At 30.9% G+C, this 72,089-nt stretch overlaps 2 protein-coding genes and 1 pseudogene across 6 annotated transcripts; 1 reads left to right on the top strand and 2 right to left on the bottom strand.

Annotated features, from left to right (window-relative positions):
- Nucleotides 1-1,029: 1,029 nt before the first annotated feature.
- On the top strand, nt 1,030-14,151 carry LOC107422201 (DNA topoisomerase 3-beta). 4 transcript variants are annotated; one of them, XM_016031622.4, is made up of 15 exons: nt 1,030-1,245; nt 1,346-1,402; nt 1,997-2,100; nt 2,942-3,030; nt 3,801-3,900; nt 5,084-5,324; nt 6,449-6,611; nt 6,699-6,818; nt 8,856-8,935; nt 9,305-9,583; nt 11,130-11,298; nt 11,432-11,560; nt 11,687-11,899; nt 12,363-12,542; nt 13,356-14,151. In XM_016031622.4, the coding sequence occupies exons 3-15, from the start codon at nt 2,091-2,093 to the stop codon at nt 14,001-14,003; spliced, it is 2,421 nt and encodes an 806-aa protein (XP_015887108.3). In that variant the 5' UTR covers nt 1,030-1,245; nt 1,346-1,402; nt 1,997-2,090; the 3' UTR covers nt 14,004-14,151. The 4 variants fall into 4 exon arrangements, with proteins under 4 accessions (XP_015887108.3, XP_015887107.3, XP_048333259.2 ...); XM_016031621.4 differs by having other exon boundaries at nt 2,937-3,030; XM_048477302.2 differs by having other exon boundaries at nt 1,977-2,100; nt 2,937-3,030.
- Nucleotides 14,152-29,751: 15,600 nt separating this feature from the next.
- Nucleotides 29,752-37,599, bottom strand: LOC107422198 (coatomer subunit beta-1). Of its 2 annotated transcripts, none has more exons than XM_048477326.2 (5): nt 37,373-37,599; nt 34,154-36,216; nt 32,119-32,628; nt 31,066-31,151; nt 29,752-30,443 (listed from the first exon to the last, which is right to left on the bottom strand). In XM_048477326.2, the coding sequence occupies exons 2-5, from the start codon at nt 36,200-36,202 to the stop codon at nt 30,239-30,241; spliced, it is 2,850 nt and encodes a 949-aa protein (XP_048333283.2). In that variant the 5' UTR covers nt 36,203-36,216; nt 37,373-37,599; the 3' UTR covers nt 29,752-30,238. The 2 variants fall into 2 exon arrangements, with proteins under 2 accessions (XP_048333283.2, XP_048333285.2); XM_048477328.2 differs by having other exon boundaries at nt 34,154-36,209.
- A 9,907-nt stretch (nt 37,600-47,506) lies between these two features.
- Nucleotides 47,507-49,024, bottom strand: LOC107422175 (coatomer subunit beta-2-like; annotated as a pseudogene).
- Between the last annotated feature and the right edge of the window lie 23,065 nt (nt 49,025-72,089).

Below are 72,089 nucleotides of genomic sequence, written 5' to 3'. Positions count from 1 at the left end.
GGGATTTCTTTTCCTAAGATTAATTTCTTCCCAAGACCAAGAAAATATTTCCAATGCAGAGAAAAAAAAAAAGATTTATTTGTATCGGGAGAAGGATATTTACATGTTCATTTATATAATGAACCCAACTAACAAAGGAAAGCCATGCATGACAAATAGTAACTTTCATGTTTTGCTTTCTTTTCTTGGTTGGACTCGTAGGAAAACTTTCCAATCCAAATTGGATTATACTTTTCTTTCTTTTTTATTTTCTTTTAATTTATGTTTCCCCAATAATTCTTTTACACGTAACCCTCATTTTTTTTTTTAATTACAATATGGGGGAGGGGGAAACCCACATCTTCAAAATCAAGTTTATATTTTGTTTTGCATTAATTCTATTAGTATAAAGTTATAGCACAAAGCAGCTCTATCTTGAAATATTTCAACAGTTATTTTCTAAAACTTGCCTAAGTAAGATAATTAAACCGCATAATCAATCTTTTTTGTTTTGAAATAGACGACATAATCAATCTTGAATTGGGTTTTTATTTGTTATCCCTTTCAACGCCTATTAATGCCAACTATTAATAATTAGTATTTCTTCTTTTCTTCAAATCCTACATTTTTTTTTTAATTTACAGTTTTTATAAAAAACTACTTTTTTTGTATCGAATATGCAAGTTTGAATCCTCAACACAATATTAAAAAAAAAAAAAAAATTAGAAAGAAAAAGAATAGTAGTAAAGTATGAAAAAAATAGTAGTAAAAGTTTTCTACTAAAATTCAAGGTTTAAAGGGTAAAATTGAGGATACAAAAAGTTGGGCATTAGAGATCTTTCTTCTTTGACAATAAGGGATATTTTGGTCTAATCATCTTTTTTATTTTTAATGCTTTTTTTAGGTTTATAAATCACATTTCATTAAACAAAAAAAGAAGAACAAACTATAAATCTCCTATTTTATGGTAATTTGCCAAAAAATAACAGTTATTAATTTTTATTACTTTAAATATATATATATATATATATATATATATGGTTGTGGAAACGAAGTTGCAGTAATATGCATAGCTACTTGGTAGTGGAGAGGAGCGAAAAACAGTACAAGAGAAGAAAAGAGAAGTGCGACGGGAACAAAAGAAAAAGGGGGTTGTGCTAAGCAAAATTCCAAAAAGCTTGTGGTGGGAGATTTTGGAAAACTGAATTAGAATCTGGGTTTTATCAGATTATCATGGAAATGGCTTCGACAAACAAAGTTCTTATGGTGTGGAAGAAACCATTAAATCACAAGCTCAATTTAAAAAAAAAAAGAAGAAAAATTCAGATTTTGATTTCTGATTACTGTTTTCTTTCCATTTTTACAGGTTGCAGAGAAGCCCAGTATTGCTCTCTCTATAGCCTCCACACTCTCCCACGGTCGAGTAATGTCTCTGTTTCATTTATACAAAACCTCACACTTTAGCTTCCTTTATATGAGGCTGCTCCCCAATTTGATTTTTATTTTAGTAGTACTTTTGTAAATTTGTGTGTCGTGTACTTAAATTTGAATGAAAATAGCAAATGGGTTGGTGGGGGTATATTTGTTTTATTTTATGTTCCTCCTTCCCCCCCCCCCCCCCCGAAACAAAAAAAAAAAAAAATTCATACAGGGGAAGAGGATATCTGAGTATTGGCCTATTTGCCCAAGAACTTGTTGCATATTATATAATTGCATCCTTTATTTTTTGGGTTCTGCTTCTTTGTTTGTTTTATGTTTGGGATTAGGATTCTACTATGGAAAGAAATGGCAAAAGAAAATGAGAAATGTCATTATTTTTCATTTTTTCTGTCATTCTTGTGCTATATTTCTATTTAATTGAAAATTTTGTTTTATAAGCAAACGATGAAAACTAAAACCATATGTTCTTCTCATTCTTTTTTTTTTTTTGGGGCCCCCCTTGTATCCTCCTTGATTCCAGAGTGTAGAATGGTTTATAAATTTTGATGGTATCACAGGCATTCTTTGTGTTCTGCAGATGTCTACAAGAAAGGGTAGTACAGATGTCCATGAATTTGATGGGAGTTTTCTTGGGTTTCAAGCGCATTATAAAGTGACATCAGTAATTGGGCATGTTTTCAGGTCTTTCTTTTTCATCTCTTCTCCAAAGAAACTATTTCAAGTAACCTACGTCTTTAAATTATTCATTCTATTTTATTTGTCTCTATAAGCAAAAGCAAATATTGTTTATGAGGTAATTTAATTAGTAAAGGTGTGTTGCCAAAGATGTTGATTCGTTTATTTATTTATAAAACAAGTTCTGGTTTTTTTGTTTTTGTATTTTGAATGGTGGAACTCAAGCCGACGTGAGATTTGCTCAATGAAGCTCTAATGATGTTAATACTTGCAATCAGTTTATAAGTTTCTTCACATGGTTAGGGCTATGTATAGATGTAAAGCCTTTAGAGGTTTCAACTAAAGCTGGGTTACTAAACTCTTAAGACAGGTCAGTCAATATTTCAGAGAGACTTGCATTTGAACCCCTCTTTGCAACTCTTTAGCGAAAATTGGCAGAAACTTAATAGGAATGCTAATGTATAAAACATTAATTTGTTTTGTTTAATTTTGATTAAAAAGGTAATTATTATTGCCTGCAGTTTGGGTTTTCAAAGTGAAGAAGCTAGACTCTAAGTAGAGAATCCTAAATTTGAGCTAAAGAATTTGTTTTTGAGCTTTCATTGGTTAAAATACATGTAGATGTAGAGTTCTTGTAAGGGGCAGCTAGATCAGTAATGGATCCTAACTTTGAGCTATGAGATAAAGATTTTGTGGTATATTCAAATGTAGATGTAGAGTTCTGGGAAAGGTTACTATATTACCTTTAGATTTGAACTTTTACAGCTGTTATGTTTATTTGCATGCTGAGCAAATGATAAGTTCCTTATGTTTTTCAAAATTTTCTTTTTCTGTGCATCTAGTGTAGATTTTCCAGCACCATATCAAAACTGGGCAGCAACTGATCCTCTGGATCTCTTTCAAGCTCCTATTTGTAAGGCAGAAACAAACCCAAAGGTACAACATTTTTCATCACTTCTCATTTATTCTTTCCTATGCACTTATGGGATTTCTTTAAATTATTATACAATTGAAAAGGTCACAATTAGAATAGTATTCTCATTAACTTAATTATTTTTAAAATTTTTTGTCACTGTTGGCATGAAAATTTAGGGCCCATTTGGGAATGATTCGATAGGAATCCCCTAATTGGTGCCTCTCCTAGATCCACCGAGTAGGTGTTTCTTCTAGAATCATCAACTAGGTGATTTTTTCTAAAATGTAACCACCAAAATTCACTTCTATGTTTTTTTTGTCAAGCTATAGGTAGTGCTTTTAAGCTCTTGGCAGCGCTTTTAGAACTCTGATTCCCAAACACACCTTTACATGCTTAGGTTTTTTGGGATATATAATAATGCCTAGCATTGTGTTATTAAGAAACTATGTGTATGTGCATGGATTGTGATTTTAATTATCTAAGTGAAAAATATACATATATAGAGACTCTGGAATCTGCTACTGCCATATGCCCAATGATTTTGATGAGCATGAATATGTTCTTATTGATACTTAGCCAATGCTGAACATCCCAAAAATAAAACCTTTACCTTAGCATTCTCCGATCCTTGAATGCTGCATGCCAGATGAGGTTTTAAAATCTGCAGTAAGAAGATGTCTGGTACATAAACATATGCTTGTGTCTATGTGTGTGTGTGTATATATATATATATATATTTTGAATGATATTCTTAATCAATAAGGTTTTTGCTGTTTGTGTTCATATGTAGGCTCATATATGTAGACATTTAAGTCAAGAAGCTCGTGGCTGTGGGCATTTGGTGTTATGGTTGGATTGTGATCGTGAAGGAGAAAATATATGTTTCGAAGGTATCACTTCTTTAGATATGTTAAATAGTTTTGAATCTTTTAGATGTGTTATCTTCTTAGTGCAGTGTAAGTTTGTTGAATGGAATGAATCTTTGATTACAAAACAAGGGCTCTTGTGGTATTGGTGTTAGTGATGTTTAAGCACTGCCCTTTGGTTGGCACCAAAAGCCGATTATAAGATTTATATAGAATTTTCTTAGAGCAAAAAATGTAATATAATATATTAAATGTATATATATGTACACCTGAATTTTCTCTTAGTTAGGGGAACATAATAAAAACTTAAAACTAGAAGAATAGTTTCATAGGTAGTTTTTTATTTTATTTATTTATTTATTTATTTTGAAAATATCATGTCAACGTTATAGCTTTTTTTGATATTAGTAGACAAATTTATTTACGTTAGCCATATAGAAAGCAGTATTCGAAATAACTAAGTAAAACATATTGAAAACAAGAGAAGAGAAAAGAACAAAAAAAGATCAGGGCTTGTCCTTGTTTACTCAAACGGCCAGTATACAACTTGATAAAAGATTATTCTACCCATTCAATAGTTTATCCACAAATACCAAAAGATGCTCAAAGGAATTAACTGTATTTGTATTCTTTTCTTCTTTTTTCTTTTTCTTTATTTTCTAAAATGAAGAAACATAAAATTTCATTGATAAGAAATAATTACTACAACTATTTGAGACAACGAGAGATCCTCCGGAGGAAGGAAAAAAAAAAAAAAAAAAAAAAAAACACTCTTCAAGAGCTGTGCTTTATTTAAAGCTATTGATGACTATTGCCACATGTTACTTCAATCTGAAGTGCATTTCAGATGTGGTAGTTGATTGAAGCAAACTTTCACCGAGTGTTTCCTATATCATAAAAATATTTTTCTTTTTGATTAACAAGGCATTTATTGGCGGTGTATTGATTGTTGCAATGGTATTGTTGCCCATTAATCTTGTCTTAAATTAGACATCTGATTTAAATGTAGAATTTAATCTAACAACAGTAATTAAAAATTTGAGCATTCTGACATATTTAGTTATTCCTTATAGGCATAGACATCTTTTTAAGGTGGTAAAAGTATATATAAGGACATTCTTAGTTGTCTTTGTTTTCTTTCTGCTTTCTTAATTCAAGTCAATTTCCAGTAGCGTTTGAAAAGCTCCAAAATTTATTTGTTTTTCAGTTATTGAGTGCACCGGGTTTCATCTAAATAAGGGAAGAAGGATTTATCGTGCACGGTTTTCTTCTGTTACTGAGAAAGATATTTTGGGGGCGATGGCCAACCTTGTTGAACCTAATAGACATGAAGCACTGGCAGTAGATGCTCGGCAAGAGATAGATTTGAAAGTTGGTGTTGCATTCACACGATTTCAAACAAGTTATTTCCAAGGAAAATATGGGAATCTTGATTCCAGGGTTATATCGTAGGTTCTATGATATCTCTTCCCTTTCTTCAGAATATTAATATGTATTTGTTTTTATACTTCCTCTTTATTTAGGACTCTGGCATTTCCTTCCTGTGTCTCTCTTTGTATGCATGAATGACCAGTAGAATTCCTGTTGAACTTTACAGGATCAATTTTCCCAAAAGTTTAAGTCATGTCCACCCCATAACTCTTTATCTGTTGTGAGATATAATAAAATGAGTTCATGATTGACCCAAATGGATAGTGATGCAACAGTTCCTGGAAAACAGAGGCACAGAATAATTTTTCTTTGCCAGTAAATAATTACTACTAATGCATTCCCTTTTTCTTATATTTCTATAGTCTTTGTAGGAGTAACTTATAATATTCCTTGTTTGCATAGTAGTGATTAATTTTTCTTTTGTCTCTGACTAATAGTTCTTTGCTGTACAAAATGGTTTTATTATAACCCCAACTTGTCTATGAGTCCTTTAATGTGCAGTAAGAGCATTTCTGAATTGTAATGATGATTTTGGATTCTTTTATGGGTAATACATCATAGGGAGTATTTGAGGAGTATTGCTTCTTATGTGGATATGAAATGGTATGGCATTTTTTTTTTTTTTTTAAAGTAAACTGAAATGGTATGGCTTTTTGTTATTTATTAACGTAAGTTTTCTCATTTTGCTACATGGCTTTTGTTAATTTTATACAATATGCATTGGCATATCTTTCTCGGTCTTTTTAACTAGGCTTTCTTCTAGATATTTCTTTTTTGGTGGTAATTAATTTAGTTTACTGGGTTGATTTCTTTTATCCTCCTAGTTTCCTTCCTGCATATCTCTTGGCATTCTGTTCTGCAAATCATATAATTGATATGATAACAATACCATTTATCCCTTAAATTTTCTAATTGTATGTTATTTACTCTTTCACATTTGGATTTTCTTGGTTAAAGAATTCGGCACCTAGTTGCCTCGAACTTTTTCATTTATTGCCTTAACTGTTAACATGCTAGAGACTAATCCTTAAATTTGTTCTCTCTTCTGTTCATCGTTTGGTGAGGTTTTATTTGGGGTATTTGTATACTATGTTCTACTTTCATCCAAAGCATCAATTAATCCAGCTCATGCTTGTTTCAGCTATGGGCCTTGTCAAACTCCAACCCTTGGATTCTGTGTACAACGCTATTTTCAGATCAACACCTTTAAGCCAGAAAAGTTTTGGTCCTTACACCCTTATATAATTTATAATGGTTATGAACTTCAGTTAGAATGGGAACGTAAGAAGTTGTTTGACATAGATGTGAGGCCTTCTTTTCTTTTAATCTTGGTGATGTTTTACCTTTTCCCTTTGCAAAGATATGATATTTCATGTTTCTGTTGATTGTAGGTTGTGATAATGTTTCAGAAGTTAGTAATGGAAGATGGAATTACAGAAGTGACAGAAATATCAGAAAAGCAAGAAACAAAAGGACGTCCACCTGGTCTTAATACAGTGAATCTTTTGAAGGTCAGAAAAACTTAGATTGATATTAGTTTTCATGATTTGTGCTATTATTGCATGCATTGTTCATTATAGGGAAATATTTATAATTAGCTTGCTCTGGGCATAAATAATAAATCATATGGGTCTTGGGAGGAAAAAGATGAAAATTAGAGTCTATAACAGGGCCTGTAGAGGGAAAATGAGGAAGAAGGTGTAAATTGGTACTATTTTTCTGCTCCACATTTCATTTTCTTAGGAAAAACAAATTTATTTATATGCATGTATGCGATTCAATAATAACTAAGGTGAAATCTGTAAGCTTTACTCTCTTGTTGAATAAAGAGACCGAGCATACCACATATCTCAGCCTTCCACCTAACGCTAATTCCCTAGTTGCTTCTGTTAGACAAGTATCTGGTATGAAGCTAATGGTGGGAGTGTCAACTATCTAATTTTTTTTTAAATAATTGTACCCGTTTCCTAATAGCTTAAACTTTTGCAAATAGTGGCAAAGTAGTTTACTATTTGTAATGTCCTTTGACCCCTAAAAACAGTTTACATGCCAATCTTATCTTGTTTCTGGGGTTAGGTCCTAGGTTCAGTTCACCAGGACATGGGCGGGCCTTAAAAATTTCTCACCTAGCATTTGAATAAAAAAATGTGACTTTGTATTGGGTACATTCTAAGAGTGAGCATCTGTAGCCAGCTTCTTTGAAAATTTGTGGAATTGGAAGTTAATTGCTACTTAAATTAAGAATGAAACTTCTCTGCTACACCTGAGGGACAGTTTCATTGATAAGAGTAAAGAGATTTGCATAAACTAGTTATTGGCAGTAATTCCGGTCTATAAATGATGCTTAAACTAATGCTCTGACCTCAAATCGGGAAAATGAAGAGAGGGGAAAAAAAATGTTGATTCACTTGAAGGTAACATTTCAGTTCCATCTTAAACTTTTTCTTTTAGCAATCGCCCTTAAATCATTTTCTTAGTATTAAGCTCTTGTATTTCTTAAAACGATTTATTTTCCCTGAATAATCTACATTTCTTTTTTTGTATTAGTCAAGCACATGTATTTCTTAAAACCATTTAGTTGCCCTGAATGATCTACATTCATTGTTTGACCATTTTAAATTGATTATTGTAAACACCTTAAATGATTTTTTAAGAGTGGATGTATATCGTTTCATTAAAAAAGAAAAAAAAAAAAAAGGAAAAAAAAAAGGAAGGATAACCATGTTAAGGGTCAATTTGTTTATGAATTGAGTAATATAACGGAGATAAAAATAATATATATATATATATATATATATCTGTATATACAAGTAATATTCTCTTTAAGAAAATTTTAGTAGTATGAAATATCATGAGCATGTTGTGTTACTGTTAAATGTTGAATGTGTGCCTATCGTTGTGTTAAAAATTGCAACACATGAAAATAACTAATTTACAGTTTATACGACAATGAAATTGATTGTTGCAATTAGAAATTTAAGGTTATGAGATTGATACTACTAGAGCAATGCGTAATTAATCCCATGAAAACTTAATCAGTGATCTACATACTGAGGAGTATTGCTAGAATCTTACATAGCTCTCACTTCTTTGTAACTTTAGTCGATGTCTTGCTTAAAATAAGTTCATCGATTAATTCATAAAAGTGAAGGAACATTTCTTTTCACTTTATAGAAGAATGGGACCATTGCAAGAGACATTAGCTCTCAGTTGATTGTATGACGATCATGATATTGTATGATTAACTTTTGAAAACAGAGATGTTGAGGAAAGTTTAATGGGTTTGCTCTTGTCTAGATTACTAAGTTCAATTTAAATTTTGCATGAAGTAAAATCTTTAATGGATCACCTTTTCTTTAGGAATCAGTTAAATTTATTTTTTGAAACTTGTTCAGTTGGTAAGTGGAAATTATAATTTACCATAACTTTTTACCTTATTATTATTTCTAAATTCTTTATGAATAATTTTGCTGCACCGAAATAATCCAAGTTATTTTGTCTTTTTATTTATTTGTTTATTTTTTAATTTTGGTAAAACTTCAATTCAGGTTGCTTCAAGTGCATTAGGGCTTGGACCTCAAGTGGCTATGCAAGTTGCTGAACGCTTGTATACTCAAGGTTTCATAAGGTATTCTCAAATTTTTTTACTCATTTGAGTGTTTTGCATGGATATTCCATTTACTTTGTAATTATATTGTTTTTTATTATTATTTTTAAATGAATCTAGGGGTTAGACTATTTGCTGTAACTAGCTGTAGTATTTGTGTTCAATTATGTTGTTAGCACCACATGCTGTGACATGGTGGCCTACGCACTTGCCATGAGTTATCCAGAGTCTCCTGACTGGCCTTGGTAGTGGAGTTTATTACAGGAAACATTCTTTAGGCAACCTGTTCAATCATTGCGATGCATTGGATACTTTTTGCCATGTTGTTTTCCTTAATAATGTCATGTTTCCTTCATCTTTGAACAAACTAATAGTGTTTCTTTTCTCTAGCTATCCACGTACAGAGAGCACATCTTATCCTTCTTCATTTGACTTCAAAGGAACACTTGGTGTACTAGCAAAGAACCCAACATGGGGTAGTTATGTACAGAGATTGCTTGCTGATGGTTATAATAAACCACGAGTAGGAACAGATGCAGGTGACCATCCTCCTATAACGCCAATGCTTTCAGCAACTGAGAATGAGCTAGGCAAAGATGCTTGGAGACTATATGAGTATGTGTGTCAACATTTTATTGGAACCTTGTCTCCTGACTGCAAGTATTTAAGGTAAAAACTTGTTATAGGCACCTCTGATAGTCTCCATTAATTCTAATGGCACTTAACTTTAGTTAATTGAACATGTGCATTTTTGGATATTCCTGATTGGTGTGGTTCAACATTTCTTTTTCCCTTCTTCTGAATGTCCAATTGTTTATATATCAATTCAGTGCATTGATTTAGTAGTGTCTTTTTATGGCTCATAGTTATGCCTTGTGGTTACTTTGAACTTATTAAAGATTGTGGTTTCCTAATGAGTTACAATAGCATGTAAGAGTTATGGCTTGTTTAAAATTGAACAAAAGCTAAATAGTCAAATTAAACATAAGCACTCAACTTAGCAGCCATTTGAAAAATCAGGAAGGTGGTCAATCATAGTGGTCCTTTTTCCAAGCTACTTCACTGAGTACTTCTTCTTAATGATTATGTAATATTCATGCTCACTATTTCTGCCCAAAATGCTTTATATCCCCATATCCCTTTGTTCTATTCACTTGAATTAACCCATCTCTTCTTTAAAATGAATGTCCATATTTCTATTTTTTATTTATTATTTGTTACAACATTACCACTTGCCAGTCTTTTTGTGCACAACTTAATTACAGTCATTTTGTGAACAAAAAACAACCGAAGCCTTCACCAAAGAGCCATAGTTGGCTTACAGTCATATGAAAAAAAAAAAGAAAAAAAAAGAAAAAAAAATCAGTTTTCTACAGTTGCACAAAAACCTAGTTGCACTCAATTGCTTTGTTTCCTTCATCTTGTTCTACTTTGATGTGTAACATTCCCTTTATGCTCCCATCAACAAAGAATTCTAGATACCCAAGATTACCTTAACCCGTAACTCAATTCCAAATTTTATGAGTTTGCTGTCGAAATATTCGGTTAACGTTCTACTTAACCTATGTCCCTTAGTCTCAGGGTGTCCTTCATATTGTTCTGTTAAAAATTATTCCTAGTTTGGTTTGATTTCACCAACACAAATTCATTCATCTGGTGATACCGTCTGAAGTAACCATATTCGCTCATCAATAATAAATTAAAAAAAAATTAAGGACTTGATGTGTGGTAACTATATTCGCTTATCGATAATAAATTAAAAAAGGTAAGGACTTGATGTCTAGTAATATGAAATTTACTAGTAGTTCTGGTTCTGGCTCAAATTCGTACAAAATAAGATCCCTGTCTAAAAATCCTATAAACACAACCATAACTTCTCTTGAATCTGAAAAAAAATAAAAATAAAAAAATAAAAAAATTAAATTAAGTTAAATAAATCAATGTATTTCCGTTGTTCGTCCTTCATACTTGCTGGTGAAAATGTGTTGCTCTTGCAAGGTGCATTTGGCGTGAATTGTATGATATTGAAGGAATGCTGCAAATATGTGAATTATTTTATGTTTATGCAACTTGCTATGAGAGCAGCTTTAGCAAGTATTAAGAAGCACTGGTTGACATATATCATTTCGTTGAAAATGCTTGCTTACACTTGGTCATTTTTGTTTTTTTTTTTTAACCTCTTTTTATAACATAGACTAGTTTATGACCATTTCAGAACAAAGGTAGAATTTTCAATTGGTGGAGAATCCTTCCAATGTGTAGGGCAACATGTCACAGTGAAAGGATTTACAGCTATTATGCCTTGGTTGGCAATACCTGAGAAAAATCTTCCTCAGTTTACAAAAGGAGAGAAGATAGAGATTTCAAAAGTGGATCTCTTTGAGGTACCCTGTTACATCTACAAAGGTTCACTTTTTAGTCTGCATACAGCAACACACACACTCTAAAAATATTATGGTATTTAGTAAGGAGTTTTCAATATGTTACTGCTGACCTCTGCGAATCTACTATCTGCAGGGAAGTACCACACCTCCAGATTATCTAAGTGAGAGTGATCTGATTTCTCTTATGGAGAAGAATGGAATAGGCACAGATGCTTCAATTCCTGTTCATATTAACAACATTTGTGAGCGTAATTTTGTGCAGGTCACAATTTTTTCTTCGTTCTACCAAAACTTGTGTTTCCATCAGGTTAATTTGTTTTAATAGATGTACAAGGATAGACTGAATTTTCCTAGCTTTTTCAAAATTTACTTTGCGCTGAATTTGCAGGTACAAGCTGGTAGGAAGCTAGTTCCAACTCCCTTGGGTATAACCCTGATAAGAGGCTATCAATGCATTGATCCAGATCTCTGTTTGCCAGACATTCGTAGTTTCATTGAACACCAGATAACTCTTGTTGCTAAGGGTCAAGCAGATCACATACATGTCGTGCAGCATGTACTTCTACAGTTCAGACAAAAATACTGTTATTTCGTTAAACAGGTTCAAATTAATTTAAATGCATCCTTACATGTGGTACCTTGCAATTCAAGCTGAAACTTTTACTTGTCTGGAAATAAATTATGAATGGCTTGTTTGCTTTCTTGAGTCAGCTGAACAACACCTTAACAGTTCTGCATTATATTCATCTACTGCTTGTATTATAAAAGTTCGGTTTTTTCCTTCCATGGATTATTACTGTGTTAATATAGGGGCTAAAAACAATAGTTCAGATACGCATAGCATCCATCCTTTATTGATGTAGTTTTGTTTGTTTTATTCTGAATGTATGATGCATTTATGCGCTCCAAGTTTGCAGTGACAATCCTTTTTGGGTTTTAATCTTGTTTTAGCTGACTGCTATAAGACATGATTAGGATTATAAACCTTTTTCTTAGTTAATACTTCCTCAATCTCTTCACTTGATTATTTTTTAATTATTTATTTATTTATTTTATTGATGCAGATTGAGAACATGAATACTTTATTTGAAGCCCAGTTCTCTGCACTTGCCGACTCAGGACGGAATCTCAGTAAATGTGGCAAATGTCTCCGATACATGAAGTACATTTCTAGCCAACCCCCACGACTTTATTGTAATACATGTGAGGAGGAATATTATCTTCCTCAAAAGGGTTCAATCAAGGTAAAATGTCCTTCAATGAGTAAAAAAAAGAGTTTGAAATCTTATTCAACATGATTATTTATTTATTTATTTATTTATCATTGCTTATAACATATAGTATGTTTGTGTTTATTGAATAGTTTTCAGCAGTATTGATATATTTTTTCCACGTCATTTCAAATTTCATTTATTTGATGGAACAATCTTAAGAAAAAGACTGCACTAGCTCATTGGAGATCATGGTTGTTGCCTGTTTGCATGTAGAATAGGGCCAAGGGCTGTCAGTTGAAGTTCTAGATCTAATCCAAATTTGATCAGTTTAGTTACCATAAACAGTTTGAATATGAATATGAATAAGGGCTGAATGATCTATAGACTTACATCCAGTTACCATAGAACAGTTTGAATATGAACACACATAACACATCTGTATTTATCACAATTGCAGTACCGTATGAATATTTTGCAATTTCCCTGGAAAAAAATGTTAGGTGAATAGCAGTGCTGTATGTTTCTGTTTGATGGGGTTTGTATTATTGACACCAAAGCATAAGTGAATAAAAAATATAAGCCTATAATTGGATACTTTGATTTGGATCTCTGGACAGGTCTGCACAAAATCTGCCAAAATACCACAAGAGTTGTGTTGTGTTGTTGTCATGATTCATAATAATGCCAAAATAAAAATGTTTATGTCCTGATAACTCAAATGCTTAGTAAATACTTCTCTAGCTCCGAGGTTTTGTTAAATGTTCAAAGTAATTAATTCTGGTTTATGTACATTCGGAAAATGACTTATGCATAATGAATGACAAAAGCGGCTAAACTGTGCAGCTGTACAAGGAACTTACTTGTCCTTTGGATAACTTCGAGCTTTTGATCTTCTCCATGCCTGGTCCAGAAGGCAAGTCATTCCCTCTCTGCCCATACTGCTATAATAGTCCTCCATTTGAAGGAATAGACACGCTCTACAGTGCAGCAAAAACCACTGGTTCTAGCAAGTTGGGGAAGGGAGCTGGAATGCCATGCTTTCTCTGCCCGCATCCCACATGCCAACATTCAATGATAGCACAAGGAGTATGTGCTTGCCCAGAATGTAGTGGAACGCTGGTCCTAGACCCAGTGAGTGCTCCCAAATGGCGACTGTATTGCAATATTTGCAACTGCCTTGTCTTCCTTCCCCAAGGTGCTCACCGAATATCAACTACCCAAGAGAGTTGTCCTGAATGTGACTCTAAAATCATAGAGGTCGACTTCAACAAAAAGACGACGCCCTTGGAGGACGGAGCTACATTGTACAGCGGTTGCATTCTTTGCGATGAGTTGCTTCATTCACTTGTGGAGATGAAACATGGGAAGTCTTTTTTCAAACGAATGGCTTCGAGAGGAAGAGGCAGAGGAAGAGGTGGTGTATATAGGGGAAGAGGGCGGGGTAGTACTGGGAAAAAGGTTGATCCAAAAATGAGCTTTCGAGATTTCTGAGTTGTAAATTGTTCACATTCTATGGTTTTTTATTTTATTATTATTATTTTCTTTTTACTGGTAACCCTTCTGAAGTTATGAAACCTTGTAAAATTTAAATTGCATTTCTTTTCTTTGTTACCTAGAATAGAATAGTACCTCTTGTCCCTGTTTTTTTGGTTTTTTTTTCCTCAATTTAATTTTTGATTTTGGTCTTTTTGAATTGATAATTTAAAAGTCCTAACAGTGACCTTTTTACACTTTTACAAAATTTTCATACTTGAGCCTTCTCATGTCTTTTTTATTTATTTCTAAACCTCAAAATATCATCCTCGTAAGACACAATGTTAATCAATAGACATATCACAGTTCAAAATATAAAAATTTTTATTAAAATATTAAAAAGTATCGAATATCAATAAAAATTTATAAAAAATAATAAAAATTGATAGAAATTTATTTTAAAAAATAAAAATTTTTATTAAAATTTTAAAATTAATTTATTCAATCAATTATCAAATTGGTTAAAGAAATTATTGTAAAAATATTATGTTTATCTATCAATTTAATTATAATAAATAGAAATAATCATAAATAAATTATTATTAATAAAAATAAAAAAATATATATATATTTGATAAATTTGTTTATTATCTTAATACTTATAGAATTTTTAGATTGTTAAAAATTGATCTCTTTCTCGTTTTCATTTTGACACATGAAATATGAAAAGTAATTATTAAAATATATATTTTCTTGATAATTTTTTATGTAATTATTAATATATCAACCATAAAAACCTTGTGCTAAAAATAGTTGTCCTTTATGTTTAATATAATATATTCTATTGTACTAAAAATAGTTGTCATTTATGTTTAATATAATATATTTTATCATTTTTTATTTTTATTTACTTAATATTATTAATTTAAATACTATCTATACCAATTCTATATGATATTGTGTTTGCATGTAATTTTTTTATGTTATTATTTTACAATTCTTATATAATCAACAATTAACTTATAATTATGGAATTCTAATAAATTCATCTTATATAAAATGTATAGCAAGTATTTATATACTTTATCAATAAACAGAACCTATCAAAGTTATTCAATTTAATTCACTCCGTTTTATTTATATTATTAAGTATTTGAAAGACAATTAAAGATTAAAAAAAATTATATATATATATATATATATTACTAAAGTTCATTTGGTAAAATAATTTATTGAACATCAATAATATTTGTGAATTTTTTTATAAAAAAATTTTAAAAAATTTCATAGATATTTCCAAAATTTTTATAAAATTTTTTGAAATTTATGTGGAAATTTCTGAAATTTCAATGGATATTATAATTTTTTTAACTAAATTGTGAATAATTTGATATGGATATTTTAATGAAATTTTCCTGAAAATTTTATCCGTTTCCATTTTGGACCTATATTTCCTTTTAACCCCTTAAAAAAAGCAAAAATTTGGACGAAAATTTCAGATATTTAAAAACTTGGTTGAAACGGCACTGCACATTGTGCTTTTTTAACAAACAAATTGTAAGATCAGGCTGCAAATAGTATGTAACATAAAGGAAAAAAAGAAATAAATTACGTAATAGATTGTCAAACATCAAACCTTTGTTTTACAATGTTTTTGCCCAAAAGTATTGTTAATAAATCAACTGACTAACAAATTATATGAGTCGGACATGATTACAGTCAAATTTTGACCTAAAAAACGAAAATTTGATTGAGAAAAGCTGAAGGGGTTGCATCTTCACAGCTCATTATTTGCAAGAGAACCATTTTTCTACTACCACTAATGAGCACTTTAGTCCTTAAAACATTTTTAAAATAAAAGTACAGTTAAATTGCTTTTCTGAAAAATGTACACCTGAATAATGATATATATATATATATATATATCTCATCCAGCTGAAACACTCAACTGAAGTTGCACAACAATCCAAATTGTCTTCCCAAAATGGGAGGCCTTTATATATGCTTAAATTCAACAAGAAACTATTACTGTTTTCAAACACTTTTCAGAGTACTCTTTCAAAAAGCACAAGTCAAATTGGAATGCTCGATTCACACATTACCTAATATTTTGTTAATAAATGACTAGAAAAAAGATCTTTATGCTGAGATTGAAATAAAGAAGAGTTCCAAAATAGATAAACGATATTGTAGAATAACTTTTCTACTCTTCTCCTCTGTTTTCTTACTTTGCTGAAACTGAAAGTGTAGCTATATATATATATATATATATATGTCGGTATGTGTGTGGGGTTGAATCATTTTGTGAGATGTTTATTTCACTGAAACTACAGTTGGCCAATAATTAATGGTTCTCAGTATTCACTAGTGAAAAAACCAGAAAAAGCTATACATGGCAAACATTCTACATATAGAAACTGAAAAACCTACAAAATGATTCATGACAAAAGTTAAAAACATATTACAATTCTTATCTTCCTCAAAACCTTTAAATTTAATTTTGCTACATCATTAAGGATCAACCACTCATTACAAGAAGAGAAGGTCATGGAGATCAACAACTCAAAACCTCACTCTTTTTGTTCTTATTGAGTACAACCCCTCTTTGAGTCTTTTCTTTCAGGTTCAGGCAAATTAACACAACAGATGTTTGCAGAAAGAAAAGCAAAAATACGTTTGCAAAAGAGCTCATTAGAAAGCAATTGATAGATGTTTGCAGAGAGATCCTATGAAAAGCAAATATATAACTATTAAGGCAACAATTCTGTCATCTATAGTATGTCAACTACAAAGACCAAGAGCATTGTTTTTGACTTTAAGTACTACATGCATTTGAGAATTAGTTTTACTAAGACTTCAAACCAGTTCAGTTACTAACTTAAGTATGTAAACAATCTCAAACAAATAAAACTGAGAGGTTTTCAAGAGACTCTTTCTTAAGCGACAAAAAAATGAATCCTAATACAAAACCTGAAGTTCCTAATTTCTAGAAAATTTGTGCATATTCAGAAATGGATTTTCTCCTGATTTATATAACATTACTAGTCTTTTTGCACAATCTGAAGTGGGCTTTCACTTATTATCAATTTATAGAAAGTTTTTCATTTACATTATGTTTTTGCAGGTTATTAGGACAGATAATCAAGCAACAAGTTCAAATTGCAGAAACCACGTCTGAAATTAACATGAGTTATATAACAATCAATGGTTCGCTGTCTGTCATAAGCCAAAAACCAGAAAAGCAATACCAGAAAATTTTTTTTTTAATATAAATCTATAGAAACTTGAAATTACAAAATGGTTTACACTAGCAAATAAAAAAACTGTAATTTCTATCTCTATACAAATCCATAGTTCCTCATAACCTTCTGTTTTAGTTTTCCTACAATAACAAATATCAATCACAGTGAATCCCAGAAGCGAATATCAGGGCAAAAGCTGGATTTTCCTTGCAAAGTTGGAGACAAGATTTCAATTTCTCACTTAATCTTTCTATTTCATGCGTCATCTCTTCTCTTTTCCACTTCATGCGAGTTAGTGCAACGGATAAGCCAACGGTTATCTCTCTACTCAGAATATCTGTCACATCCTCGTGTTGATCGCCATAAATGGATTGAATACACTTAAGATCTAAAGTGGTAAAGTACTTTTCAAGATCAATAGGAGTTTCCAGAGCAAGTGCAGTATTTTAACCTTTTATCTTCGTATATGTTTAGAGCTTTTTCTTTACTGTCAGTAGAATTCTCAGAAACCAAACAATCACTCACCGCAGATTTTTCCTCAGGTTTTTCGCTTGCAGCATTAACTAATGGACACCATTAGAGATCTTTTCGGGTTCTCCAATGGGTGATTTTCCTCCTTTTTCTCCTTCCCTCTGCTTCTGCTTCTCCTCCGACTTTCTTCTCTTCCTCTCTTCTTTTCTTTGTTTATCAGCATTCAAATCACGATCATGAGCTTCATCATACTTACAGAATCCAACAAAGTCATGTACAAATTTCTTTATTAGTTCAGGATCCTTTTGAGGCAATCCATCAACCATATTGGCCACAATAGGTGCAACCATAGTTTCTAGCCCATTCCTGCTGCTAATTCTGAAACTGAAACGCATCAGAAATTGAAAATATTCAACAGCGATGAAAAGCTGCTTGCTCACCTCCTCAAAGTGCTTACCTCCGACCACATCATAATCATCACATTGGAAAAAATTATTTTTAGTCTCATCTAATTCAACCTGCCCATCTCGTTTTCTCTTATCCCCGTCCCTTTCCTTCAATCCTCCATCAAAAATCAAGAATTTGGAAGAAGCCCTTTGTACCCTTTTTTTTTTTGGGGCACGAAATTGGGTATTTCCGAAGTCAAGGAATACGATAACTCCTGTAGAATATCAGAATGACCATCAAAAAAGCTGAGCACACTTTTAACTGATTTCTTTCGTATTCTTCAACTCCCCCTTCTTCTGGTACCTGTTCATCAGCTTAAGAAAATCTTCGAATACATTATCATGGTGATGATGATCACCACATGACCATCATCAGATAAAAACCTAGATATGATCTTGTTCACCAAAGACACCGCAACCCTAAGTCTGTCTTCCATTGTAATGTATTTTACCATAAAAAAACAGCCTTGAAAAACTCAGAGAAGTTATTTCACTTTCTTTTTTCTCCCACACGCTATTAGCTGAGTATAGGGCTTTTTACCTTCTTCTTCTTCTTCTTCTTGTTTCAGCAAAAGGTATGGAGAAGTGAAGCTTAAAGACTTTAAGTTGAGCTGGGGGAGTATGTTGTTTATGAGATTTCTTGACGGCCAAGTAACTGCTTGAACCAAATATAATTAATTAGTTTTTGTTTTTGGTAACTTCTTGACCGCCGAGTAATTGCGTTGTTACCACATAAAGACCAAATATAATTCGGTTACAAATAGACAGTGACACCGCACTGTTTTTCTTTTTATTTTTTATTTATATTTTATTTTATTTTTTTTATTTTAGGCTTTTACATTATTATTTATTTGAAACAATATTGAAAATTATTTTTATGTCTTTTTCTTTTTTATAAAGGATATTAATAATTATTTTTATATTAAAATTGTATGGATCAGCTCATTGATAAGAGGTACTGCCTCCTATAATGATTTTAGTTCAGTCCTCTCCTCCAATATCGAAAACAAAAAATAAATAAATAAATAAAAACTACATTTTAATTGGTTTTGTAAACAAGTTGTCTTTTACTTCTTTTTTTTTTTTCTCGTTTATTAAGGCAATTTTAAATCCTCCCCGTACTTTTTGGTTTTTGTTTCTTTGTTTTTTTCTTTTTTTCTTTTTTTCTTTTCTAAATTTCATAACTAATTTTTATAAAAATTTTTAAAAAAAAATCAATATGTTCTATCACCAAATAAGTTTTGTCAAAAAAATTTGTGCTGTTGAATAAAATATTATTACAAGCTTAGAAGCAAAAACATAATCCATACTGAAAATTATTTAAATAATACGCTCAAATTTTGTAAAAAGTTAAAATATACTAAAATCATTATCAACTAAGACTAAATCTAGATATTAAAATCTACATACTAAAAATAAGAATGTAATATAATAAAACGGTTTTAAGAGTTAAACCTTCAATAATTATAAAATCACAATTAAATACTTTTTTATCGGAGAGCAGAGGGAATAGATTGTTGAAGTTAGGATCATTATTCGAGGACATACATACGTAATGGTTTTTGTGCAAAACTGTTCTCAAAGGAACCACGATTAGAATGCTTTGATTTATAATTTTATTAACTCGGTTTTAATTAGTGCAAGGTATTTGTTTTAATTAGTGGTTTTTCCCCTTTTATCATTAATCAAACATGTAATTTTTTTTTTTGCAATTGAATACTTAACTTTTTGACTATTTGGATTTAATCCAACGGCAAAATCTACTATTTTTTTTTAGATAAAATAATTAGTTTTAATAAAAGCAAATTAATTGCATTTTGATGCCCTATAGACATTGAAAGTTTTATTATATAGGCCTTCAATTTTCAAAAATAAAGATTTAAATTCTAAATTTTTCAATTTCTTGTCAGTTAGTTAAATTTCCAATTTGGTTAAACAAATTAATTACAATTTCATCACGTTGATGCATTCTTCATTTTCCTCGTAAACTGTACTGCTTTCAATTCCATTATTAAAAATCTTGGGGTAAGCATTTTTGTTTAAAAAAAATTCTGCACACGGGCATAGTAGTTAGAACTGATTTTTACCTCTTCAAGATGGTTTCTGATAGACACAACAATATTAGTACATGAAACGATTATAATGTTGATGTTAAATGGGTTAATTAATTTGGAAACACATTTCCTAATATTTTGTTAATATATGGCTGTAACAAAGAGCTTTATGGCTGAGACTGAAGTAAAGAAGAGTTTAAAAATAGGTAAACCATATTGTAGAATAACTTCTCTACTTTTATCCTCTGTTTGCTTACTTTGCTGAAACTTTAGTGTAGCTATACATATGTATATAACTTCTCTACTTTTCTCCTCCGTTTGCTTGCTTTGCTGAAACTTAAAGTGTAGCTATACATATTTATATATGTATGTGTGTGTGTGTTTGGGGAATCAATGCAATACAGGTCAAGTGGGCCTTACGGTTGTGTGTATGGCTGGTTGAATCATTTTGTGAGATGTTTAATTCACTGAGACTACGGTTGGCCAATACTTAATGGTTCCCAGTCTTTACTATCCAAAAACAAGAAAAAGCTATACCATGACTGAAATTATATATATAGAAACTAAGAAAATTACAAAATGATTCATGGCAGAAATAATAACATATTACAATTCTTATCTTCCTCATAACCTTTTAATTCCTATCTTTCTCACAACCTTCGAGTTTGATTACCTTACAGTATTAATGATCAACCACTCATTACAAGAAGAGAAGGTCATTGAGAGCAACAACTCAAAACCTCACTCTTCTTTGTTCTTATTGAATATAACCCCCTCTTTGAGTCACACCTTTCTGGTTCAGGCAAATTAATACAACAGATGTTTGCAGAAAGAAAAGAAAAAATAGGTTTGCAAAAGAGCTCATTTGAATGCAATTGATAGATGTTTTGCGGAAAGAGCCTATGAAAAGCAAACTTATAACTAATAAGACAAAAATCTTGTCATCGATAGTATGTCAACTACAAAGACCGAGAGCATGGTTTCTCCTCAATTTCACGAAAGTACTACATGCATTTATGTATAAGTTTACCATGAATTAAAACCAACTCAGTTACTAAAGTATGTAAACAATCTCAAACATAACAAAACTGAGAGGTTTCTAGAGACTTGTTCTTAAGCCACCAAAAAATGCTTCCTAATATAAAACCTGAAGTTCCTAAATTCTAGAAATTGCATGCACATTCAGAAAAGGTTTTTCTCCTGATTTATGTAACACTGCTAGTAAGAGGGCTTTCACTTATTTCCAATTTATAGAAAGTCTTTCATTTACATTATGGTTTTGCAGGTTATTAGGACAGATAATCAAGCGACAAGTTCAAATTGTTGAAACCACATCTGAAATTGACATGAGCTATATAATAATCAATGGTTCTCTGTCTGTCATAAGCCAAAAACCAGAAAAGCAATACCAGAACAAAAATTTTATAATATATATATATATATATATATATATATATATATAGAAACTTGAAATTACAAAATGGTTTACACTAGCAAATAAAAAAACTGTAATTTCTAGCTCTATACAATATCCATAACTCCTCATAACCTTCTGGTTTAGTTTTCCTACAATAACAATTACCAATCACAGTGAATCCCAGAAGCGAATATCAGGGTCAAAGGATGGATTTTCCCCGCAAAATTGGAGACAAGATTTCAATTTCTCCCTTAATCTTACTATTTCGTGCTCCATCTCTTCTCTTTTACACTTCATGCGAGTTAGTGCAACAGATAAGCCGACTGTTATATCTCTACTCAGAATATCTCTCACATCCTCGTGTTGATCGCCATAAACGGATTGAATACACTTAAGATCTAAAGTGGTAAAGTACTTTTCAAGATCAATAGGAGTTTCCAGAGCAAGTGCAGTATTTTCAGGGATGAGGTTTTGTAGTTTCTCTGTATTCTCAATGGCAGATCTGAGAGGATTCAAAACTCTATCCAACTCAAACCTTTTTTCTTCATATATGTTCAGAGCTTTTTCTTTGCTGTCAGCAAAATTCTCAGAAACCAAACAATCACTCATCGCAGATTTTTCCTCAGGTTTTTCTCTTGCTGCAGTAACTAATGGACACCCATTAGAGATCTTTTCGAGTTCTCCAATGAGTAATTTTCCTCCTTTTTCTTGTTCCTTCTGCTTCTTCTTCTTGTCCAACTTTCTTCTCTTCCTCTCTTCCTTTTTTTGCTTATCAGCAGTCAAATCACGATCATGAGCTTCGACATACTTACAGAATCCGACAAAGTCATGGACAAATTCTTTTATTAGTTCAGGATCCTTTTGAGGCAATTTATCAACCATATTGGCCACAATAGGTGCAACCATAGTTTCTAGCTTATCCCTGCTGCTAATTCTGAAACTGAAACACATTAGAAATTGAAAATATTTGACAGAGATGCAAAGCTGCTTCCTCACTTCCTCAAAGTGCTTAAATCCGACCACATCATAATCATCACATTGGAAGAAATTATTATTAGTCTCATCAAATTCCACATTCCCATCTCGTTTTCTCTTATCCCTGTCCCTTTTCTCCAATCCTCCATCATCAACCAAGAATTTGGAAGAAACCCTTTGCACCCTTTCCTTTTTGGGCACCAAATTGGGTATTTCCGAAGTCAAGAAATACGATAACTCCTGTAGAATATCAGAATGACCATCAAAAAGCTGAGCACACTTTTCACTTATTTCTTTCCTATTCTTCAACCCTCCTTTTTGGTACCTATTCATCAGCTTAAGAAAAGCTTCGAATGCATTATCATGGTGATGATGATCAACATCATGATCATCATAAGACACAAACCTAGATATGATCTTGTTTACCAAAGAGACCGCAACCCAAACTCTGTCCTCCATTGTTATCGGTAACCCAGATAAAGATTTTTTTTCCCCCCTTTTCTTTCTGTCAAACGCTATCACAGTGATACGTATCTATAACTATATATATATATAAAAGCCGTGATATCCAACATTATTCCAATTTTTGGGCCTCTTGTAGATTATTAAAAAATCCCTTTTTTTCATAAGCGTATCCCAAATGGAAAGAGAAGGTTGTAATAGGCATCTAATTGTTTTAGGAGATGGATTTGATGAAACTGTATATTATCCAAATTAATTAAAAAAATTTATTTTATTTATTTAATTATTATTTGCTTGATAACACTTAATAATTTATTTATTTTTGTTTTTGTTCTTTGATTGATTTGTGAAATCAAAGATGATCAATGATTATAAGGTGGATATGATCAATGATGGCATGTAGTGTTTTATGTGAATTTTCATGGACCTATATACAGTAAATCATCTATACCCATACCGACGTTTGCCATTTTTCTTACTATATCAGCGTGTATCTTTGTTCGAATTGAAGCTAATTTAAATTTTTTTACTTTATTGGCTTTCTTCTTCTTCTTCATTTTTTTTTTCTTTTTTTTCTTTTTTTCTTTTTTTTGTGAATCTATTTTATTAATATATGTGAATTGGATTTTAGATTTACCACTGCATTTGTTAAGCTTGTATGGTTAATAGTTGGGGGGTCTATAAAGTACGTCGCTTTTTGTGGTTTTAAGTTTTTGAAAGATACAAACTAAGTGCTGATGGGTCTGAATTTGAACATTAATTTATATCCAACCATTTTAACTGGTGAAATATGTTAATGTATCTATGCTAATTGTTCAATTTAGTTTGGGATTTTGACTTGTTAGAAAATTTACATATGTTCTTCTTTTGATTCTTCTTCATAAGGGGATTGTAGATTTGTTAGTCTAAACTTTTCTCGATGTAGGTGCATGGAGGATAAAGGTGGAGCTGGCAGATGGCTATCCTTAAAACTCACCTTCTATTGAATTTATCAACAAAATCTACCCACCCAACTGTTGATGAAATGTGAGTTTGCAGACATTAAAGATGAACATATTTAGTTATGTGGGTTTTATTTTCCTTTTGCAAACAATTTGTGGCAACTAACCATTTATGTCTTTATTTTGTTCTTTTTCACTTAAAATTTTTGAAAATTCGATGGTAAATATTATCTTCTAGATGTGTGGGAATGGTTTAGGATGCTTCGTTAGATTCATTGTTAAGTTCAAGAATTTGCAGGGAAGGCAAAGGTCGAATAAGCTTACTCCATATCCTGATAATTTTCTTCATTAACAATTATTGTTAAGTTACTGTTTTTTACAAATGATTTGACATGTAATCAACTTCTAGGTTGATGATTTTTTTCATTAACAATTATTTGCTTTAGGTTGATAATAGAGATTCTTCTAAGCCTAGGATTATAAGTAGAGCAAGCGATGAAGATGTTAGATACTCTCTTTTCTTTTCTTCTTTTTTTCTTTTTTTTTAGAGATTATTTACCTGGAACCATGTAAATTGGCATTCCCAAAGATTCCTTAATGAAGGTTTGGCATGGCATTTTATAGATATTATTGCACATTTCCACACAATTTGTTTGTTATATAAACCTGGAAAATATTGTTTTGAAAAAAGAGGACAAAAAAAGAAGAATACGATTTAGTGCGCTAGCTTTAAGATTATTAAAAATTCAAATTTTTATACGGGACGATATATAATTATTACAACAATTAGATGGCAATGATGGAAATGATTAAAATGTAGAAGAACAAGTCTGGAACACCACAATCATTGGAGCACAAGATATTTGAGCTCGATTTATTGTTAAGCTCAAGAATTTGCAAGGGAGGCCGAGGTAAAATAAACAGACTTTATATCCTAATAATTTTATTCATTAACAATTATTTTTAATTAAGTCACTGGTTTGTGCAGGTGATTTGACATATTTATCAACTTTTATTACTTACCACTTATGTGAAGTTAATAGCCAAAGTGAATGGTGGATATTGATATTTGATAGAAGCAAAAAAAAAAATATATATATATATATGTTATCATGCCAAATATTTTCTAATTGATTTTATAATTTGCATCCATTATCTCATTGTTTTCTTATGATTTGATTAATTATTTTCCAGCTCTGCAACAAGGAAACCATGACCTTTTTTTTTTTTTTATGTTGTAGAAATTTCTGAGAGTTTGATTTGTTGTGATTGGTACAGGATGCGCGAGTGATTAAGAAGCAAAGCATGTTAGACGTCTATATTATGGTAGAGGGTAATCTCTTTGTTTGAAAGGGTTAACCTTGTTGGGATACTATAAGGATCATATCATGGAAAGTGGACATACTAATTTTTGGCAATGGATGGACGTCCGTTGTCCAATTTCTGTTGTTTTCTTTCTATTTATGTTCAATTGGAATATGGAAAAGATTTTTTTTTTCCCCTTAAAGTATGGCAGAACAAACATTTGTTTAAAAATATTTATAATGGTGAAAAAGACAAGAAGGGGAAGGAAGCATAGAACGAAGATATCGAAGTTTATGCTTTTTTTGTGCCTTTATTTTGTCATATTTGTCTAATTTTAAAGTGGATCAAATTCTCCTATTATTGATAATGTTCAGATCATTCAAAAGAACATATGAACAATAACATCATATTATCGTTATGTATTTAATGATATACAATATATTACCCAAAAAAAATTGCTATACAGTAGTTGTTTTTATTATTTTATTTCATTATTGTTGCATGCATTTGTTTAGTAGAAAGAAATAATGAAAAGAAATATATATAAAGATATTCAAAGACACTTTGTTCTACTTTAAAGATCTCATATTGTTCTAAAGTATTGAAATATTATCTTTGTTATTTTTGTAGCTAGAGGATAATTGTTTTGCAAATGGCTATGTATTCTTTCACTACATTTGGTATTTGTCTATACTTTGTAAGCATATTTAATTGAACAATATGAATAGAAATTGTTGTGATTCATGTGTTCATTTTAAAACTTAGTTTTCTTTTCTAAGTCAAAGATTATTCTCTCTTCTAAGTCAAAGATTACTTTTTAACCACCACAACACAAATATAAAACATGATGAATTCGCTTTTAGGAATCATTAAATTCTAGAAATGATTATTTTGATATATCATGTAAATTCTTTGAAATGCAAATATCAAATAATTCTCTATGGTCCAACAAAATGTCTTTCATTTCCCACTCGAATAAATTCTTCTTTTTCATTTACAAAGGAATGTTGTGACATTGCCTTGAACGGTGCACTAATCTTTTGAATTCGGTCCAATGGGTATCATCCTCCTAGAACATTGTTCTCTTTCAGACCTTTCAACCAATCGATACGACCACGTAGGATAGCTTTTGCTAAAATGCAAGCGGCAAGCCTTTTTCCAAAAAAAAAAAAAAAAAAAAAAAAAAAAAAAAAAACAAACTCTGCCTAAAACTCTAATATTTATCAAAAGATCTATCCGCTTGCTTTTGTCAAAATCTTAGACAATTTTATCATATTTATCCTTTCATATTTAACTAATTTACGCATGTAGGCCAAACCTACTATATATATATATATATATATATATACATATAGTATAGCAAAATAAACCTAGGCGTATACTAGGGCTTGGCTTTTTTTTTTTTTTTTTTTTTTTTTTGGTTGATTCTTGTTTTTGGGTGCGGTAGTTTTTCAGTAAATGATAAGTTTTATCTTTTTCTTGTTATTGGGTGCACCAGATTTTCAGTAAATGATAAGGAGATGAGAAGCTGGAACTACCAGTTGAACTAGCATAATTGTTTCTTCACCAACAAGTAATTGCATTGTTACCTCTTGAATCAAATACAATTAGATCGAAAATAGATATTTGTTACCACTTGAACCAAATATAATTAGGTTGAAAATAGATAATGACGATCTTTTATTCTTTGAAACACATTTTAATTTGACTTTTATATTTAAATTGGATAGAAGGATGCGTATCTAATGTGGTAAACGGCAATTTAATTGATTTTGCTTAAAATGTTACTTCCTCGTATTAGGTTTTAAATATATATATATATATATATATATATATATTTATATATAAATAAATTCAATATATTTGAATGTATGTGATTAGATGAAATGGATAGTTCTAGTAGTTGATAAAAAATATATACATATCTAATTAATATTTTGTATATTTAAAAAAAATTATAATATTGACAAATAATAAAACTCTTAACTTTTGAAACGTATTTTAAATATATGAAAATGTTTGGTTATAGTTGTTTATTATTATTATTTAACTCTTTGTAGCTTTTATATATATTCGAAACAATATTGGAAATTATTTTTTCTGTATTTTTATTAAAGAATATTAATAACTATTTCTTTAAAAAAAATTATATTTTTATTTGTTTTGTCGCTTTTCACCAGGCTATATTTTATTAAAAAAAAATCCTTTTATATTCCAATATTATTTTTTTAAAGACAATTGTAAACTCTCGCCATATTTTTTTATCTTGTTAAAAAAAAAAATCTAATATGTTCAGTTTCGATTGTATTTTCTTATTTAGAAAAATACGAGTGGTGATGTTCTATTAACATCGTTGAAAGCTTATTAGCAAAAAAGAGCATAGACCTACTAGACATTATTTAAATAATATGCTAATCAATATTTACGGAAAAAAAAAGAAATTAAATATAAGAAAATTGTTACCAAATAAAGATTAATTTTGGATATTAAATCACTATATTAAAAATAATAATATATAAAATAAAGTAAATTTAAAGTTATTACCCTCTAGATATCATCAAAATAGAAGCAAAATGGGGCATGAACAAGAAAGGGAGCAAAGTTTTTAGCGTAGTTAGGGTGTTACTTAATAAGAGTGCCATCTATGAGTCATTCACAGATGAACATGTTATTTAAGAGCTGCAAAAGCTTAGGGAATTTCAAACTAAAGTATTCAATTCATTGTGCAAATGTCACAAATTCTTGAGTCCAAATTTCCACATATATCAGTATGTAAATGGTTTAATAGTAAAATTATTAAAAATACATTTTCAAATTTAAAGTTTAAATGAGTTTAAATAGTAAATTAAAAAAGAAAGGCTAAATTTCCATTTTGATTTGCAAACAATAAACTCAAAGTAGGTTTGAAAGTGAATAAAAGGAAAAAACAAAAAACAAAAGATAATATGACTTAACAATTATTCAATTATAATAAAACAATAGAGAAATTTTAGCATTTTAAGATTAAATTTTATAGTGCTAAATGTCCTTGAAAAGACAATCCAATCATTAAAGTCATTTGTTATCGGGACAATAACCTGGCTCGAGCCGCCCAACCCTAATATATATATATATATATATATATTTATGATTAGATAAAATTTTAATAAAAGCTAAAAATAAACTAATTTAAATGTTGATTAAGATGTTGAAGAAATTTAATAAAATCAAAGGATAAGGATAAAAAGAGCAAAGTTAAAGGTGCAATAAAATGAAATCAGGAACAATCTAAGGGCAAGTAGAAAGGAAAAAAATAAATTTAGGCACAAAATATAAATTAGAAAATATCAAATCATCAAAATGTCAAAAAAAAAAAAAAATAATAATAATATATATATATATATATATATTTTTTTTTTAAATTGAGGTGGTTCCCAACTCCCAAGTAAAGTTGAGCAAAGACAAAACCAAGCCGCCCAAACTATCTAAATTGAATTAACTGGTTCAGTTTGAGATTTTATTTATTTTTTTTTCCAGAAAAAAAAAAAAAAAAAAAAAGGAACAATGTGGTTATGTTTACAGGTTGAATGGTTTTTCAACCCAATCCGATCCAAATCAATCTAAATTACTAATTAATATTTTTTGTTTGTATTTATCCATTTCATTTAATGATATTTATATTTTATTTATAATAATAGAGCATTTATCAATAGTGTTTATGTATTATATCTTATTACTCTATATATTTATAATATTTTAAATATTAATATATAAAGTTTAATTTATGAAACACGTTTAAATATTCAATTTTAAGACGTAGTATAAAAGTGTAAAGGTCATTAAAGGGCTTAAATATGAAAATGTTTTAAATATTTACGCCTAAACTAATTTTAAAAGCCTATGCTAATAAAATTGTATAGTTTAAACAGAATTTTGTTATACAAACAAGCCATGAAAACTAAATCTTTTATTATTGTTTTTTTTTTTAGCTCATTGATTCCAGATTCAGATTCTAAATGAATGGTTACTGAATTTTTTATCTGTTGTGAGATTCAATACAGAGTCACATACAAATCCTAACACTGTATGCACCAGGTGGAAAAACAACTCTTAGACCATTTATATGATCCAATATACAACAAACCGTAAATTGTGAACCTCCATTGTAAACATTTTAAAAATAAAGACATAAAAGCGATTCTTCTAAAAATTAAAAATAGAAAATAAAAATAAATAAAAAAAAGGGTTGCAACTGCTCGCCAAACTATAGGATATTCTAGTATAAGCATACCTCAGTGGAAGACTCCATCCTGAAGGAGAATTTTTTATTTTATTTTATTTATTTATTTTGGTACAAAAGACCATTTTCTATAATGTGGTCTTTGGATTAATAAAGAAAATAATACCAAATAAAAGTACCAAACAAAAACGTGGGTAGGCAACAAATTGAACTGAGGCAATCTGAGAACAGATAGGTTGAAAACTAGTTTCATTTATGAGATAGTGTAATGGCCCTTTACAACTAAGAAGCCAATATAAATGCTAAAATTTTACATACAATTAAATTTAATGGAATTTTCCAATTTCAGTTCTATAAAAGAATTGTCTGACCCCCAAAAATAAAAAATTCTCAATCTAAGGAAGTCTAAAATCAATTCCAGGGTGGTTGCAGCAATTTCTTTTAACAAATCTAAATGAAACCCTAGTTGCCAACAAATAGACAATTAAAAAAACAAAAACAAAAAATCCTTCAAGTTGAAGATTTGCACCTGCACGAATGGTAGTCCCAAACGTACCACCAGAGATAAAGGAAAAAAGTCTGTACTCTTGAACAGAGAGATCAACATAGAGGCGCACCGTTAAAGGTGAAAAGATGGCGCTGCAATTAACAGAAAAATGATTCTTCTTCCTTCCTATCATTTTTTAGGAAAAGGGTACCAAAAGACACAAGCCATTATAAGTTAACTGCCTCCCTTCTGCTTGAGAGTAATCTTATCCCCCAAACTGAGGGCTATACCCTGGGTCTTGCTCCGTATCCGGATGTACCCAGTCAGCTTTCCATCTGCTTGTTTCTCAATGCTTACATTCACCAAGGCATCCTCCCCAAACACACTTTTTGCATACAAGTTAGCTGCCAAGAACCCACAATCACCGTCCAGTGCTGACCTGAAAACCAACCATCCGATAAAGCATAAAAACACAAATCAGTAAAGCAGGAAAACACAAATCAAGGATTGAAACTAATTACAGAATAGGCTGACTGAAACATATCAAAGACAAAAACACTGGATATCTGCGATAAAACTACGCATTTATGAAATAGAAAATCCCCAATAGGAAAAATACTGTGGAAGTGTTGTTTTTTCAACTTGTCCTATACTAATAAGGAAAAACATGTTGCTATATCACAGGCTGCAAGTAGAAGAAAACGTCTCTTAAGTAAGCAAATTATCTTAATCTACAAAAATTGGTAATTCCAACTAAAATAATTAATTAACTGAATCTGTTTCCTTGTTTATCTATGCCTACTAAACATATAAAACTAGTCAAATTAGCACAACTTGGGCTCCTTCTGACCCTAATATTTAACTCAAGCTTTGGTCATGCAAAGCATTTAAAGAGCTGGTTACTGGCTCAAGAGTCAGAAGCGAGGGTTTTGGAAATAGAAAATGTCTACAGAACAACATAATTGGGTTTTTTGAAACTAGTGCTTAGCACATTAACATTTCTCCCTTATCATATGAAAGTAGTTAACAAAAAGGAAAACCATCAACTATAGTTAACTCACGGTGCAGTGAGGCACTTCATATTGGTCGATTTGATAATATGGTCAAGAAATTCCTTCTCGTTTTGAATTATAGTATTGACAGCAACCTGCAACGCAGCGACAACCAATCTTAAATTAAAGTCATGAACAAGGTAGAACATGGGCCAACTAAGAAAAGGAATAAAAATTCAAAAATGGGACTTTAAAAAACCAAAAGCAAGCAGAGAGCAAAAAATTCAATGAAATGCAGCACTAGTCATATGAAAGTGGTATGTATAACAAATTACTTCATATTGGACCTTAAATTACATAACTTATCAGGACGTAATTCTAGAAGAGCATTTAGCTATTGTTAAATTTCTGCCATATCAAAAAGCAAGAATGAATTCCCACTTTCCATATAGCTATCCATTTTATGGAATATCCTGAAGAGTGTAACTGGAACCAAAATAACATTATTCACTATTTCCATGCATATTCATATTACTTAAGAAAGGTTAACTGCACTCTAGTTCTTCAAACTAGAGATTATTTTAAACATTTAATTTCAAACTCGTCTCAACAACAAACTTCAAGTTATTAAGAGAGTATTGGATTTCCATCAGTCATGATTGCAGGAAGGTTTAACAACATCAATAGGTCATTAATCAAGTTACGGCTCTTTGGCATGTGCTTTTATAGGAATCTCTTCCCCTATGAAAGCACTTCCATAAAAAGGGACTATTACGTGCTTCTCCAAAGCACTTTAATATCTCTACCAAACATGGTAAATGCTACAAGCAGTTTTAGACAAGCTCTTAAAAACTTGTAGGAGAAGGATGGTTTTAACTTTAATTTATTGAGGATATAAATTTCAAAGGCATATCAAATAGTGCAATCCCAAAATTCCTTTAATATGCTCACCATAACTCATTCAAAGGAAAATATGAATCTAATTTAAAATTTCATTAATGATACGGAATCTGGATGAGATCCATCTACTTTTAACTGGTAAACTGCAGCCTATTGTTAAGCAAACTTTTAATAAATCGGTTAAGGAAATAGGTGAGAAAAATAAAAGAATATTAGAAATACCTTGTTTTCCCACTCAAATTCTGCCCACATAGTTCTAAAAGCTGTATCACTACAGACCGCCGGAGAGATGTAATCCATGATATCAATATGAATATCATTGAGAACAACAACTGTTCGCTCATGCACATTTGAAGTTTCATAAACAATGTTTCCAAATATCACTCCAGTCTCAGTTGAGGACACTTTGATATTGGCTTTTATTTGCTTACTAGATTCTGGAGAAAGTGTGTAATTCTGTGGACGCTCAACAAGTTTAAGATCACCCATGGTTGCCAACTCCAAGCACAAATTCTGGAGTGTCTCCTTTGTGCGATTGATGACAGTGACATCAAGAACAATATCATAGTGATGTACTGTCACATACGCTTCAGCATACACTGGGTCACTAAGACCTGTAAGTTGGAGAATGCGGTTAAGCTTGTTTGCATCATCTGCATCTTTGGTGAACTCTCCAGTTGCACGTTTCAAATCATCTTGGACCTCATCTTCCAGTTCCAGTTGGCTCATACCCTTGAAGCCAGATGTAGTTAGGAAATGTGATATGAAAATCATTTAAACACAAAACCACAGATATGTTCAAAGGAAAATCAACAGTATCAACCATAAAGCAATAAGTAGCAAAAGAAATGGAAGGAAGAAACAAAAAGACACAAGTGATAGCAGAGGATATCAGGGGAAAAAGAAAATCATCAGGAAAATATTTTATTACATACAGAGGTTGTTAGTTCTTACCCCAAAAAAGGAAAAAAAAAATGAAAAATAGCTTGTTAGCATATTTTGAGCAAACAAATGTACTAAGATACAACTGGAATAAACCCCTAAAGAGGATTACCAAATTCTCAACATATAAATTTAATCCGGAAGTTAAAAGGCACCGCATTGAGCAAAAATTTTGAACTCTGAAATTATAAAGAATAAACCATCAAGCAATTGAACAACCACTAAACTTTAAAACCTTTCCCTATAAGTCACACATTAGCTGATATCTAAATCAGAAACTGCACCTTTTCAACTCTACCAGTTTATCTACACTATTATTAAGTGAATGTGAATCCATATGTTTTGGTGCTCTGTATATCTTTTCTTATGATACGAAAACCCAAAAATAAGGCTTGTGTACAGGATAAACTACTAAAATATGAGTACCAACGTTTAAGAAGAAGAGGGTAAAAGAAAAATGTGAACAATCGGACACCCTATACAGAGCAAGAACGAGAGGTCTAGAAATCAAATTGTCTCTAGGACAGCATGTACAGGTTAGAACAGTATATTTTATTATACAATGATTACTTATATAATATACCATATGTAGCCACAATCTTTACCAATTTCAATGAATAGTTTTTTAAAACAATGTCCAAACACTGTAAATTTTTTTTTCATCTCCCTCATATTCTCCATCTCTTCTCCTTCTATTTAAATAGTAATAAATTCTAAAATAATTTTAAAAGAAATTCCACTTGGTAACCTACATGCAGAATTATCCACGTACAAGATGACAATAGATTAGTATACAAAAGGCATTAATACAGCGGGAGAATCTGCAAATCACAGATAGTTTCTTGAACGTCTATTGCATAAACCTATCACGAACATTGAAACTTCAACACATCTTCTACACAAACACGTGTGCCACACACACTAGACTTCAAACGCTACATTGAAGCAGAACAAGGAAACTTTACCATCATACAATAAATTAGGGAAAAAAAATATATATATATATATATATATCATGATATGAGAACAAACAATCAATTGACCATCAATCACAAAATGACTAAATTATGTTAAGCAATCAGATATTAAAATAAATTAAGTCCATAAGGGGACAGCCCAGTGGCTCTGTCACCGTTTCTCAGAAATGGACCAAACTTCAATACCTTATAGCCCCGAGACAAAAGATTAACAGCGATTCAGATTTCAGATATTAAATTAAGCTAAGATAATCATGCAGACAGATGATTGGAGTTCCAGTAAAACCAACAAATAAAGCTAGAAACAATGAAATCATGAGCCAGTGAAGAAGTTTTACCTTCCTGCTTTTTAAATGGTAAAAGTCAATGAGATCATCTGGTTGTGCATGGGAAATCTGAGCCTTTGCTTTTATTTCCTCTGTTTCCCTCAACTGTTTTTCTGAAAGCATTTTAACAAAACTTTGACGACAAGACTCCAGCCATATTTTCCTGATTTCATCCCCGGTATTGCACAGCAACCTTATACAAAGAATTATCCTATCATAAGAATCACTGTCTATTGGGTGCGGAAGAACTGGAGATTGTCCTAATTGCAGCATAGAAACCATGATCAACAATGCTTGAGTAGACGCTTTATTCACTTCAACTTTAGATGGCTGGACCTCTTCCAGTCTCAGAACAAGCTTGGTCAGAGTGCAGACCACAACTGCTCCAAGGAAGAAGTCACCGGTTAGAAGCAGGGATCTCAAGTTCCCTGATGCTAAGGATCCTTGAACAATGGTAGGAGGCGAAAAAGCAGTCTCAGAGGCAGCACTTTGTGTGGCATAAGTTCCATCAGAAAGAATAGCTGGTCTTCTAGAAGAAGCAGCAGCTACGGAGTTCACTTGCTGAACTTTCTTCGAAGAGTCATTGGCTTCCCCTTCTTCTGAAACCGTGTAAAATGGCAATTCTCCAAGACACTGTTTAATAGTTGCAATCCCACTCTCAACTTCAGAAAGTGAAAGGCAATATTCTCCAATTATCCAAAGAGCACAACAACACACCCGTGATGCTCGAATTTGGTAGAAAGTGTCCAATAGCCTTGTAATTATAGAAACCCTTAGTTTAGGATTTGTTTCGATTATCTCTCGAACAAAAACAACAACATCTATAGCCGAAGCCACATTGCTGTCTCCCAAGAAGTCCATCAGCATATGAACAACCGTGCTTGCAACTTCAGGGAACTTTACAGCACAAGAATGAATTGCTTGAATAAGCATCTGCCTGTATTCACCATTCTTCTCAAGTTCTCCACTCTGAGTCTTAACAACTTCCTTTTTCAAAGTAAGAACAACCTCATTAATGTTCCTGTGAGTAATCAAATCAAGAACAATGTCAAGTGTCTTCCTTCGAATATCAAGATTTGGACTAGAAAGCGCCCTAAGCACATCCATTATCATATCAACCATAATATCTCTATGAGATGATTTTAGCTCATTGAGCTGATCAAGCACAATAAGTTTTATATTGTTATCACTTTGTGAAAGAAGAAGCAGGCAATATTTGTTAGCGGCAGCTCTAATAGCAGTAGGAGCAGATGACAAAGAAACAAGTGTTCCAGCACATTCATAAACTACAGCAGTTGAAGGTGCATTCAACAATGATATAATGATCTTAATGTACTTCCCCTTCTCTCCTCTATTTGTTCTGCACACTTTTCGGATCAAATCCAATACAACCATCTGAAACAATTCACCCCATTCTGAAACTTTGTCAACGTGGGTCAAAAGGTAATTAACTGCACGATCCTGGGCACAAGTAAAAAGCATGAGGAATGCATTACGCTTTGCAGATTGATCCTGCTCTGTTGAAAGAACCTTCTCAATCATCTCAGGTGCATCAACCAAAAGCTGATCACCCTGTGGAAGCTTGTAAATCGACATCACAGCTAATATAGCATTTCTCCTAATAAATGGGTGGCGATGCTCCAAATTTTGCAAAACAGAAGGGATCAATGGCTCAATTATCTCTGTCTCATTCAAGCGGCAAAGAAACCTCAAAGTTACACCACGAATATATTCATTAGGATGCTGAAGATTGTTCCTCAAGTTTTGGCATATCAATATCATTTCAGGTAAGACCCTACCCTTGGAGTCAGTTTTTTCAATGATCTCTAAATAGAGAAGCAATAGTTTTTGGACGATGTGGTCCTCAGATGGCAATACATATCTGACAATGGTGATGAAAAGTTGAGGTAGGGTTTCACCATTCAACAAAAGCATTATTGCTTTCTTCATTGCTTCAACTTTCGCTTCATCATCATTGCCTTCAAGAGCTTCCTTAATCTCGTTTGCAATTGCTGGTGTTCCTTTGTCAAAGTGAATGAGTAGAGTACAAGATTTCTCCATTTCTTAACTGCTTTCTGGAAAACAATAGATCCATATTGATAAGTGTCATTAAAATGCAAGCAAATTTGAGCACATGATACTTAACAAAGATCATGCTTTATTTGATTGTTGAGAACAGTTCGGAAATATAAAGAAAATTACATGTCATGTTGTATAAGCATAAGCAAGGTTGATTTTAATCTTTACTTTCTTGCATGATAAGATGACATATCATTCATTCAGTAATTTCAGCTCCAAACCTATATGAAAATGTGAAAATGCTCTCTCTGCATTAAATATATAAATGTGTGTGTGTGTGTGTGTGTGTATTACCTGGCCCTTACTGCTAAGTGCTAATTATGTGCCAAGAGCATTCATGAGCTCAAGATCACCGATATTTGATACACAGTGTGTATAAATAACCAGCAGATTAAAATGAACCAACAACCGCCACCTAACCAAAAAAAAAAAAAAAAAAAAAAATCCGAAAAGTTTTGTCCAATCCCTTGTATTGAAAATTTTTTTGACAACACCTCACAGACACGAAATGAATCATAAGTAGCCAAATAGTCATTATGAGAAGTCGATTATAATAGCTCATCGGTTCAGAGAAGTACAAATATAAAATCAGAGCAATATATATAGATATAAAAAAAAAAAATATTCCTTCCCAAACCAAATCAGATCCAAAATTGAAATTCCGAACTCGACGTTGACTGTATATCTAACACAAAACTTAATGATTTGATCTACTACGTCCAAGACTCAAATCGTATAGCATTACCATACTCTCCTTTCGAATGCATTGATTATTTCAAAACACATTCTCAGTTCAAATCAAACTCAAAAAAAGAAAAAAAGAAAAAGAAATGGATTTGTATCTCAAAACGACTTAAAAAACCGAAGATTATAAATCTCTAACTGGCTTATACTAAACAAGCCAATGAACTAAACGCAAAATCAATGTCAAATCCCATACACAACAAATTCAACCATGCAACAATCATCGAAAACGCACTTTACACGTCCGTTTAACAGGAAACTGTGAGAATCTCAAAAAGAATTCATAATTTTTTTTTTTTGCAATTTTTTCTTCTTTTATTTTCTTGAAATTCAAACGACAAGGTGATATTTGATCCATTAAAGATCTGAAAATTCTGAATAATAGGCAAGAAAGAGAAAGTGACGTACCTAATTGGATCCGGGATCAGATCCTCGGTTGAGGAATGTTCAGAGAGAGTGAGAGCGCACCAGGAAATTAGATCCAAAAATTGGGTATTTATAGAATAGTAATGGTTTTAGATGCGAGCGAGCGAGCGAAAGAGAAAATTGCTTTCAGGTCAATTTCTTTTTCTTTCTTTCTTTTTTTAAATACTCGCACACTCTACATGACCCCTTTAATCCTTACTGCTTCCTTCTACTCTGTTATATCGGTTTTTCACGATACTAATACCTTTAATTTTTTTATTTATTTATTTTTTTTTATGGAGAAATTTTGTTTGATCTAACGGTGAAAATTTATTGTCTTTAAAACCCTTTAAATTTGTAAACTAGTATTCGTGTTCAAGCATAAGTGGAAAAAAAAAAACAATTGTTGTTGGTTTCTTGGGCTTTATAGATAATAAAGTTTCTTTCCATTTCTTTTGGATTAACAAAATTGGGCGGCATTATTTTTTTTCAGATCCAATAAATATAGTATTTTCTTGTCATTGCTCCTAATTAGGAAACGATCTCCTTAATCATTGATTGATACTAATTTTATATGTATATTTTAAAATTACAAATAAATTAATAAAATAAGTCTACCTAAAATTAAATTACTAATTGTAAATGATTATTTTTAGATCTTATTTTAAAAGTGTTAAAATTTTGAAGAAAATTAGTTCATCATAATTATAATTAAAATTAAATTAATAATTGCAAATGATTATTTTTAGATCCTATTTTAAAAGTGTTAAAATTTTGAAAAAAATTAGGTCATCATAATTAGTTTATTAGGAATTAATTTTTTAGATTCAATTTTTTATACATTATTTTTCAAGAGTGTTTGGTTTGTATAAAAATATTTATGATTTACAAATAATTAATTAATTTATATTTTTAAAATTGAAATTAAAATTATCTTTTAATAAAATACATAAAACTAATTTTTAAAAAAAAATTTAAAATTGACAACTTTTTTAAAGGATTTATTTTTCACCTTTTTTTTCCATATTATTAGATTTAGTCTTCTTTAGGATCCACAATTTCCTTTTTTAAAAGTCATTCAAAAAAAATTCATTTTTTCAAAAAAATTCAAATCTCCACTAATTTTGACATTTCACAAGCAGAGTTTTAAGCTATAAAATATTTCTACAAGATTTAAAGGTACGTTTAGTAACCAAAATTATATAAGCCTGCATTATTTTGGCATGTATTGCATTAGTTTATATTGTATTAGTCTGTATTAAATTAATATTGTACGGTATTTGATGTAGGTTTGTATAATTTTTTAAGAAATATATACTTATTAAAATAAAATTAAATATCATAATTAATAATATTGAATTCTCTATTATAATTAATTAAAATTAAATTTATTATTTTTAAATATTATAATAATTTTAAAGTAATTATATTATTTTTAATATATTAAATTGAGTTTTATATAATTATTACATCACATAAAATTATAAAATATTAAAATAATTATTAAAAAAAAACTTAACAGTGTTACAAAAGTTAAAAAGAAAAAATTCAAGCAAAAAAAAAAAACAAAAAGTAAAAAGGAACAAAGAAAATATTAATGTGCAATGGCAATAAAAGTGTTTATGAAATGGAAGGGGAAAAAATTGCTTGTGAAAAAAAAAACAAAAAAAAAAGTTTCTTTTTATTATTATTATTATTATTTTTTGTTTTAGCAAAGTTATAAAAAATAAAAAATAAAAAACTGCAATGGGCTAATACGATATAAACCCAACCCTTCCATGGGCTTATATGTTAACATAGTAGATTGGATAGGGTGGCAACCTCATGTTATACACTTCAATAATAAACGTGATAAAATTGTCAAACAACGTTTTGATTTTTTTTTTTTTTTTAATTCAATCCTCTCTCTTTTATACAGGTACCAAATATATCTTAAATGCATACAAGATTGTAAAGTATGCATGAATTTTCAAAATTTTAAGGCGAACAATATTTTTGGATTGATGGAATATGAGGCAAAAGAAAGGAAAAAAATTAATTTTTTTGTTTGGCTTGTTGAAATTAGTAGAAAGGAAAGGATAGAGGAGGAAATAAAATGATTAAAATATATCTATTTTAATGAATCTATTTTTCTAGTCAAATTTGACAGGAAATAAAAGGAAATGAAATGAATTTAATAAATTTGTGAATATTTCAAAATTTAATAAATTTGTGAATATTTTAAAATTATTATTATTAATTAAAATTAATAGATTGAGATATTTTATATGTAGGGTATTTTTGTAAAGGAAAAAAATTAACTGCATTAATTATTTCTTCCTTTTTCTTTTATTTTCCTTAAACAACAATTATTATAATTTTTTTTATGGTTTTCTCTCCATTTACTAATCATTTAAACAATAATTATTAATGAATACTTACTTATCATCCAAACAACAATTATTAATAAATACTTTTTTACCATTTCCTTTTCTTTATTTTCTTCATTAAACTTATCCTTCATTTTTCTTTCTTCCCTCCAATCCAAACACAGTGTAAAAATTTCTCTACCTTCACCCAAATGTTGCACAATGAATATGAACATTGGACATATTTGGGAAGTGATTGATTTTGGTGTGATAAAGATGTGATATAGTTTTTTTTTTTTTATGTTTTTAAATTGTTTGTATATGTTTGTTATCCAAGAACTTAACTGAGAGTTTTGAGTAAAATGTTTTGTTTTTACAACTTCAATTTGGAAGCATGTATATGTTTTTATTTTATTTTTAATTATAAACACTATTAAAAGATGATTGGAAATATATTATAGGTTATTTTGTTTATATTCTTTTATTTTTTCCCTTAAAAGTAATCAATTAATTATCAATTTATTCTTATAATTGATAGGCATATTTTATTAATTAACACTTATCAATAACTAATGAGATTATTTCCAAATTAACGGTGATGATATTGAATAAATATAGCCATTAAATGAAAAAAAAAAAAAAAAAAGAGCGGTACAATTTGGTTAATCTAAGTTGAGAGAATATTTGTCTTGGTTTTATGGAATTTTTGGAATATGATGAACTAATCTTCCATACTTATTCTTCGTTTTCCCTCTTTTTTTTTTATTGGGTAAATAATCAATTAAATTTAAAATAGTCAATTATCAAATTTTAATTTTGGATAGACATATTTTATTAAATTATTTTTAATTTTAAATTATATAAGGAAATTAGCACCAACTAATGACTAATGAGATTATTTCCAAATTAATAGATATGACATGGAATAACTATAGCCCTCAAATCTAACAAAATGATGTGGCACAATTTAGTTAATATAAGGAGAATGTATTTAAATTAAAACCTAAAGGATTTTAAAAGAGTTTAAAAGAGGTATATTCAATTTAGAATTTGAAAAATTTTAAAAGTATTTAAAAGTTTAGAGGTATTCGATTTACATTTTAAATGAGTTTATACAACTCCAATGATATTCAATTTAAAATTTAATGGATTTTTCATTAAAATCCAGATATATTCAGTTGGAATTTTATAAAATTATTTTAAAATCATCAGGTATTCAAAAAATCATTGATTTTTTAAAAAAAATTAAAAAATGATAGATTTTAATAGATTTGGAAGGATTTTAAAGTAAAATTGTGAAGAAAATTATCAATATGAAATCCAACTTTAACATCAAAGATTTCGTTGAATTCTTATAAATTCTTTATAAGGTCTATGGAATTTTATAACAATTCATCAAATCTTTCAAAATCTATATCTCATTTTAAATCCATTCTAAATTGAATATGCCCCCTCCCCCAAAAAAAAAAAAAAAATCTAGAACTATTAGAGGGGTGCATTCAATTTACAATTTGAAAATTTTTTAAAGTATTTAAAAGTTTAGAAATATACGATACAAATTTTAAAGGAGTTCATACAAGTCCAATGATATTCAATTTATATTCTAATAAAAAATTCAGCTGTATTCAATTAAAATTTAATAGAATTCTTTTAAAATCTACAGGTATTTAAAAAGTCATTAATTTTAAAAGTAAAATTATGAATAAAATTATTAATATGAAATCCAACCTTGACATCAAAGATTTTGTTGGATTTTTATGAATTCTGTATGGAGTCTATGGAATTCTATAAAAATCCATCAAATTCTTCAAAGTTTAGTACTCATTTTAAATTCATTAAACTCTAAATTGAATAAACCCGCTTAAATTCAGATTTTAAAGGAGTTTATACAAGTTAAGAGTATTCAATTTAGATTTTAATTGATTTTATAAAAATCCATTAAAATCCAAATATATTCAATTAAGACTTTTGAGAAGGTTTTTTTTTTTAAAATAAAAAATAAAAACAAGTATATTAAAAAAAACTTATTAATTTGAGGAGGGTGTATTCGACTTAAAAGTTTGAGGATTTTAAAAGAGTTTAAAATTTTAAAAGTATTCGATTTAGAAAAGAATATATGCAAGTCCAATAATATTCAATTCAAATTTTAATTGATTGATTTTATAAAAGTCAATTAAAATCTAGATGTATTTAATTAGAACTTTGTAGAATTCTTTTAAAATCTAGAAGTATTCAAAAAGTCATTAATTTTAAAAACTTTTAAAAATGAAAGATTTTAATGGATTTGAAGGATTTTAAAAGTGAAATTGTCAAAAAAGTTGTCAATATAAAATTTAACCTTAATTCTAAATATTTCGTTGGATTCTTATAAATTTTTTATTAAATATATGAAATTCTTTAATAATCCATTAAAATTTTTAAAATCCATAACTCATTTTAAATCTATTAAACTCTAAATTGAATACATCCTTTTTAAAATTGTTGCATTTGAAATGAGTAGTACATTTTAAAACACTTTATTGATTATCATAGAACTCTATAGACTTGATACAAACTTTGTAGGAATAGTGGATAAATCCAATACAATCTTTAATATGGAGGATGGACTTGAGAAACATTATTTTACTTATATTTTTCCTTTTAAAATCTCACTAAATCCATGGAAATCCATAAGGTTTTAAAATCCTTTTGAATCATGACTTTCGAATACCCTTAAGTTTTTATATAAAATCCCAATCGAACACCCTTTAATTTTAATAGACTTTTAAATAATATATTGACATCTGAATTCAATACTCTTGGGTTTATATGGATCCATTTAAATCTTAGTTGAATATTTTAAAATTTTTAAAGTATTTTAATTAGATTCTAAATTAAATATATCCCTAAAGGATTTTGAAAAAAATGAAGGATTTGAAAGTATTTTAGAAATGAAACTGTGAAGAAATATATCAACATAAAATATATCCTTCCTTTCAAAGATTTCATTAAATTCTTATGAATTTTATATGAAATCTATGGAATTCTATAATAATCCATCAAATATGTTGATGCAAAAAATTCAGTCTCCCCTATCTCCTTCAATTTGACTGCTCATCAACCACCAATTAATCGACCACCAGTTCATCTAGTTGGCTACTCGTCCATGTGATTGATCGTCTCTCTATCTAGTCGACCACCATTCAATCGCTTCTCGTCACTATCGGACTACTAACATGCAACCAAAGACAAGCTAAACCACTGTGATATTAGCCAAAGGCACTTCAATGCTCAAGTCAAAAATCAGTTATGGTATTTAGAAGCAGAGATAGTTGAAGAAATTTTAAGATTGTACCATTTTTGGAGAAGTGAGAAATATTTATTAGAGCATTTAGGCTTTTGAGATAGGAGTGCCATTTGAATTTGGCTTTATCAAATCTCAGTTTAAACTATGACAAAACCATTGGACATTATTTGTTATCCTTAGATATAGTGTTATTCAAATGAATGATAGTTAATTTAAATATGGATCATATTTGTTATCATTTAAATTTCAAGCATACGAGAACTTCACTCTATGGCAGAAATTAAATTCATTTGTGATAAGACCAGTTCTTGTTCGAATATACGAGACCAATGCTTGATCAAGTAGACGAAACTACCTATTAGTTATGTAGACGAGATCAATCCCTAGTCTAGTACATGAGATCAATTCTTGGTGTTGTAAACGTGACTAATTCTTGATATTTTGACTAGTAGTCTGAACTAGTTTTTGGTTAATTCTAGTTGCTATGATCATCTTCTAGTCTATTTAACCATCATCACCACTAAATTTAATAGTTTTAAAAATAAACGATTAGGATCACATCACATGTCTTCGAGCTAATTTTACCCATAACATCAACCTCCTAGCTAATGTGTATCATTAAATCATTTATACTTAAATGTGCACAAGTAGCTTCTGGTTGAATATGACATATATTGTAGTTGAGGACCAACTAGTCATAGTTGATGTCTAGGTCAATACTTAGAAAGACCATAGCTGAATCGACCAAATAATAGTTCACTTTGATAAGATACAAAGCAATTGGTCATTTTGTTGACCACTAGTTGAATGATTGTAATAGGAATCAAGCCATTATAGTGTATAACACCATGAATTTTAGCAACATTGGTAAATATTGCCTTATTATTTTGGTTTTCACATTATGTGTTCATAATAGCATACCACCATGATTCTTTTTCCTTTTTTAGTCCAAGGGGAGACCATAAATTAATTTTATTTGAAAAATCCTGCAAAATGAATGCTAGGACTTACAAATTCAATTAAATATTTATAAACGCTTGAATGTGCCTGCAAAATAAATGCTAGGACTCATCGTTTCAAGGATAAATTTGAAATAGTTAATTACCAATTAGCAATAGATCATCTAATCATGATCATTGACCACCAAATCATCATTCACTATCGAGTATTAAAATCAGTTTAACTAAAATCAAGCAATAGAAACCTTTTCCCTTTTTTCAAAGATAGTTAAAACTCAAGTTATAGACTAAATCTCAAAATATTTTCAAAGAAATTTGAACTTTATTTAATAACTAAAGTTCTTACAACAATAAGGAGATGAAGAATTTATTAACTATTTCTAAATCATACCAGACCAGAATTCCATTAATGGAGATGAAGAATTTATTAACTAAATCTAAATCATACCAGATTGGAATTCAATCAATCATAAACTCTTTAACTGAGACTTTAATTCATGTTGATTACCACACATGATTACGATACCATTCTTGATGCCGAACTTCATTTTGTGGTGGTATGTGGAAGTGACAAATCTCATTGATTTTATGCAGGTCAACCAATAACATTATCGCATACTAAAAGGCAATCAACAACAAAAATGCTTCTCCATAATGTTACCTAATTTGATAACTCACCTGTAGAAAACTAACTAATGGTGTACTAGATGCTTCAATCGGTCTCCATTGATCCCAATCTTCTTGAATGCAGAAGAATTCATTATATTTGCTGAAGTATCACTATACACTAAGATATGGTAGACCTTATAGATAATGAATACCCTTACTGTCTTCCTCAGTAAAAGTGATGGTGTATGGTGTCTCCATCTCTTTAACCAGACTCTAGGTCGAGTAGACATATCAATCTTCCAGATGCATAGCACAACGGGCATAATTGCATTGTATTCTATTTGAATCACTACAATTGGAACCTCTAAAGAAGGTATGAGTCTCTCTACTAGGTGGTCTATGTTGTTTCTCACCATTGGTCACTTGTTTATCACCACCAGGATTGTCATTCTATTATCAATCATTTTTATCATCAACCACATATAATTATAGGTATCCTTTACATATTAGATCCTCGATTTCATCCCTCAAATCAAAGCATTTGACAATAGTTTGACCATTGTCATTGTGGAAATGGCAATACTTTCCTCAATCTCTGGTTTATTGATTTGATTCAATCTTGTTTAGCCATTTCAACAAATTTTGGTTCTTGATATGAATTAGTATTTGATTATGTGACTTATGTACTAGTGTGTACCTTTGAAAATGACTGGAATCCGTGGTGGTCTTTGACTAGACTATAGTTATTAGTCCTCTCCTTATTTTCATTGTGGTTCTACTTTCCATTCTTTTGGTTATGGAATATGCTTGACTTCTCTTTTTAAACCTTTTTTTCTTTGATAAGCCCATCCACATTGATGAATCTTTGTGCTTTATTTAATAAATCAAGAAAGTTCTTTGGTGGTACATAGCTAGTGACCAAAGGAACTTTTCATCGTTGCCAATGCTATCTCATCACTATACTCCTCCACTTGTACGATTTTTGAATTGAGATGTGAAACATATTATTTCAATGACTCTCCTTCTTTCTACTTGACCAATCGAAGATGTGTAGCAAATTTCATCAGCACATTTCTCCAACAAATAGAGAAGTACATAGTTGACTTAATTGAGAAGATGCACTGATAGATCTAGGTTTCAACTTCCTAAACCATTTAATTGTTGCTTCTGATAATGTGAAGAAAACACTCAATACATATCCAAGTGGGAATTATACATATTGGAGGGGATTCTTCATGACAAATAACGAGTTTAATATGAGTTTTTTCTTTTTTTCCTTTTTTTTTTTTTATCATTATAACAATTTTATAATTTAAAAAGGAAAGGAGTGTATCTTGAATTTGTAAGTTCATAGGCCTGAGTGTGAGCATTAGACATGTTTTTTTAAAAATAGAGATATTTAAAATAAAGAAGATAAAATTAAAATTTTTTTTAATAAAAAATTTAAAAGATTTAAAGAGAACAAATTTATATGTTTGATTAAATAAATCTATAGGAGAGAATCAAATGTTAAAAGTATTTGTCAAAGACTTTTATATAGGAGCCTATCACGTTAGGTTGTGGGTTCAAAACATGCCATCTTTTCCTCATTAGATTAGGAATTGTTGTAACTATTAAAAAACAATAATAATAATAATTTTATATGGGGTTTTATTGTTTTCCCCTTATTGTTTTGGATTTTTTATTTTTAACCTTTCTTGTTATTTTATATAGACCTAGGTAATTGGTGAAAATTTAGGCCTTTCAATTTGTCTAATTTAATTATTCATATTTATCATTTTGAAAACTCTTAAAAACCTCTCATATTCATAACTAAAAATCATTTATGTTTTACCTAATCGTTAATTGCTTCCAAAGTGAGTCACCAAAGTCACAACAACAGCCTCATTAATGGTCCTACAAGTAGTCATTCTATACACTAAATGTTCTATATACCAAATGTGCCCCTAAAAAAATTTCAAAATCCCATTAATTTTGGTACTTCCTAAATAGGTCTAAAAGAAAATTGAAATTATTAGAAGAGAGATATTTGATTGGAAATTTATTTTATGTATAGAAAAACAAATGTCATTGATTTATGCTTTATTTAAAATAGAGGGATTTGAAATAATTGATATTATTAAAGGAGCATATAGAAATTTGATTGAAGATATGCTTTCTATATAGAATAATAAATGTCATTTATTTATGTTTTACTTGAAGTAAACAGATTGGAAAGACAGAGTGTAATAAGGTAGATTTCACTTTGGTCCTGTTCATTTGATAGGTTCAAAAAGATGATAATTTTTTGAAAAAATTATTGTCTTTTTAAATGTCCGTACAATAAAAAAATACGGATATCTATATTATAGAAAAATCTTATATATATATATATATATATCTTTATATTTATATACTGTTTTGATATTGCACTGTGGTCCCCGCATTTGCCTAATTTGCATGATACAAGGCAAAGAAAAACTTAATTTTTGATGGAAAATGAGTCAGAAACTAATGGTGTAGCAAGTGTTTCAAGTTTAGCGAATGCAAAATACATTATAACTTGGAACTTAAGAGTCATACGTACCAATAACTTGAAATGCACCCTTGACTTATATAATAATTATCAATTAATTTATTTAAATCTCTCTTCTTCTTTTTTTTACGTTTAAAAATCCAACAATACTATAGTAAAATAAATTATCATGTCAAATCGATTTCACTATTAAAATGATTAATTGGCAAAATATCATATTTATTATTATTATTATTATCTTATGTCAATGTGTATGGCACATCTTAAGCAAAAAGTTTAGTTTAGCTAGCTATCCCAAAGGGACCCGACGTCAAGATTTATCTTCAAACCTTTAGGTGGGATTCTCATGTCAGATTCTGATAGACAAGAAAATAATCAAAGAAAAATTCATAGTTATTGATGGGCCAGAAGCCTATCCATGCATGTCAAGAAACAATCCAAAAAGACCGAAAATATCTAGGAGAAACCAGTCACTAGACACACTGCGCTTGATAAAGAAAATAAATAAATAAATAAATTCGATGCTATATATTGAATTAATTAACCTTTTTTTATTATATTAAATGGTTGCAATCCCACTCTCAACTTCAGAAAGTGAAAGGCAATATTCTCCAATTATCCAAAGAGCACAACACACCCGTGATGCTCGAATTTGGTAGAAAGTGTTCAATAGCCTTGTAATTATAGAAACCCTTAGTTTAGGATTTGTTTTAATTATCTCTCGAACAAAAGCAACAACATCTATAGCTGAAGTCACATTGCCGTCTCCCAAGAAGTCCATCAGCATATGAACAACCGTGCTTGCGACTTCAGGGAACTTTACAGCACAAGAATGAATTGCTTGAATAAGCATCTGCCTGTATTCACCATTCTTCTCAAGCTCTCCACTCTGAGTCTTAACAACTTCCTTTTTCAAAGTAAGAACAACCTCATTAATGTTCCTGTGAGTAATCAATTCAAAAACAATGCAAGTGTCTTCCTTCGAATATCAAGATTTGGACTAGAAAGCGCCCTAAGCACATCCATTATCATATCAACCATAATATCTCTATGAGATGATTTTAGCTCATTGAGCTGATCAAGCACAATAAGTTTTATATTGTTATCACTTTGTGAAAGAAGAAGCAGGCAATATTTGTTAGCGGCAGCTCTAATAGCCGTAGGAGCAGATGACAAAGAAACAAGTGTTCCAGCACATTCATAAACTACAGCAGTTGAAGGCGCATTCAACAATGATATAATGATCTTAATGTACTTCCCCTTCTCTCCTCTATTTGTTCTGCACACTTTTCGGATCAAATCCAATACAACCATCTGAAACAATTCACCCCATTCTGAAACTTTGTCAACATGGGTCAAAAGGTTATTAACTGCACGATCCTGGGCACAAGTAAAAAGCATGAGGAATGCATTAGCTTTGCAGATTGATCCTGCTCTGTTGAAAGAACCTTCTCAATCATCTCAGGTACATCACAGCTAATATAGCATTTCTCCTAATAAAAAGGGCGGCGATGCTCCAAATTTTGCAAAACAGAAGGGATCAATGGCTCAATTAACTCTGTCTCATTCAAGCGGCAAAGAAACCTCAAAGTTACACCACGAATATATTCATTAGGATGCTGAAGCTTGTTCCTCAAGTTTTGGCATATCAATATTATTTCAGGTAAGACCCTACCCTTGGAGTCAGTTTTTTCAATGATCTCTAAATAGAGAAGCAATAGCTTTTGGACGATGTGGTCCTCAGATGGCAATACACATATCTGACAACGGTGATGAAAAGTTGAGGTAGGGTTTCACCATTCAACAAAAGCATTATTGATTTCTTCATTGCGTCAACTTTCGCTTCATCATCATTGCCTTCAAGAGCTTCCTTAATCTCGTTGCAATTGCTGGTGTTCCTTTGTCAAAGTGAATGAGTAGAGTACAAGATTTCTCCATTTCTTAACTGCTTTCTGGAAAACAATAGATCCATATTGATAAGTGTCATTAAAATGCAAGCAAATTTGAGCACATGATACTTAACAAAGATCACGCTTTATTTGATTGTTGAGAACAGTTCGGAAATATAAAGAAAATTACATGTCATGTTGCATAAGGATAAGCAAGTTTGATTTTAATCTTTACTTTCTTGCATGATAAGACAACATGTCGTTCATTCAGTAATTTCAGCTCCAAACCTATATGAAAATGTGAAAATGCTCTCTCTGCATAAAGTATATAAATGTGTGTGTGTGTGTATTACCTGGCCCTTACTGCTAAGTGCTAATTATGTGCCAAGAGCATTCATGAGCTCAAGATTACTGATATTTGATACACAGTGTGTATAAATAACCAGCAGATTAAAATAAATCAACAACTGTCACCCAACCAAAAAAAAAAAAAAAAAAAAACATCCGAAAAGTTTTGTCCAATCCCTTGTAATGAAAATTTTTTTGACAACACCTCACAGACACAAAATGAATTCCCAAAAAAAATCAGATCCAAAATTGAAATTCCGAACTCGACGTTGACTGTATATCTAACACAAAACTTAATGATTTGATCTACTACGTCCAAGACTCAAATCGCATAGCATTACCATACTCTCCTTTCGAATGCATTGATTATTTCAAAACAAATTCTCAGTTCAAATCAAACTCAAAAAAAGAAAAAAAGAAAAAGAAACGGATTTGTATCTCAAAACGACTTAAAAAACCGAAGATTATAAATCTCTAACTGGCTTATACTAAACAAGCCAATGAACTAAACGCAAAATCAATGTCAAATTCCATACACAACAAATTCAACCATACAACAATCATCGAAAACGCACTTTACACTTTCGTTTAACAGGAAACTATGAGAATCTCAAAAATTTTGCAATTTTTTTCTTCTTTTATTTTCTCGGAATTCAATCCATTAAAGATCTGAAAATTCTGAATAACAGGCAAAAAAGAGAAAGTGACGTACATAATTGGATCCGGGATCAGATCCTCGGTTGAGGAATGTTCACACAGAGAAAGAGAGAGAGAGAGAGAAATAGCACACCAGGAAACTAGATCCAAAAATTGGGTATTATATAATAGTAATGGTTTTACATGCGAGCGAGCGAGCGAAAGAGAAAATTGCTTTCAGATCAATTTTTTTTTTTTTTTTTTTTTAAAATACTCGCACACTCTACACGACCCCTTTGATGCTCACTGCTTCCTTCTACTTTCTTATATAGGTTTTTCACAATACTAATACTTTTAAATTCGTTTCATTTTTTATTTTTTATTTTTTATGGAGAAATTTGTTTGATCTAACGGCGAAAATTTATTGTCTTTAAAACCCTTTAAATTTGTATACTAGTATTCATGTTCACGCATAAGTAAAAAGATAAATAAATATTAATTTTCCTAATCAATTTTCATAAATGTACTTTTTCTCTCTCTCCTCCTTCCTCAAACAATAAGAAATTGTTGTTGGTTTCTTGGCTTTTATAGATAAAGTTTCTTTACATTTCTTTTGAAATGTAGGATCTCTGTTTGTTTTTGAAAAGGTAATATCTCATTTGGATTAACCAAATTGTGTAGCATTTATTTTTTTTAGATCCAATAAATACATTACTCTCTTGTCATCGCTACTAATTAGGAAACGATCTCCTTAATCATTGATTTCCTTAATCATTGATTGATACTAATTTTATATGTATATTTTAAAATTAAAAATAAATTAATGAAATAAGTCCACCTAAAATTAAATTACTAACTGTAAATGATTATTTTTAGACCCTATTTAAAAAGGGTTAAAATTATAAAGAAAATTAGTTCATCATAATTAGTTTACTAGGAATTAATTTTTTAGATTCAATTTTTTATAAATTATTTTTCATAATGTTTGGTTTGCACAAAAATATTTATGATTTACAAATAATTAATTAATTAATTAATATTTTTAAAATTGAAAATAAAATTATTTTTTAATAAAATACATAAAACTAATTTTTTATAAAATTTAAAAATTGACAACTTTTTTAAAGGATTTATTTTTCCATATTATTAGATTTAGCCTTTTTTTAAGGTCCACAATTTCCTCTTTTTAAAAGTTATTCAAACAAAAAAAAAAAATCATTTTTCCCAAAGAATTTCACATCTTCACTAATTTAGACATTTCACAAACAGAGTTTTAAGCGATAAAATATTTCTGCAAGATCTAAGGGTACATTTAGTACGCACAAGTGTATAAGCCGGCATTATATTAGTTTGTATTGCATTAGTCTACGTTATATTATTTTGTGATAAATTAATATTGTATAGTATTTGGTGTAGATTCGTATTATAATTTTTTTGAAAAAATATTTATATTTACTAAAATAAAATTACGTATCATTATTAATAATATTGAATTCTCTATTATAATTAATAAAAATAAATTTTTTATTATATTTAAATATTATAATTTTTTTTAAAAGAATTATATTATTTTTAATATATTAAATTGAATTTTATATAACTATTACATCACATAAAATTATATAATATTAAAATAATTAAAAAAAAGAAAAAACTAACAGTGTTACAAAAGTAAAAAAGAAAAAATACAAGCCAAAAAAAAAAAAAGTGTAAAAGAACAAAGAAAATATTAACGTGCGATGGCAATACCAGTGTTTATGCAATGGAAGGGGAAAAAAGTGCTAGTGATAAAAAAAAAAAAAAAGATTTTTTTTTTCTTTTAGGAAAATAAAATAAAAAAAAGAGGGCTGAAATGGCTTTTACGGTATAAACCCATCCCCTTCATGGGTTTTATGTAATACACTGTAGATTCGATAGAGTTTTATGCACTTCAATAAACATGATAAAATTGTCAAACAACGTTTTAATTTTTATTTTTTTTATTCAATCCTCTCTCTTTTATACAGGTACCAAGTATATCTTGAATGCACACAAGATTGTAAACTATGGATGAATTTTCAAAATTCTAAGACAGAACAATATTTTTGGATTGATGGAATATGAGACAAAAGAAAGTAAAAAAATCAAATTTCTTTATTTGGATTGTTAAAATTAATGGAAAGGAAAGGATAAAGAAGGAAATAAAATGATTAAATTATGTCTATTTTAATGAATCTATTTTTCTAGTCAAATTTGACAGGAAATAAGAAATGAGTTTAATAAATTTTTGAATATTTTAAAATTATTCTGATTAATTAAAATTAATAGATTGAGATATTTTATATGTAGTGTATTTTTGTAAAAGAAAAAAATTAAATTGCATTAATTATTTCTTCCCTCTCTTTTTTTTTTTTTTTTCCCTCTAAACAACAGTTGTTATCATTTTTCTTTTTTTCCCTTTTCCTTTCTACTTACTTAATCATCCGAACAACAATTATTAATAAATATTTTTTTCCTTTTCCTTTTCTTTATTTTCTTCATTAAACTTATCCTTTAGTTTTCTTTCTTCACTTCAATCCAAACATAGTGTAAAATTTCCCTACCTTCACCAATTGTTGCACAATGAATATGAACATTGGACATGGTTGGGATTGATTGATTTTGGTGTGATAAAGATGTGATATAGTTATTTTTTATGTTTTTAAATTGTTTGTATATATTTGTTATCCAAGAACTTAACGAAGAGTTTTGAGTAATATGTTTTGTTTTTAAAACTTAAATTTGGAAGCATATCTATATATATATATATATATATATATGTTTTTATTTTATTTTTAATTATAAACACTCTTAAAAGATAATTGGAAATATATTATATGTTATTTTGTTTATATTTTTTATTTTTTCCTTAAAAGTAATCAATTAATTATCAATTTAATTTTGATAATTGGTTGGCATATTTTATTAATTAACACTTATCAATAACTAATGAGATTATTTCCAAATTAACGGTGATGATATTGAATAAATATAGTCATAAATAAAAATAAAAAATATGATTGGTACAATTTGGTTAATCTAAATTGAGGGAATCCTTGTCTTGGTTTTTATGGGACCTTTGGAATATGATGAACTAATCTTCCATATTTGTTCTTCATTTTCCCCTTTTTTTTTTTTTTTTTTGGCATCAGGTAAATAATCAATTAAATTTAAAATAATCAATTATCAAATTCAATTTTGGATAGCATATTTTATTAAATTATTTTTAATTCTAAATTATATAAGGAAATTAGCACCAGCTAATGACTATTGAGATTATTTCCAAATTAATAATGATGACATGGAATAACTATAGCCCTTGAATCTAAAAAAAGTGATGTGGCACAATTTGGTTAATCTAAAGAGAGCATATTCAATTTAAAATCTAAAGGATTTTAAATCTATAAGTATTAGATTTAAATTTTTAAAGGAATTCATACAAGTTAATTATTTAATTTAGATTTTAATGGATTCTAAAAAAGTCCATTAACATTCAAGTGTAATCAATTAGAACTTTACAGAAGTTTTTTTTTTTTTTTAAATACAAGTATATTCAAAAAGTTATTAACTTCAGATAGTATATTTAATTTAGAGTTTGGAGGGTTTTAAAAGAATTTAAAATTTTAAATGTATTCGGATTAGAAATGAGTCTATACAAGTCCAATGATATTTAATTCAGATTTATAAAAATCAATTAAAATCCAAATGTATTTAATTAAAACTTTATAAAATTCTTTTAAAATTTAGAGCTATTTAAAAATTTATTAATTTTTAAGGATTTTAAAAAATAATAGATTTTAATAAATATGAAAGAATTTTAAAAGTGATATTATACAGAAAGTTGCCAATATGAAAAACTTTAATTTTAAAGATTACGTTGGATTTTTATAAATTTTTTATGAATCTATGGAATTTCTTAATAATCTATCAAATTTTTAAAAATCTATAATTTATTTTAAATTTATTAAACTCTAAATTGAATATATCTCTTTTAGAATTTCATGCATTTAAAATGAGCAGCAGAGTTTAAAAAACTTTACTAATTATCATAGAATTCCATAAACTTGATACAAACTTCGTAGGAATATTGGATAAATCCATTGCAATCTTTGATATGGAGGATGGACTTGAGAAATATTATTTTACTTATATTTTTTCTTTTAGAATCTCACTAAATCCATTAGAATCCATAAGATTTTAAAATCCTTTAGAATTATGACTTTTTGGATACCCTAAATTTTTATGAAATTCTATAAAATCCTAATCGAATACTCCTTTATTTTAATAAACTTTTAAATAATATATTGAAGTTTGAATTAAATACTCTTAGACTTGTATAGATCTAATTAAATCTTAATTGAATACTTTTAAATTTTTAAAGTCTTTTAAAATCTATTAGATTTTAAATTGAATAGATCCCTAAAGGATTTTGAAAAAATGATGGATTTGAAAGAATTTTAGAAGTGAAATTGTGAAGAAATATATCAATATAAAACCTATCCTTCATTTCAAAGATTTCATTGAATTATTGCGAATTCTATATGAAGTCTATAGAATTCCATACTAATCAATCAACTATGTTGATGCGAAAAATTCGACCTCCTCTATCTCCTTCAATTTGACTACTCGTCAACAACCAATTTATCAACCACCAGTTCATCTAGTCAACTACTCATTCATCTGATTGATCGTCTCTCTATCTAGTTGACCACTATTCAATTGCTTCTCGTCACTATCGGACTACTAATATATTGTAGAAAGGATCCGATCTTTTTTCTTGTAATTTAGTATATCGTTATTTCACTTTCCTTATTTAGCTAGATCAGTTTTTTGTTTTTGTTTTTAGTGCTGTCAGTTATTGTATTTTATTTACTTTCCTAATTTGTTAAGATTCCTAATTTATAGGAATTCTGTTTCCTTTTCTGGTAGTCTAAAATGCCAGCCATGATTTCTATATAGTATGCTGTAAATAATTTATCCAATAAGAAAGGAAGAATATTCAATCTTTCTTCATGGTATCAGAGCCAACCTCTATACCCTAATTGTAACACCCCGTTCCAAACCACATCGAAATTCTTGCACGTTAACCGAGGTTGACCGTTGACCCAAGGGGTCAAAAGTTGACTTTTTGACTCGGATGAAATTCTAGGTTGACTGAGGTACTGTTACGAAGTACACGTTGGAACGAGTTCGTAGACTAGTAGCACGTTGAAAACGGAGCTACGGTTTGAAAGTTTTGAGCAAAACAAGTTGAGGTTCAAACTGTCAAAGGGATGCCGGAGTTGACTTTTTATTCATGCAAAGTTGAGTTTTGACTCATGCATGGTTGTGAAGTGCTCGTCGATATGAGTCCATAGACTAGCGGCACGCCCAATTTGGACATGTGGGTTGAAAGTTATGGATTTGTAGAGTTTTTCAAATACTGTATTATTTTAATATTATTTTTTAAACGTGTAATGATGTGCCACATGTGACTTAATAAATGTGACCATGTGTCACCATGTTGAGATGCCACATGTCGACCATGCTTAATACCCTATTATTTTATTATTGTTATTTTATATAATAATATTATTTTTTAATATTATTTAATTATTTTATTTTAGTTTCCTTTTTCTTTTTCTTTTTCTTTTTCTTTTCTTCTCCCCACGTGGGGAAAAAAAGGGGGGGGGGGGTGACACGGGGTGAATTTCTTTCTTTCTTCTTCTTCTTCCCCCTTCTTCTTCCTTTCCTTTCCTTCTTCCTCTCGGGCTGTCGACGTTTCTTCGTTTCCGGCCACCACCTTGCTACACGTGCCGGCCAGTGATGAGCGGGGGATGAAGGTGAGCTCAGCGACAAAATTTCACAGTCACCGACCGCCGGACGCGCCCAAATCGGGCCGGAGAAGCCGCCAGTCTGAAATTTTCTCTCTCCTCTTTTCTTGTGTTTTCCGGCCAACTCAGCTCACCCCATACCTCTATCCCACCATTTTCGACCCCTCTGAGTCCATTTCCGGGGTTAGATTGCCCAAAATCCCCACCGTTTGAGAGATCCCTCAAGTTTAAATTAAGCCGAATCTTTCCGGCCAAATTCCAGCCACCGCCGGTTAAATTGAACTCAATGGATGTTGGTAATGTGATCCTCATCTCACAAGCTTTCCATAGACATATAATTTGTCAATTTTGGATAACGTTTGTATTTGACCCCCCGGGTACGGGGTATTATTTATCTGAATAAAATATTAATTTATTTGACTGTGTGTGAATTGTGTTCTAGGAGCACGGGTGGGTCGTGGAATTGATCCCATGGAGGATCTTAGGTTAATTGCGTGCTCCAGGTGAGTGACCCACCTTTAAAAAATATTTTGGGGTAATTAATTATATTTATGTGGTGTTAAATTGATATCTGGAATTTGTGCTCATGTGGTGGAATTTAAATATAATCGGGAACAAAATATTATTTTATATATATATATATTTTTCCATTGATGCTAAACGGAATTTTGGGTTACTAAAAATTTCCCGATTATTATTTTATTGTGATTTAATTGTATTTATTATACATGAGCAAGTATTTTCATAAATTAATTGTGTTTGGATTTTTATATTGCTTTTGGGCATAATTGGTTTAAATATTTTAAGAAAAATATTTGTTTAAATTGGTGGTTTCAAATTTGATAATTATGCCCATAGAATATTATTTGTTGAATCTCGTGTTACGAGAAAAATTATTTTTATTTGTTATCGATGGTTTCGTACCGGGTATGTTAAAAGAAAATATGTGGGATGGTAAATGTGAAAATTGGTATATTTTCCACGGTAATTTTTGAAAAATCGGTACGGTTATAATTAATTTAATAATTATTTTAGACGCACTCATACAGTATTGGTGTTCTGGTGTATATGTGGTTAGCGCGCAAGTATTGTATCTCCCGTGAGTTGCCATTGGACCGTGGGCAGGCAAGTTTGATATTGGTCACAGCCGCCCCCCTCCTTGGCCGGGATGACGGTTTCAGCAGCAGTACTGTCGGGACGCTGAAATGCCGTTTGCAAGTTTCTCTCTTTAATCTCCCCGCCAGTCAGTGCTCGGGACGCTGGGTATCGGAAGGCATCACTGGTATATGGTGTGGTGCGTCAAGTACAAATTTTTTGGATAGAAATTTCAAACCCCAAAGTGTTCAAAAATTACTTATTATAATTTATTACATTTTATTTATATTTGGGGTATTTATCTATTGTTTAATAAATTAATTGATTCCTTGGTTTTTGGGAAATACGAATATCGGGTTTTGTGAAAATGTTTTAAAAGGAGAACATTTCCAACGGAGTGAATAGTGAGGGTTTTGAGAGAAATTATTACTTCAATTGTTATTATTATTTATTTATTTAATTATTGATATAAATTAAATTCCTTTATTTGTTATATTATTAATATTAAAAGTGTTCAGTAGATACGGTCACTCACTGAGATGGTTAGCATCTCATATTTTTAAATTCCGTTCCCCTAGGTCCAGGTTGGGAGACGTTGATCGTCCTGGGCGAGCCCGACGTCTCAGTTCATTGCCGAAAGTCTAAGAAGTATTTATTCCCTTTTTCCTTTCCATCTTGTATTACTTCTTTTTCTGTCATTGTATTAATTCCACATTTATTTGTATAATGCTCTGTATACTGTATTGGACGTGTAGTTGTTATTTATGCACTGAGTTGTTATTCTTTGAAGTGCTGTAAATTTGTGGAAACAAATTGTAGTAATGCGGGAGGAATAAGGGGATGAATATAGAAGTGTGTTTTAAGTGCAGGAAATTTGTGGTAAGTCCTACCCTTAGGGGAGGTGCTGCCGGATTTTCCGTTGGAAAGTTCGGTGGTATTTCCCTGGGATCAAGGCTTGTCTAGGGTTCCGGGGAGGAATCTTGGACGGATACTGACACTAATCATTCTTCATTCTTCTTCCTCATCTGATCACTCCTTCATTTTGCAGTTTCTTTCCCATGACCAAATACAGCATGGCTTCACAAACATCTATCTCTGAAGTCACTTCCAGATCTGAGCTCATTTCTCTAGTCCCTTCAATCCCTGATTCCTCTTCTCATCTTGTCACAAATCACAAACTCCATGGCCAGAATTTCCTTCAATAGTTTCAGTCTGTGTTCATGTATATCTGTGGCAGAGAGAAGTATGGACATCTCACTAGTGAGACGGCTGCTCTAGAGGCAACAGACCCCAAATATTAGTCCTGAAAAACTGATGATCACCTAGTCATGTCTTGGTTAATAAATTCCACGACTACTAACATTCAAGACAACTTTCTGCTTCATAGGACAGCCAAGGAAATATGGGAGGCTGCACGTGAAATGTACTCAAGCACAAAAAACACCTCTAAATTATTTGAGGTTGAAACGAGGTTATATGACCTAAAACAAGGAGACATGAGTGTTACTCAATACTTTAACACTCTCACACACCGCTGGCTGCAATTGGACTTGTACAAGGACCACTCTTGGAAATGTGCCGATGATTCTGCATTATATAAGAAGATTGTCGAGCAAAAACAGAAAATTAAATTCCTTCTAGGCCTTAAAAAAGACCTAGATGAGGTCAAGGGGAGAGTCATGGGAATCAAGCCCTTTCCTACCATTAAAGAGGTTTTTGCAGAAGTTAAGAGAGAGGAAAGTAGAAAGAAGCTGAGGATGATGAACAACACATCTACAGTGGAGGGTTTGGCTTTATATACACAAAATTCCTCTCAATCCAATAGGTTTGGCAAAGGGCGACCGTGGTGTGACTATTGCAAGAAACTTGGCCACGAAAAAGCAACGTGTTGGAAATTACACGGAAAACCTACATATTGGAAGCCATTTAATGCTTGATATGATAGGGAAAACTGTGCAAATGCTGCTGTTACAATAGAAAGCAGTCCAGAAGGAAATCCTTTCACTAGAGAGTAGATTGAAGCTCTTCAGAAAATGTTGAGTCAAGTTTCCACCTCTGGACAAGCAACTCAATCATCTGCCGAGCAACACACCAAGGTATCCTATCCTATGCCCACATTGTCCAAAATTAATCTTCAAAATAGCGGATAGTTGATTCAATAGCTTCAGATCGCATGACTGGAGACATCAGCATACTCAGACACTACCGGACATGCACTAATAGTTTTGGAGTCAAGATAGCTTATGGTTCTTTTTCACCAGTGGTAGGAACCAGATCAGTTCAATTGAAAAAGGACCTTCTCCTTTCCTCTGTCCTTAATGTTCCTAAATTGAACTATAATTTAATCTCCATAAGCTAACTCACTTGTGATCTAAATTGTGTGACTAAGTTTTATTCCAATCGTTGTGATTTTCAGGCAGTGGATTTGGGGAAGATGATTGGTAGTACTGAGATGCATGGTGGTCTCTATTTACTCAAAGAAAATAATATTCTCAATAGACAAGTTCAACAGTCAAGTTTTGTTTCTAAGTCCTAGTCACATTCTATGTCTGTTTCCAATTCTGTTTCAATTGAAAACCAAATCATGTTATGGCACTTTCGTCTTGGTCATCCTAATTTTGCTTATGTTGAGAAATTGTTTCCCCATTTATTCATCAATAAAAAATCCAATGTGTATCAGTGTGAAATTTGTCAACTTGCAAAACATACCAAAAAAGTATATCCTAGTTTGCAATACAAACCTTCACACCCTTTCTCTGTGATTCATAGTGATATTTGGGGACCCTCTCATATAAAAAATATTAATGGGGCTCGGTGGCTTGTTACATTCATTAATGATCATACAAGAACTACTTGGACCTTCCTTATGAAAGAAAAATCAGAAACATCCATAATATTTCAATCCTTTCACTCCATGATCTCTACCCAATTTCAAAGCAAGATCCAAGATCTTAAGACCTATAATGCCAGGGATTATTTTAATTCTATCCTTGGTTCTTATCTCTCCAAACATGGGATTATTCATATTAGTTCTTCTGTCGATACACTACAACAAAATGAGGTGGCGGAAAGGAAAAATAGGCATTTACTAGAGGTTTCCCGTGCCACTATGTTCACCAATAATGTACGTAAATACTTTTCGGGGGAAGCCATTCTTACTGCCACTATCTCATCAATAGGATGTCTAGCCATGTCCCAAAGTTCCAAACCCCTTGTCTTGTCTTTCTTAGTGCCTATCCCCATATCCATTCCTTCTCCTCTCACCTACCTCTCAAAGTCTTTGGTTGCTCCTCCTTTATCCATATTCACCAAAATCATCGCACCAAATTCGATCCAAGATCCCTTACGTGTATCTTCATTGGTTACTCCTCTAACTAAAAAGGATACAAGTGTTACTTTCCAATCACTCGACAAGTTTATAACACTACGAATGTGACATTCAGGGGGAGAATTTAAGGGAATATCATATTTGGAACCTTCTTCAAGTCACCAATGATGTTGCTCCTCATCCAAACTCTATCCCTGTCATTGAAACAATCCCAAAAACAATAGCCTTTGAATTTTCCATTCATCCTGTGCTTGAAACTGACCCTAAAATAGTCCCACCTGCTTCAAATTAGCCATAACTTGACAGTCAGAATCTTGAACTTCGTGTCTAGAGAAGGAGAAGACCCATTGAGCATATGCAGGACATCATTCAAACTTAGGACTCTCATTCATTGGAACCAAGTCTTCTTGTAACTGATGATCATAATGGTATGGAATCCTCATCCTATGACACTTTTGTTCCTATGATTTAAATCAGCCAATTACTCATAGAAAAGATGTTTGGGCATGCACTGGTCATCTAATTGAGAAGTATATAGCTTATGAAAAGTTGCTTCCCTCGTATAGGCATTTGTGTCAAACCTTGATAGTGTACAGGTGCCTAATTCAATTCAAGAGGCTCTAAAGATTCAAGCATGGAAGAAGGCAGTTGAGGAGGAGATTCAGGCTCTAAAGAGCAATAATACATGGAATCTTGTTGAACTACCTCATGGCAAGAATCTAATTGGCGGTAAGTATATTCACTGTAAAATACAAGGCAGATGGCAGTGTTGAGAGATTCAAGGCTAGACTTGTAGCCAAGGGTTTCACACAATCATATGGGATTGAAGCAGTCTCCGCAAGCATGGTTTAACAGGTTTGCTAAGATAGTAAGTGCTAATGGTTATCATCAATGTCAGGCTAATCATGCACTGTTTGTTACAAGCAAACCAGGAGGGAAGATTGTTATACTTATAGTGTATGTAGATGATATTATTTTGACAAGAGATGACTTAAAGGAAATTATTAATCTTAAAAGGATGCTAGTTACAGAATTTGAGATCAGAAACTTAGGCAATCTCAGATATTTCTAGGAATGGAGGTAGCTAGGTCTAAGGAGGATTGTGTTATCTTAAAGGAAGTACATCTTAGAGTTGCTGAATGAAACTAGTTCGCTTGGGTGTAAACCTGCAGACACACCCATGGATCCCAATAAAAGGCCTAGCAAAACAGAAGAAAGAAGTCCAGTTGACAAGGATACCAAAGGCTAGTTGGTAAACTCATACACTTATCTCACACTAGACCTGATATTGCATGTTCAGTAAGTGTAGTAAGTCAACATATGAATAATCCAAATGAGGATCATTTGGAAGCAGTAAACAGGATTTTGAGGTTTCTGAAGATGACTCCAGGATAGGGTTTACTATTTAAAAAATCTGGAAGCCGAGAGGCTGAGATCAACAATGATGCTAGTTGGGCAGGAGAGTTAACAGATAGAAGGTCTACTACTAGTTATTGTTCATATGTTTGGGGGAATCTAGTCATGTGGAATTAGAATATCAAGCTTTGGCACTAGGAATATGTGAAGGGATGTGGCTTTGAAGATTGCTAAAGGAGCTCAAAGTGAGACACAAGACCTGATCAAGATATTTAGTGATAGTCAAGTTACGATTAGTATAACTAAAAATCCTATTCACCATGATAGGACAAAGCATATTGAGATTGATTGACACTTCATTTCAAAGAAGATCAACAATGGGATTGTTCAATTGAGTTATGTTCCAGCAAACCTGCAGATTGCCAATGTCCTCACCAAAGCACTACCTAAGACTAGTTTTGATGAACTATGCTCCAAGTTTGGCTTGTATAACATATACAACCCAGCTTGAGGGGGAGTGTAGAAAGGATCCTATCTTTTTTCTTATAATTTAGTAGATAGTTATTTCACTTTCCTTATTTTGCTAGATCATTTTTTGTTGCTGTTTTTACTTTCCTAGTTTGTTAGGATTCTTAATTTATAGGAATTCTGTTTCCTTTTCTGGTGTTCTAAAATGCCAGCCACAATTTCTATATAATAGGTTGTAAATAATTTATCCAATAAGAGAGGAAGAGTATTCAGTCTTTCTTCACATACAACTAAAGGCTGTCAAACCACTGAGATATCAGCCAAAGGCACTTCAATGCCCAGGGAAAAAATCGATTATGGTATTTAATAGCAGAGATAGTTGAAGAAATTTTAAGATTGTACCATTCTTGAAGGAGTGAGAACTATTTATAAGAGCATTTAAGCCTTTGAGATAGGAGTGCCATTTGAATTTGACTTTATCAAATCCCAGTTTAAACTATGACAAAACCATTGGATATTATTTGTTGTCCTTAGATATAATGTTATTCAAATAAATGATAGTTAATTCAAATATAGATTATATTTGCTATCATTTAAATTTCAAGCATACGAATACTTCCCTCCATGGTAGAAATTATATTCAGTTGTGATAAGACCAATTCCTATTTGAATAGATGAGACCAATTCTTGATCAAGTAGACAAGACTACCCATTATTTATGTAGATGAGATCAACCCCTAGTATGCTACATGAGACATATTTTTCGTGTTGTAAACATGACCAATTCCTGGTCTATTTGACTAGTAGTCTAAACTAGTTTTTGGTTGATTCTATTTACTAAGACCAGCTTCTGGTCTATCTGACCATCATCACCAATATATTTAATAGTCTTGAAAATAGACGATTATGATCATGTCACATGTCCTTGAGCTAATTTTACCCACAACATCAACCCCCTAGTTAATGTGTATCATTAAATCATTTATATTAAATGTGCACAAGTAGCTTCTGGTTGAATATGACATATATTGTAGTTAAGGGTGTGCATTGGTCAGTTTCGATAAATTTTGGTCGATGTTTTACATCGGACAAAAATTGATCGGTCAGTTGGTTGTTGAACCAAAATTTATTTTTCACCTTCTAAAATAGATCGATCTGTTAGATTCGGTCATCTCTCGGTTAACAATCGGTTTTCGGTTTTGGCCTATAGATGATTACGAATTTATATTTCTCTTTTCCTCTTGCAATGTTACATACACTTTCAGTGATTTATCCAATAAAAAACCTAAGACTTTTGAGTCTATGTAAGGAAGAAGAGGAGAAAGTGAATAAAGGAAGAGTAATTATTATATGCGATTGATTAACTTTTTATATATATATATATATATATATATTTTTTAGAATATCTATATAACAACATATGGTTGTGTGTTTTCCACGTTATATTTTGCATGCTTTACTTTTTCCAAAGTTATCATTATGCATTGGAGTTGGAGAGACAATAGTATCCTCATCAATTTTTCTTTTTATAATTGATTCTTTACATATTTTTACTTTTGGTTTTGTTTTTCTTCTCCTTCTCTTTACATTGTTGAAGGAAACAGAAACTAATAATTTCAGAAGTTTTTGTTTCTCAGTTTTTGTGAAGTACTAAGAACGCTTAGGGTCAAAGATGTATTTCATTTTGTGACAGAGATTTTAAAGTCTTATTAAGAGGCACAAGCTTTCAAACGATGGATTAGCAAGCTGTGAGAGCCAAAACACTTTCTCCTTTAAAAGGATTTATGACTAGAAAAGTGGAATGGTAAAATGGCAATATGAAATGGTGAAAAAACATCTAAAAATAGCCATTGAGAAGAGTAAAAGTTGGAGAAAGACCAATAATTTCTAAAATACTCAGTCGATTTCAATCACCATCGATTTTCTAGCAACTGTAACTGTTACCTACCGAAGATCCTTGATCGATGTTGGTTAAGCGACTGATCAGATAATGGTCACCACCAATTGCCGTCGATGTAGTTCGGTTGGTTGGTGACCGCATTTCATGATTATACTGCACACCCCTAATTGTAGCTGTGGACCACCTAGTCATAGTTGATATCCAGGTCAATACTTAGAAAGACCATAGCTTAATCAACCAAATAATAGTTCATTTTGCTAAGATACAAAACAATTAGTCATTTTGTTGACTACTGGTTGAATGATTGTAATAGGAATCAAGCAATTATAGTGTACTACACCATGTTTTTTTAGAAAATTCGTAAATATTGCCTTATTATTTTTTTTTCACATTCAAGAAAACCATAAGTTTATCATTGTTTGTTGAGCCAGTTGTATGGGTGCAAGGAAATTAGTTTAAACAAGAAATTATTTGAGTGAGCCTGCAAAAATTAACTAGGACTTACCATCTAATTCATTAGGTTTTTAGTCCTGGAGAAGGCCAAAATTTATTTTAATCAAGGAGATATTGAAATGTATTCATTCAAAGTAATGTGCCACCATGTTTTATTTTTTTACAACATTTGTAAACATTGTTTTATATATGTATACTTATTTATTGATCTTGGAGGAGACCACAATTATTTGTCTTGGGGGAGACTAGAACGTATTCATAATAGCATATTACCATGATTCTTTTTTTTTTTTTTTAAGTCCCAATGGAGACCATAAATTAATTTCATTTAAAAAATCCTGCATAATAAATGCTAGGACTTAGAAATTCAAATAAATATTCATAAAGCTTGAAAGTGCCCGCAAAATAAATGCTAAGACTCTTAATTTCTAGGATAAATTTGAAATAGTTACTTACAAAGTAGTACTAGATCATCTAATCATGATCATTGACCACCAAATCATAGTTCATTGTCGAGTATTAAAATCAATTTAACTATAATCAAGTACAGAAACCCTTTTCCCCTTTTTCAAAGATAGTTAAAACTCAAGTTATAGAATAAATCTCAAAATATGGTTAAGGAAATTTCAACTTATTTAATAACTAAAGTTCTTACATCGATAAGGAGATGAATAATTTATTACTATATCTAAATCATACCAAACCAAAATACCATCAATGTAGATGAATAATTTATTAACTGAATTTGAACCATACTATATTGGAATTCCATCAATCATAAATTCTTTAACTAAGGCCTAAGTCATGTTGATCACCACACATGACTACGACACCATTTTTGGTGCGGAATTTCATTTTGATGTGGTATGTGGAAGTGACAACTCTCATTGATTTTATGCAGGTCAACCAATAACATTATTGTATACTAAAGGGCAATCGACAATAAGAAAGTTTCTCATTAATGTTACCTCATTTGGTAACTCACCTGCAGTTGTTGGTAGATGTATGGTTCCTTCTAGTACAATAGTTTTCCCTGCAAAACTAATTAATGGTGCAGTAGATGCTTCAAATGGTCTTTATTGATCCCAATCTTGTTGAATGCAAAAGAATACATTATATTTGTTGGACTATCACTATCAACTAAGATACGTTAGTGTATACTGTCTCCATATGGGACCTCCAAAGAAGTGATCTATGTTGCTTCCCACCATTTGTCAGTCGTTTATCACCACCATGATTGTCATTCTATTATCTGTCATTTCCATCATTAACCACATACTATTATAGATATCCTCTATGTATTAGATCCTAAATTCCAACTCTCAAGTTAAAGCATTGGACAGTAGTTTGACCATTGTCATTTTGGAAATGGCAATACTTTCCTCAATCTCTGGTTTATGTATCTAATATGATACAAGGTTGTTTAGCCATTTCAACAAACTTTTTTTCTTGATCTGAATTAGCATTTGATCATGTAGGTATTTAGTGATGTTTTGAAAATGATGGGTATCCATGATGCTCTTTGACTAGACTGTAATTATTAGTCTTCTTCTTATTTTCACTCTAGTCCTACTTTCCATTCTTTTGATTATGGAATATGCTTGACTTCTCTTTTTAAGCCTTTTCTGCATTGATAAGCTCATTTGCATTGATGAATCTTTATGCTCTATTTAATAGATCAAGAAAGTTCCTTGGTGGTATGCAGCTGGTGACCAAAGGAATTTTTCATTGTTAACATCATTGTTGCCAGTGCTATCTCATCACTATAGTCTTCCACCTGTACTATTTCTGAATTGAAATGTGAAACATATTATTTCAATGACTCTCGATCATTTTGCTTGACCAATAGAAGATGGGTAGCAAATTTCATCAACACCTTTTCTCCAACAAATAGAGAAGTAAATAATTAACTTAATTGAGAAGATTCATTGCTAGATCTAGGTCTCAACTTCCTAAACTATTTAATTGTTGCTCCTGATAATGTGAAAGAAAATACTCAACACATATCCAAGTGAGAATTGTACATTTTGGAGGGGATTCTTCATGATAAATAATGAGTTTAATATGAGTTTTTTGTTGTTTTTCTTTTTCTTTTTTTTTCATCATTTAAGAGTTTTATAATTTAAAGGGAAGGAGTGTATCCTAAATTTGTAAGTTCATAGACGTGAGTGTGAGCATTAGAAATGTAACATCCTGTCCCAAAGTACATCGAAAATTTCTCAAATTTTTCTCAAATTTGACCAAGGTTGACCGGGTTTGACCGTCGCTGACTAAGAAGGGGTCAAATATTGACTTTTTGCTCCTAATGGAATTTCACATTGACCAAGGTACCATTAAAAAGTACTTTTTGTCACGAGTTCATAGACTAGTAGCACGTCGAAAACGGAGCTACGGTTTGAAAGTTATGAGCAAAACAAATTGAGGTCCAAACTGTCCAAGAGGTGCCGGAGTTGACTTTTCATTCATGCAAAGTTGAGTTTTGACTCATGCATGATTGTGAAGTACTCATCGATACAAGTTCATAGACTAGCGGTACATCCGATTTGGACATGTGGTTTGAAAGTTATGGACCTGTAAAATTTTTCAAATACAGTATTATTTTAATATTATTTTTAAATATATGAACAGTGTGCCACGCGTGACTTAATAAAAGGTGCCATGTGTCACAATGGTGAGATGCCACTTGTCAACTATGATTAAATACCATATTATTTTATTATTACTTTATACAATAATATTATTTTATTATTATTTGATTATTTTATTTTATTTTATTTTTATTTCTTTTTCTTTTTTCTTTTTTTTCTTTTTTTTTTCCTTCCCCCACATGGGAAAAACACCCTGCGCCCCCCCCCCCCCCCCCCCCGCGCGAATTCTTTCTTCTTCTTCCTCCTCCTTCTTCCTTTCCTTTCCTTTTCTTCCTCTTGGGTCCTTGCCGTTTCTTAAATTCCAGCCACCGAACGGCCACACGCGCCGGTCAAGGAGGGAGCCTAGTCCCCAGCGATACCACCCCTCCAAATTTCCCGGCCAAACACAGCCGGACGCGCCCAGATCGAGCCGGTGAAGTCGGCGGCAGTGGGTTAAGTTTTCCGGCGATTCTCGTCGTTTCCGGCCAACCCATTTCGGTCTTCCACCTCTTTCCCCCTATTTTGGGTCCTTTGAATTCAAATATGGTCTCCAATTATTTAAATTCGAAGTGGTTCGAGAGTTATGAGGAGGTGAAGTTCAACCGGTACTTCCCGAGCAAATTCTGACCACCACCGGCGGAATTGGAGTCAATGGAGGCCGGTAATGCGATCCTCGTTCCACAAGCTTCAATTCGGTATATTACTCATCAATTTTGGTTAACATTTGTGTTAGTCCCCCCGGGTACCGGGTATTATTTACCCAAATAAAATATTAATTTATTTGAGTTGTGTAATATTGTTGTTCTAGGAGCACGTATGCATCGTGGAATTGATCCCATGGAGGATCTTAGGATAATTGCATGCTCGAGGTGAGAGACCCACCTTCAAAATTATTTTGGGTGATTAATTATATATTTTGTGTTAATTGATTATTTGAAAAATATGTTTTATGTGTTGGTGATTTAATAAAATTACTCCTTAAGTTTATATTGTTAATTTATGATAATTTTAATGTGTGTTTTGGTGCCAAAAATTCCTTTAATTTATGGTTATGTTTATTATTAGATTTATTGTGCATAATTATATGATTTTAATACCTTATGAATTTATGTGATTTAATATTTACTTTGGTATGGATTGATTGTATGGATTTGAAGGAAATTATTTATTTTAAATTTATTATATATTGAGGAATTGTGGAATCTAATTATTTATGAAGTTTGTGTGGGTTTAAAGGATATGTTGATTTAAATTAATTTTTGAGAATTTGAGAAAAATATGGATTTAAATTATTATGTTTCAAAAATATTTATGCATTCAAATACTAATGACTTGACCTTATGCCAATGAAAAATTTGTATATTCAAATTGATAAATTTGAACTTAATGGATTTTAAAGTGGTGGATTTATGATGAGGATTAAAGAGAAAGGTGGGAATGTGAGTTTGAAAAATGGTATAATTCCCACGGTGAATTTTGGAAAAACTGGGTATTTTAATAATAATATGGTTATTTGTTTTAGATGCACCATACACGTACTGGTGTTCTGTGTATATAGATGTGATTAGTGCGCACATGGATATGATTAGCGTGCAGGTGGGTGTGAGTAGCGCGCATGTGATTTATAGGGTTGTCCTATGGTTGCCATCGGACGAGAGTAGGCCGCCCCTCCATGGCCGGGACGCCTGTTAGCAGCGGCGTGGTGGGATGCCACGCGACCGTATGCCAGTTTTTTTCTTTAACCTCCTGTCTGACGATATCTCGAGACGCTGGGTACTGTTGGCGCTACTGGTATATAGTGGGCGCATCAAGTGATTTTTAGAACATGGATTTCAAAATAAATATTTGAAATTGTATTTAAATTAAGAATATATTTAATGTTGGTTTTATTATTTATTTAAATTTAAAGCTTTACATAAATTTTATGAAATTGTTATCGTGATTTTATTACCTATTCTCATTAATGTTTAAAATTTATTTACCTTGATTTTATCATTTAAATCGATTGGTATTTTAAAATAAATTCTATTATATTTTTATCATTTGTTTTATATAGATGTTTAAATTGATTTAAAATGTTTCTTTGATTATTTCCTTGATTTAAACAATAAATTGTATAATTTATATATTGGATTTATTTTTGTTCTTATGCCAAATTTCTTTAATATAAGTTTATTTATGATTTTATTTATTGTATCCAATGATGTTTTATTCTATATTTCCATTATAAATTTGGATCCTTAAATTGTTGTATTTTATTCGAAATTTATTGACTAATTGTTTTCCTTGATTTTTGGGGCATAAAAGATTGGGTTTTGCGAAAATGTTTTAAAAGGGGAACCTTTCCAACGGAGTGAATGGTGAGAGTTTTGAGAGAAATATTATTTTCAATTAATTATTATTTATTTACTTATTTATTCCTAATCAATCAAATGCACTATAATTAACGTTGCTTTATAACTGTATAGTAGATAGGGTCACTCACTGAGATGATTAGCATCTCATATTTTTTAAATGCCGTTCCGCTAGGTACAAGGATTGGGAGACGTTGATCGTCCGGGGCGAGCCCAACATCTCAGTTCGTTGCCGAAAGTCCAAGAAGCATTTCTTTCCTTTTTTTCCTCTTCATCTTGTATTGTTTCTTTATCTGACATTGCATTAATTGCATGTTTATTTATATAATGCTCTGTATACTGTATTGGACATTTAGTTATTAATTACGCACTGATTTACTGTTATTCATTTGGAGTGCCGCAAATTTGTGGAATTAAATTGTAGTAATGTGGGAGGAATAAGGGGATGTATATAGAAGTATTTTTTCAGTGCAGAAAATTTGTGGTAAGTCCAACCCTTAGGGGAGGTTCTGCCGGATTTTCCATTGGAAGGTCCGGTAGGGTTTTCCTGGGATTAAGGCTTATCTAGGGTTCCGGTAAAGAATTTTGAACGAGTCCTGACAAGACATGTTTTCTTAGAATAGAGAGATCTAAAATAAAAAAGATAGAAATTTGATTTTTTTAATAAAAAATTTAAAAAGTTTAAAGAGAACAAATTTATATGTTTGATTAAACAAATTTAAAGGAAAGTATCAAATGTTAAAACTATTTGTCAAAGATTATTATATAGGGGCAATCACATTAGGTTGTGGGTTCGAAACATACCATCTTTTTCTTATTAGATTAAGAATTGTTGTAATTATAAAAAAAAAAAAAATTATATAAGGATTTATTGTTTTTCCCTCATTATTTTGGATTTTTTATTTTTTACCTTTCTTGTTATTTTATATGGACCAAGGTATTTGGTGAATAATTTAGGCCTTTCAATTTGTCTAATTCAATTATTCATATTTATCATTTCTAAAACTCTTAAAAACCTCTCATATTCGTAACTAAAAATCATTTATGTTTTACCTAATCATTAATTGCTTCCTAAGTAAGTAACCAAAGTCACAATAGCCTCATTAATGTTCCTTTGAGTAATCAATTCAAGAACAATGTAACTTGAAAGATTACTATTTTTGACTTGGAAAAAACCTATGACTTATATAATAATTATCAATTAATTTATTTAAATCTCTTTTTTACTTAAAAAACCAATTATACTATAGTAAAATAAATTGTTATGTCAAATCGGTTTCACTGATAAAATGGTTACTTTGCAAAATATCATATTTTTTATTATTATTATCTTCTATTAATGTGTATGGCACATCTTAAGCAAAAAGTTTAGTTTAGCTAACTGTCTCAAAGGGACCCAAGTTCAAGATTATCTTCAAACATTTAGATGGGATTTTCATGTCAGATTCTAATACACAAAAAAATAGTCAAAGAAAAATTCATAGTTATTAATGGGGCAGAATCATATCCATGCATGTCAAGAAAACGATCCAAAGAGTTCGACAATATCTAGGAGAAACTAGTCACTAGATTCACTACGCTCAATAAAAAAATATATATATTCGATGCTATATATTGAATTAATTAACCTTTTTTTTATCATATTTAATTAATTAACGTGATCTATGATAATTATTTACCATGATCAATGGGAATTGTTTAGCCTTACATATAGAAGGAATTTGAAATAATTAATGCACACTGTCATAGCAAGAGAAGATTGGCCTTTGTGAACAAATGGGGATGTAAACTTGACTGTTGGACGATGTTGAATATAAAGGACTTAGTTGATTTTTGCATCAATCCTAAACTTGAGGCCTGTTTCCCAAATTGGAAGGTAGAGATTTAACAATCTTTTTGTTCTCTCTGGTGTACTTTGCATGGAAATGTAGAAATGAATATTTGTTCTTGGGTTCCGGAGCTCCCAATGAGGAAGTTTACCATTCCAACCCAATGGTGGAGGAATTCATGGCTTGGCCTGAGGTCATTAGTAATGCTTCTCCTTCTCCTAAGGATTTCAGGAAGCCACCTCTAGAAGGGTGGTAGAAGATCAACACGGATGTTCCCTTCTCCAATGGCTAGGCTGGCTGCTGTCACAAATAGGAGAGGAAATTTGCTCTTTCTTGCCTCAAAATGCATCTTTGCGAGTCCCTGTTAGAAGCAGAGGTTAAAGTCGTGCTATGGAAGGTGAATGAAGCACCTGAAAGATAACCTCAAATGGTCATCAAATTCAGCCTTGGTGGTCGAAAACATCGCAAGCATTGAGGACCCTTCAAGATGGAATACCATATATGACTATATTACTCTTTGCTCTTTGTTTTCTTCTAATAATAGCTAGAAGATTTGTTGGAACTTTGGGGAGGCTAATGGTCTGGCAGGCCATGCGGCCAAGAAAGCTTTATATAAAAAGCTATGTTTTGATCTAATTATCTTCTATTTTGAATCCCTTCCAAGGAATAATGCTCTAAACTGGCTTAGTTCCAGTTTAGGCTTGTAAGCTTTCCTTCCTCTTTGAGGTTTTTGTGTTTTTCATTGGAATGAATCACGCCTTTTATCAAAAAAAAAAAAAAGAAAAAAAGAATCAAATTGATCAATGAATCATGTGGTAAAATGAAAAGTTACTTTTTGTTATTATTTGAAAGATCAATGGAAAGAATAACTTAAACTATTTCGATTTTA

This window comes from Ziziphus jujuba, chromosome 3, assembly GCF_031755915.1.
Source record: "Ziziphus jujuba cultivar Dongzao chromosome 3, ASM3175591v1".
In the NCBI taxonomy this organism is placed as follows: domain Eukaryota; kingdom Viridiplantae; phylum Streptophyta; class Magnoliopsida; order Rosales; family Rhamnaceae; genus Ziziphus; species Ziziphus jujuba.
The sequence above is the reverse complement of the archived record's forward strand: the minus strand, read 5'-3'. Positions and strand labels throughout refer to the sequence as shown.

Coding starts and splice junctions, on each gene's coding strand:
- LOC107422201 (XM_016031621.4), top strand. CDS start 1,213: ATGGAAATGGCTTCGACAAACAAAGTTCTTATG. Junction 1,403..1,996: donor CCACACTCTCCCACGGTCGA/GTAATGTCTCTG, acceptor TGTGTTCTGCAG/ATGTCTACAAGAAAGGGTAG. Junction 3,031..3,800: donor AGGCAGAAACAAACCCAAAG/GTACAACATTTT, acceptor GTTCATATGTAG/GCTCATATATGTAGACATTT.
- LOC107422198 (XM_048477326.2), bottom strand. CDS start 36,202: ATGGAGAAATCTTGTACTCTACTCATTCACTTTGACAAAGGAACACCA. Junction 31,152..32,118: donor AATTTGAGTGGGAAAACAAG/GTATTTCTAATA, acceptor GCTGCGTTGCAG/GTTGCTGTCAATACTATAAT. Junction 30,444..31,065: donor ATGAAGTGCCTCACTGCACC/GTGAGTTAACTA, acceptor GTTGGTTTTCAG/GTCAGCACTGGACGGTGATT.